The sequence below is a fragment of the Pleuronectes platessa genome, chromosome 2 (genome assembly GCF_947347685.1).
Source record: "Pleuronectes platessa chromosome 2, fPlePla1.1, whole genome shotgun sequence".
NCBI lineage: Eukaryota > Metazoa > Chordata > Actinopteri > Pleuronectiformes > Pleuronectidae > Pleuronectes > Pleuronectes platessa.
Window position 1 is genome coordinate 5,435,533 of NC_070627.1, and position 61,098 is coordinate 5,496,630.

General features: G+C 41.7%; 3 protein-coding genes and 1 long non-coding RNA gene across 8 annotated transcripts in view; 2 read left to right on the top strand and 2 right to left on the bottom strand.

Annotated features, from left to right (window-relative positions):
* Nucleotides 1-8,663, bottom strand: part of ephb2b (eph receptor B2b) — a 118,538-nt gene extending 109,875 nt beyond the window's left edge. For all 4 annotated transcript variants that reach the window (XM_053444845.1, XM_053444827.1, XM_053444836.1 and 1 more), the window contains exon 1: nucleotides 8,515-8,663. In XM_053444845.1, coding sequence (XP_053300820.1) covers nucleotides 8,515-8,566 — 52 coding nt within the window. In that variant the 5' untranslated portion in view covers nucleotides 8,567-8,663. The remainder of the gene's footprint in view (nucleotides 1-8,514) is intronic.
* Nucleotides 8,664-8,984: 321 nt separating this feature from the next.
* On the top strand, nucleotides 8,985-16,864 carry LOC128458569 (uncharacterized). Its single transcript, XR_008342032.1, has 2 exons — nucleotides 8,985-9,183; nucleotides 15,957-16,864. It is a non-coding gene; the product is annotated as an uncharacterized LOC128458569 (long non-coding RNA).
* Nucleotides 16,865-41,147: 24,283 nt separating this feature from the next.
* Nucleotides 41,148-53,426, top strand: lactbl1b (lactamase, beta-like 1b). 2 transcript variants are annotated; one of them, XM_053445271.1, is made up of 7 exons: nucleotides 41,148-41,207; nucleotides 44,308-44,482; nucleotides 45,735-45,841; nucleotides 47,296-47,453; nucleotides 49,961-50,208; nucleotides 51,645-51,750; nucleotides 52,448-53,426. In XM_053445271.1, exons 1-7 carry the CDS (start codon nucleotides 41,148-41,150, stop codon nucleotides 53,424-53,426), a joined length of 1,833 nt encoding a protein of 610 aa, XP_053301246.1. The 2 variants fall into 2 exon arrangements, with proteins under 2 accessions (XP_053301246.1, XP_053301254.1); XM_053445279.1 differs by lacking the exon at nucleotides 41,148-41,207 and having other exon boundaries at nucleotides 44,377-44,486; nucleotides 45,754-45,841.
* Nucleotides 53,427-56,258: 2,832 nt separating this feature from the next.
* Nucleotides 56,259-59,352, bottom strand: nmur3 (neuromedin U receptor 3). Its single transcript, XM_053444265.1, has 2 exons — nucleotides 58,440-59,352; nucleotides 56,259-56,689 (listed from the first exon to the last, which is right to left on the bottom strand). The coding sequence occupies exons 1-2, from the start codon at nucleotides 59,284-59,286 to the stop codon at nucleotides 56,259-56,261; spliced, it is 1,278 nt and encodes a 425-aa protein (XP_053300240.1). The 5' UTR covers nucleotides 59,287-59,352.
* Nucleotides 59,353-61,098: the final 1,746 nt, after the last annotated feature.

The window sequence follows — 61,098 nt, forward strand, 5'->3', positions numbered from 1 at the left end:
ACGCAGCTTTTTGTCTGATGTGTCTGCATGTTGGCGGAGCTGGGATACAGCCATCCCGCCAGAGCCAGAGGGGGGAGAGAGGAAAGACAGCGAATGTGTTAGTGGCTCTTTGTAGCGAGAGGGGATGATGCACACAGCACTGAGCACATATCCAACGGCAAAAACATAAAACAGCCAGTGCTGGTGCAGACTAAGAAGGTAGTTTCCAGGGAGGGGGAGGGGGCTGCGCTGTCGATGAGCCGCGGTGGACAGACGGTGTGGGCCAGAGAGACAAAATAGGAGAGGGGGAGACAGAGATGGACAAAAAAAACAAAAGGCAGATGTCACGTGGGTCCAGAGTCGCTGATAGATGTGATGTGCAGCGTGGCGCAAAGGCAACTGTGCAGGTAGAAAAGGCTTCCCTTTGTGATGCAGATGACGACGCAATCAGCCCTGCTTTGTGTCGGCCGACGGGCTCTGCTCCCGGGGACATTGAGAGCCAGACACTAATCCGCTGGGTTTGTGTTCTCCGGGCGCGCTCATAAAGCCCGTGTCACAGTACCTGGGGTGTGTGTGGTTGGGGCGCTCTGAAACGAGGTCTGACCTCTCTCAGGGTACACTCTCCCTCCTCCTCTTCCTCTTCCTCCTCCTCCTCCCTCCGTCTCCCATTCTCACTGCGTCCTAGCTCAGCAGCTGACTGTGCTGCGTTGAATATTATAAGCGCCATATTGTTAATGTGAATGACTCGACATTCACATGAAGGATGTGACAGGAGCGCGGGGGTGGGGGTCACATGATCAGTCCATCTCCGCTGTGCAAGCAAACTCAATTATCGTTTGGAGAATAATGAATAAACAGTTTTATGGCCTTGATGAAGGAGCGGAAATAAACAGTGACAAAGAAATAAAAAAAAACATTGATTCCACATAATGGCCGAGACTTCAGACAAATTAAGGAGCAGCATAAAGAATTCACACTGCAAATTAAGCCGAGATGTTGTGGGGCCATTTTGATTGTGAGTGCTTATACGTTTCCTGTTATGAATAATGTCTGGAAATACATTTCACTGCCCCATAATGATTTCTTTTCCCAACGGATTAGGATGAATCAGGATCTCCTTTAATAAATACGACTTAACAAGAGACTGCACATGGCCAATTAACATGTGCTAATTAAGATGGCAGGATATAAGAACATCCTTGATCTAGATTCCTTTGTAAAATACCAGAGGTTACATGGAGGTAAGGGAAGTTTATTCCGTAACTATGCATTTATCCCATCTGATCTCTTTCAGTAGCAAGAAAATATCACATTCACATTGTTCCACCCGGGTTGAGGCTGGCCTCACGGACACAAACTTTAATTGAGTTGCAGAGTGAAGCTGCCTGAATTAATTCATAGCATCTGTCGGCAAACTTGTTAGGGTACATGAGAGGTTTCTTAAAATCCTAAGACGAGCTGCAGTGCACTACATCTTGCGTTGTCACGGCCCTCGTATCCAAATCCTCAAAGCACGGCAAGAAAAACAAAACTGCAGACCCATAAAACACCGGATCCTCACTAAATAAAGCACAGCTACGTGATGAATCATAGCCATTGATATAAACACCTCAAAATATAGGGAAAGTCCAGACAAAGTATTCAAAATTTAACGTAAAAAATAAACATTTTAAGAAGGATGCATAAAATCCTAAGAGTTAAGTGAACCTATTAATAAAACAAACACATGAACTGTTATTAACAACCCTAGGTGCAAATGGGTGGGTACAGCTTTTCTATCTTTATGTATTTAAGATACGATGACACTCTAGATTAAGAAATCCTTTCAGACTTCCCTCTCCAATTCAAACATGTGTGCACTTGCGATTTCCGAATTGTTTGGGAGCCCAAATCCACCATCACTCCTGTGCCCGTGCACGTAAAAACTTCAGCCGTCAAATATCATAGTTCTTTGAGAAATTAACAGATGTGAACAAAATCCGCAACATTTCCCGTCATAATTTGTAGTACCTGATGTAATTAATTGATGATGAGGTAAAGGCTTCTGTTTGATTAACTGGTGAGTGAAACAGATAAATTACACACACGTAGACCCTTTTGGTTTCTAAGTACAGTGCGATTCCTCTCCTCCCTTGGTCCTTTGCATTAATCTATCACATATTTCCAAAAGCTAATAACTCGCAGTCGCAGCACAAAATCTAATCATAATAAGGCACATTTTACAGCACATACTGCATGAAAGCAAAAAGCTTCACGGCAAAATAATCAGTGGTAATTTAAGACTGAGTGTGCTTTAAATCAGAACCGTGCGTCTGACAAGGGTGATACATGGAATACATCAGGAATTGCACCGGCCGAACACAGTGATGTAGTTGCTTTTTTGTGCCAATTTGTTAAAGCTTAAAAAGCACCTAGGGAGACTAATGCACATCGTATTTTTTTTTTTTTAAAGGAGCCAACTCTTTTCAGTTGCTCCAGACAGTTAAACACTGTCAGCATTACGCTGCATAATGAAGGACTTGGAACACCTGTCGACTTAAAACTATTTTCATTTTCTAAAAGTATCAAGTAACGGCCGTATCTGACCAAACATCAAATAGGTCTGATTACAGCTGAAGGAGACAAAACAAATATACAAAACCGGTGAAAAGTCACTGACAGTAGTGCACCAAAGATACCTCACTATGTTCAGTGTGTGAAGGCTGTGCATTGAGATTTAGTTGGATTCAGAGTTTGGCCTCTAAAGTTGTAATTCAGCAGGTTATATTGTGTTTTTAATTTACAATGTATGTACAATGTGCTACCCAGTGTGGTAGTTAAACCCAGAGCTCCGGTAAGCTGATCCCTAGACGTTTCCTCTCCTAAGTCTGCGGTATGTAGTGAACGCAAGCAAATTTCACTTAAAATGTGATTCATTATACAAGCTCGTAGATCTGTGGTAGTAGTGCTACAGCTACAGCCACAACCAAAGTCATGTGCCGAGTAGATGTGTGCACTTTTCACGCAGACACCAGGACGTGAGTGTGTTGTGTCTGCCTACCAAGCAATGCCGTTAGAGCATGACCAATATAACGCTAGACGGTTTTTATTGGCCAATCTCATTTTATCAGACATATATTGTATATCTTGACCAACATGCACACGCTTTTTACAGAACGTAAGGTAAAACAGTTATTTAGGGTGATGTACGAATGGTGTCTGTGATATATCCTGTGTATACATGCATAGTTGTAGTCCCTGGGAATAAAACCTTGAGTAAAACCCATCATCTTCAACTCAAATGGACCAACAACCCACAGCAATGTATAAACAGTGAGAACAGAATCATTTTACCAAAATCCTTATCGGTAGTGGCGCCAAAAGTCTGTCACACTCTAGCTGCCATCCACACATTTACAGTAGCACTCATAAGATTCCCCACAAGATTTCCATTTTAGTAAAATATGTCATTACTCGCACCTTACTCAGTTTCACTGTGTTACGCTGTCAGGTTACAACATGGCCCATTTATTGATGTTCTACTATGACACAAGCCTTTCCAGGTCAACACAAGTGATATCCTGACTCCATATTAATATGGCTTAAGTACTGTTTTGAAATCCACCATTTAATTTCTTGATTTCTTTCATCAAATATGTTCCACTTGCTAAAATGCCTTTTTAGTGTAGAACGGCAAATATGTTTGGGTTGGAGCGGTTGAAGGCAGGAGAGTCTGAGGAGCTGGCTCGTGTCAGTGAACCGCAGCAGAGTCAAACAGCTGAAGTATGGAAACAGTGTCAAACCGTCCATCATGTCTTGAACCAAGTCCGTAGTTAAACAGGTCGAACCGACTGCAGCCAGGAGCAACACACGCAACTATTTAGCTTGTGGAGCCAGCTGTGTGAAAAACATTCAATTTCAAAATAGTGTGTAAATGTTTTAACAAAGGAAATATGCCTTAATTGATGTCATGTATAACTTTTACATTATAACTCTGTGAATGAGGTCTAGGGCTCATTCTATACTGTAAAATAGCAACAATGAAGAAAAGCAGCTTGGTACCAATGTCAGTAACCCTATGCCTGGTAGAGAGCGCAAAATGTTCTTAGGCAGAGCAGTGATACTTCTGCCCCAATCTCATCCAAAGGTAGACACACAAGTCTCTGAAATGGGACACTCCCCTTCAAGTGAAACAACTGGTACCAGCACTAATTGAAATTTTGCATGCAAAGTGACAATGCCCAGGCCCTCGGCAGCATGGATTAGGGCTTGAATAGAGACAGATTCTTTGTGAAAGCCTACTGTGGCGGTTGGCGTGCAGGCGAGCTCCCTGCATCTGCTCATTGGGTGGACTGAGAAAACACTAGATTGTATACGGTCACTCATTTTACCTTTTATCTAATCCCATCTCTGAGCCCGCCTCTGTGCCTTCTTTTGTTACCCTTCCACTAAACACAATGCTTCCATGTTACACTCACATGCCTGTGCCTAACAAAACCATTCCGGTTAAAAACAGTTACCGGTTTTGCATATGAAAGCATCTTTACCAAACTTGTCAGGATTATCTAAGCATTACCAATCGTACAGTAAGTATCCGGCTGCTGTGTTTTGTGCATGAAGGGGTACAGTAAGGGTTAAGCAGAACACAAATATAATATATGTAATTTTGTAAATTAAATCAAATTTATTTAAATGAAAAAATGTCAAAACATTAACTTGGTCAGTGTATGCCAACTTTCAAATGCTCCAGCGCTCAACGGAGCACTGGAGGAATGCAGCACATATTGAAATGCAATCAAATCTGAGAGACATTTTTTAAAGACTGCACGCTGTGATCTCATTCTAACCCACATCAGCATCTTCTGCTGTGGTTTCTGTCCCATTATGTTCCCTTCAAAGCAAAAAGAAAGAAAAAATGTTGTATCAAAGTGATCCATCATCCTGTTAACCCCAACAAAAACTTGCATACAAGTCTGGAGGTGGTTGTTGTCGTTGCATCATAGCAACACCAATCCACCCGGAAAGCCTTTTTTTTTTTTCCTGTGTTTGCACAGTACAAACTGTAATACCACAACAGAAGCGGGGGGGGGGGGGATACACAACACAGAGAAGCCAAATGATATGTCTTGTAAAAATTCATCTCCTCAGAACAATGGAGGCTGCTGCAGTTTTACAGCCGGGGATGGATATGAAAATTTCCACTCAACAAAATTATATGAGGTTGTTGGTATGGCTGCCGACAATTAATGGGCGAGCTAATGAAGAGATAAATCCACAGTGTGTTTTCATAGATATGTTTGACATGGCTAGGCTAATTTCCTTGGCAGCTCTACCTCCATTAATTTTCTAAAAGAGCCCGTCTCTTCCTGTTTACCGAACCAATAGGACATGGCATCAATGGCAGCTTACATTCACACTAATCAACAATTTAGAGTTGTTTCACATTCCACAGGGTGAATTAAATGCCTCTGAAAAACAAGTTGAATGCCTCTAATGACTGAATGGATTCCATTTATATTTATCTAACACGGCAATTCAGACTAGACAGAGGGAATATAGTGGAATAGACTAAAATGAGATACGATGCGGAGGGAAAAGGTCACAGGCTCAAACTCAAACATTAGCATCGGGCTAATTGACTGTACGTCAGACTTAGCGTGGTTTGGATTGTTGACATACTATTTTCAAAATGGTCACTCGGGCACAGCCAAGATTTTCTTAAATTTGGCCCCTGTTTTAATCCTCTAATCCGTTCCAGTTTGGTCCATGCCTGATTCATTGATTATTTGTATAACAAGAAGCCCTTTCATAGGTTTGCTCTCCAGAAAACAGTTCCAGGAACTCGCAGGAATGTTGGAGTTGTGATTTCACGAATACTCTACTCGATTTATATGGTATAATTTTCCCAGTACACAGAGTTCTACTGCGATCAATGAAAAATTTAAATTCCACAGCACGATGTTAGTTAGTGCACATTTAGTGAATAATGTTCGTGGGATAGAAACAGAGGAAACAGAAGAAATCGAAGGTGTCACTCTACACTAAACAAATATAACAATAGGAGAAATTTAGTGTCCCGGCACTAAACGTGTCAAAACGATCCACCGAAGGGTCCTTTTCTGTTGCATGCTGGGAAGTTTTTTTTTTTTTCTGGATTAGATCCGCAGTGACCTCTTTTTCAACCCTTTATTTTTCATACGTAAGCCATCCCTGAAACTTCATTGGAAGGGCGGCTTCAGTGATTCACTGGGTAAAATGGAGGGGGGCTGAGCAGCGTCCACGCCGGCACTGGCTGGCTTCCGAATCACAAAGTGAAGCTGTACGGGCCCGAAATGTATGGCAACGTGTATCCTGTTGTTTCCTTAAGTAACATTAAACATCAACACAACCTTCATCCATCAAGCGCTAGGTGTATTTCAACACAGTGAAATAACTGAGGAGCCGTAGCAAGTGGCATTTGAGGCCCTGTATGCTCTCAGCTTACAGATACGCTTCCCAGTACATGCAGACAAACTGTCACCATGTTTGCATTATAAGAGAGAACAAGACAACACGGGGAATTAGAAAACTGTGAAGCGTTATTATTTTTGGCCATTTTCACATCCTGTGTTTCGCTTCCTCCCGGTCATGAAGGATAAAAAGTGTAGAATAAATAATCATAAGAAATCACGGTTTGAGTAATTAAAGAAAACAAATCATGTGGAATATTGAGAACACACATATGACAATATGCAGCAGTGCATATTTTCATGAAAATCAAATGTAATCTATGTTGATATTAAATATATGATTTACATACATGATGACACGGATCTTGACATTATGAGATGACGTTAGTTTTAAAACACACCTAATTTATTTTTATTCATCATTGCAAATTGTCGGAATTTTATATATTTTATTTACATTAGAATTATCCAATTTTGTGCAATTTAAAAAGTACAATTCGTGAAATGTGCTCAATGTATTTGTATTGTTTTACTGCCAAGACTGGACTTCATGTTAATTTTCCCTTCAATTATTATTGTTAAGACAACATCAAGTGATCAATCATTAAATAATATTATGAAGCTTTGAGTCAAATGTAAAGGTTGTGACGTTAACGCTTCCATGAGTAATGTAATTTAGACTTTGGTTGTGTAACTACATTCAAACCCTAAACAGAAGCAGTCAGTGGTAGTTTGAATAAATACACATGACATTTGTCAAAGTCTGTGCCAGACTCACATGAAACTGACAGGTCCTCCAACGTTTCCAGACAAATTTGGGACATTTGTATACACGTAGACTAAAAAAATGGTTCATCTTTAAAAAACACAACGCAACTAAGTATTTATTCCTGTGTTTCTTTCTGTTGTTGTTGACGTTTCATGCTGTGGCTGCACTCGGGTGAGTCTTTCCTGTAGTTTCTCAGCTGCGTCTGTAATTATGAGGTTTAGTTAAACTGACCAGAGGAAGAGGACACGTTTTGCTTTCTGACAGCATCCTCAAAATAACCTGAGTGATGACCCGGTGTGACACTTTCCATCCTCCGACGTGCCAGAGCCTCTTGTCACAGGGAAACACTCGAGTCCAGCTACACAAACTCCCATATTGTACATAGACAACATGACGAGGGCATAAGCCGATATGCGTTGGTGTGTTTTAGAGCTTCAAGCCCATTGAAATAAAGGCTGTTTACATATTTCAAACCATTTCTAGTGCCTGAACCTGGATTCTTCATGCCATTCTTTTTTGTACACAAATTCTCCTTGAATTTCTACACATGTTGTACTAGTAAGTAAAGAGTATCCGCTCTGAAATAAAGGGGAACAATGAAATTTGGGTTGTGTACCAAAAGAAAATAATATTTTTTATAGGATTGAAGGTCAAACATCTCAGTGAAAGTGTCTCACATCTTAGCAAATAGTACGTTTCCACCACAACACTGTTATTTTGTGAGTGTCCCTTACAAAATCATAGAGATTAACCCCACCATGTTTTATTGTGCTGAGCCACAGCTTAGAAACAGCGTCACGTCCTTGCAACACAACACAACAACACAACACGTAAAGTTAAACTACAGGACGTGTTAACATTTAAGGCTCTTGAAACTAGTGTAATTTAAAAAAACGTGGCAGCCTTTACGCGTGTAGCCCTTCCTCCAGTGTTTGACAGCCACGACCCACCTGCACGCACCTGACGGACCTGGCTTCTGACGTGCACGTCCCCCGACCCGCTGTGGCTCTTCTAGCTAGCTAACGTGACACGGAAACCCCCCCGCAAATTAATTAGCGCCGTTAACCGCATCCCTTCACCTGCGGGGTGGATGCGGGTTGATGCGGGAGCACGTTCTTTTTTTTTTTCATTCCTTTAACGTGCTCCACCGTCCCCATCACCTGCCTGGTTCTAAAACAGCGCGAACGCAATGTAGAAATACGCGAAAGCAGCGGAACACTTTATTTAGCGGATTTATTTTTTAAGCCGTTAGCCGGTTTTTTTATTATTTTTTTACTCGCCATCATTCACGCGCTTTGTCTCACAACTCTCGCCGCCGGGATGACAGCGTTAGCTTACCTTCCACTGCTATGACGGCCGGTAAGCTCCATAATATCCACAGAATATCCATTATCGGTCACTTTGAGGGCCCGGGCATTCACATAAAATAGGTCCAGAGAGCCATTGACAGCGGAGGCAGCGAGCGGACCGGCTCCTTCACCTCCAGCGCAGCGACGCCTGAGAGCGGAGAGAACTCAAATCTCAACCAAGTTTGGGCGAGACCAAAAAACCCACAGACGGAGGGGAGCGCGGCGCGGCGAGGAGACGCGTCACTGCGTCGCAGCGATGAGTTGACCCCGTTAGTTAGATAAAGACAAACAACAAAACGTGTGTTTGTTGTTGTGATTTAGATAAGAAGGTGTAAAATACGCGATTTGGCAACGCACCCGCGCGCACACAGGAGCCGTCACCCCCTCCCCCGTCACTTCCACTCGCCCGGCTGTCAATCAGAGGAGTCCGCACTGTCCTCACCCAGCGAAGAAGAAGTGTTGTGAGGACAATGTGGGACATGTTTTAAAAGATGGAGACACTTGTCCCCGCTGCCTCGACGCGGTCCCTCGGACATGTCGGTTCTTCTGTGCCGAGGCGAGGCTCGGACGGGAGAGTGCCGGCTCCTCCGTGGAGCTGTCCCCGGTCAGAGAGGAGCCTCAGCGGCTGTAACAGGTGACGAACACCGGGGGAAACAAAGTGAGTTTCACTCGGGTCTCAATGAAGTTTGATGAGACACGACTTCTCACTTCTCACTTCTCCACCTGCCCTGCTGTTATTGTTGATGTTTGTTTGTTTCCTTTCCATCTATCTAAATATATATTAAAGATGACTGTACCCAAACGATGGTAACGATTATATCTAAGTAAGTAAGATGGTATAAACTACATCTGATAGAACACTGTTGTTGTTATGTTGATTATATTAATTATATAATAAATATTATATTCTAAATTGACAGATTCACATGTGCTCATTCATTCATATTCATGTGGTCAACACATGTTCCCTCCGTAGCACATATTATAACAAAAGCATTAATTCTGTATTATATTATCTATCTATTTATCTCCTTTTCTTTTTACAATACATGTTGCTATTGTATACATTAGTACAACATAATTTAACGTTGTGTATATATTCATTCAAGATATGTTTCTGTTTTAGTTGCTATCATAAGTTAAGTTCCTAAGAATTAGCAGAGTGTGTGTTTGTGTGTGTGTGTCTTGTTACAGAATCTCATTGTTGGCTATGATTTCATGTGTAGTTCTGAATAAAACCATTTTCTTTCCCGTCCGCTCTGTGTATTTACACAGATGAAAAACATAAATCTCAAATGATAATAGATTTAAAGCAAAAGTTATATTTGATTTGAATTTATAGCTTTTATCCATAATTTATTATTTCCCCCCTTTTTCCACTAATGATCAACTCAGACCTCAACTTGTGTCCAGGTCCCATAGAGAGAATATGAGTATGAAACTTCAGGTTATTATGACAAACTATGGATCACTTTTCACAGTCAAATCCAAACTGTCTTCAAATATGAGAAGCAGCTGCAATTCATTTTTAATAAGATATTTTAATCTGCGTGTTTGCTGAGTTTACATTCATTTAGTTTTTCAACAGGTTTGTGATGTTGACCTAATCACTAATAGTTTATTTATGAGGGTGATCTCATTTCACAACATAAAAAACAAACTGAAACTAAGTATTGACTGTACTGGTTCTTTTTTGTGCAGTAAACAATGCTGTCATTTCAGACATCTACATGATGAGTGTCACATTAGTCAGACCAGTAAAGCAGGATGTATTTCAGAAATCTATTCGGTTAACTTGATTTATTTAGTTTGCTGTATGAGGCCGACATGCATCACACTTGAGACGTCATGTGGTTGAACAGATAGATGGACCTATAACAGTAGTTATTTTCCAATAACGGAGCCAAAGAACCAAACCCAAAGTGAAATGTAACTTTCTCCAGGAGGCCAAAAACGTTCCCTCCTGTTCATGAATCATCACAAAACCATAACCGGCTGATTTGAGTCTGACTCACGGTTCATCTGAACTTCAAAACACTTCACAATTAAGTTTTGAAAATGTACTTGTGTTTGCACTAAGCTGATTTGAGATGACACTGTGGCGTCTGGCAGTAACGTTATTGGCAATAATGTCCCAACAAACAATAAAAAGGCTTCACGTAAAATAAGTGTGCATATTAATAATCATAAGACAATTAACTTTTATGAGTTTTCTTCTTCTTTAATGGGATTACTCTCATCCAGCTCCAAGTTGACTGTGTTAATTAGAATAAAACGACAAATGAATCATCGTGCGTCTTATAAGCTGACAACATATTTTTAAAATTAGTTCTGAGTAGTATTTCCCACTCAAGAGGCTGGGAGTAAAATTCCAGTGTCTTTGGGTAAATAATAAAACACAGGCTGGTTTTTATATTACATGACGGCCGAGACATATGCCATTCGAATTATAGATATGCCAAAACTTTACTCCTTTGTTTCAAATACAAAGGGATGACATGCCTGGAAAGATACCCGCGGTGGATAAAACATTTCCAATATACATAAACATGTCATATTGCTTTTGGTACAAAGAAAGTGATGGATGTCAAAGTACAGACAAAGAATGTGCTGGCTCGAAGGTGTGCTCATGGGGACCTAGTTCTCAAAGAAGTAAACACTGGGAGTGACACTTTGTTGTAGAGTCACTGGAAAAAGAAGAATTTAGTTATTTGTCATCAAACATGTCTTTCTTATTAGACGCTGCACAGCCTTGGCTCTGCAGCAGGGCTCCTACGGGTTAAATGAGCCAGGCTGATTTATTTGCCTCCACTGAGTTTGACTGTATTTATTCTAGGTCACTTGACTGGCTGAGTTCAGATCATGTGCAGGTGACTACAACACAGATGGAACAAAGCAGAAAGCAGCTCGCTATAATGAGTTCCATGCACAAGCCCAATATTGACTCGAGCCAGGAGAGAAGTGAAAGATGTCGAAGAAGTGATATTAATACTCCTCCTCTAATATTGCCCACAGAGATCGTTCAGTCACGCAATCTCATAATGGCCACGCGGTAATAAAATATACGTAATGCGAAGCAGAGATGTCTGAATGTGGCATAAATCTTCCAATGTTCTCCTGTGACCCCGTGATCCATAAAAAGTACAGTACTGTACGTTCTGTAAGAGCAGACTCAAGTCCCCAGAGTTTTACAGGCTCCAGTAATCTATTATAAACACAGAGTAGCTCAGATTACACCCAACAAATTACTTGTTAGGTTACTTCCTACTATTCCACACAAGGTGCAGCAAGGAGAAATTAGTTTTACTCCACACGTGCTTGAAGAACTTCAGCATTCAGCTTATATGATAATCACCCGTTAGCCTGTCCAGCTGCATGCTGAGAGGCAGAGCCACGTAACAGCAGCAGCACGGAGCTACGTGTGGGTTGGAAATTATTCAGCATGATGGCATCTTTACAATTACCACATCATTTGGGTTTGTTTCTTTCAATTATATTTTTTACATAAGACACCAATAGAAATGTTAGAAAGAGAAATTTAAAAAGAAGTTTAACATATTTATAGGAAATAGTTGTTATTGAATTTACAGCATTAATTCAAAACCCTACTCAAAATGAATTCCTCCTTATTTGAATATATGGTTTGTTATTCATTACAAATTTGTTACAAAATAAGTGCATTTTATTTTGATATAATCAGACACAAACTAAATATGATTTTCTTACAATAGTGCAATATATTTTGTATATATTTATAAATAAATCTATTAAATGTCATAGATATCATCAAAACTGTAATTAAAAGTACTCAGTGATCTCCATAGCATCCAAATGATTATTATTACTACATTTTATATTATTTACAATTTCTAGTCCCTCTCATGTGTTTCTTTTACACGTACCTCAAACTTGCAGCTGAAAAACAGTTCCTATTCTTCATGTTTTTAATTATTTATTACGTTTTGGCAATGATTGAATTAATCAGATTACCAGAAATATGTTTTAACTAAAAATCAAATCCAGATACATAATAGAAATGGAAATAAACAAATATATACTATTTCTTGATGATGAATATAAATATTTATTTTAATAGCCATGTTAATAGTAAAGATTATGGAAATGTTTAGACCTAGGTCTTGTTTAGACATGGATTTCCTATTTGAAGTTTGACATTCCTTAAACACAGTTAAAGCAAATCCTCAGGGCAGAATAATAGAATACAAAATTAATTGTTAAAATGTATTATATTTTGAGAAGAATTAAATAATTAAGCAAAATAAGTGATGCACATTTCCACCAGTAAAACATAAACATAATGGAAGTACTTGAATGTTTGTATCAGAGTGGATTTTCTTCATGAGCTGTGTACTGAGTCATTGCATCAACACTGCCCCCCAGAGTTTAACAGATGAACAGTCACAGGGATCTGACGAAGACACTGAAATGTTTCTACAAAGATTCACAGGAGCTCACATTTAAGTTTTCTTTATTTACACTCAACTACAAGTTAAGTATTTTTATGCTGCAAACGGAAAAAAATTATGTATTGAGTTGGATACAACATTTTGAAAATGACTGAATACTTTGAAAACTAAAAATCAGCCTTTTTTCGAAAGATTAGAAATGCATTTAAAGATAATTAATTATAAATTAAAAGTAATATTTATTATCGTGTTATTATTACATATTTTTTTAAGTTTTCTGTGAAGCAATTTGATTTATCTGCTCTTTTGAGGTGCTAGAAAAATATAGTACTGACTTATTTTTCATTACTAAGAGTATTTTTGTAATCTATTCATAAACTTGGTTTAAATTAAGTAAAAGGTAGTTGATTACTTTTGTAATAAGGCTTTAGGATAACGCTATATAAAGGTAAAAAATAGCAAGAGTAATTTATATATACATGAATGTTTATGGGCATTTACTTTTTTTAAAGTCACATTTAAATCAATAGTAAAGATGTAGTTTTGGTGTCCTGTGAGACATAAATATTATTATTTTATTATTACAGAATGTCTATATTCCAGCAATTATTTATTTAAATGGATTTAAACTTATCTAACACTAAAACAATGGACCCTAGCCCATTATCTTTTAAGACATGCTATTATTTGTCAAGGAGGATGAAACGAAGTTGACGAGGGTGAGAATGAGTTCCTGCAGTTCATAAGCTATCACTTATCCTCTGGAATATTAAGCCCATTCAAAACGGCCACTCATGGCCTGGAGTCAATTTCACCTCAAGCGTCTGAGGGCTTACGGTGGAGAATTGCACACGGTGGGCATCAGCAGCTGGATAAAGAGCGAGGGAAATAAAACGACCTGCCCTCAGCGAAAGTTGGGGCGTGATCCCTGACCCTGGGCTGTGAAAAAGCGATGGACTCCTCTAATCTAGAGGGACCTTTTGCACGTGGATTAACCTCTCGGCCGAGACCACGTTTTTCACAGGCATGCGGAGGAGAGTCGGCCAAATGAATTCTGACAAGCAGAGGAGCTGAGCCCAATTTAGATAATCCAGGTTCTAAAAAGTTTTATTTGTTTTAAACAGATTCGGCAAATCTTGTCCCAATTCCTCCCTTTTCTTCCTCTACTTGAAGTGCCACCGCCACACAGGACACATCCCTCATTGTTTTTGAAAAGAAAATATTTCTCCAATAGAGCTGAGGAAAGAAAAGATGGCCTCACTGCTTATCTTTCATGAATAGTCCACCCCACCCCTCCGCACTCCACCCACCCAACACCACCTTCCCAATGTATGGGTTTACTCCTGCCAAAAAAATTTAATTCAATCCCACTAAGTTGTCCCAGCTTTAATTAAATCGACCAAAAGCCTTGGCAGGATTTCATCCACGTTCTCGTTAAAGTGAACTTTTTTTTACACAACTTTCACTAGTGCACTGCTGAGATCTGAGAGGACACCTTCTCTTTCCCCTCTTCAGAATAAAGTCAAACAGTTTCCACAAACTAATTAAAGTTTTCTCAGACAAATGAGTCCAGGTGGCGACTGAAGAATGTGTCTCCTTCAGTTTACGTCGGGCCGCCACCTTTTCCCGGGAGTTAAAAAAACCAAATGTGTTTATGGTGTTTCGCCTGTCACGAGGCAGACACCACTTTTTTATCATCATAATAAATCTGAACACTGCTGCCATAAAACATGGGCCCAGTAAAAAAGTGATCGGGCTGACAGTCATGATGAAATGAATGCCTTGATAAAAATGGCAGTCATCAATCAAGCCTTTGGTTTTGGATGCTAACATCCCGCTCGCAGCTCTCTGCTAATTGATATGAACCATTCACATAAATCAGCTGCTGTGTGTTGATGCTGTGTGCTGTTGATGCTGTGTGTTGATGCTGTGTGCTGTTGATGCTGTGTGCTGTTGTCGCTGCGGTTTGCTTTTCAGAACCACAGATACATTTTCCCATAACGCAAACCGAGCCGTGGTCTCAGTCAGTCTCCTGTGTTGTGGATAGTTTGGTTGTGTTAATACACTGATTTCCTCTTGTAAACTTTCACTTATGTCATCAGGGTTATAATGAATTACTCATGGGGCAAAACTCTGGTTCTTAGATAAGTTCAAACACTTGAAATGATACTCAGCAGTTTTTTAAATGACTTTAGATAGAACGAAGCAGCAACTTAAACTACTTTCTCTTCTTCTGTAGCACAGTCGCACTAAGCACAGACATTTGTTTAGTTTCCTCACGTCTAAGTGCTCGTCGTCAATTAAAAAATATAATTAGGACATCTTGACTAATGATTTGCAGCTTAATTCATCTTCCTGCTGCTCTTATACTAGGATAAGTATGAATGGATTCCCTATATGCCCTTTAATATGGGATTTTAATTTGAGTTTTTAATTTGACGACGAGCACTAGGAAGTTCCCATTGAGATACAAGGAGCAAATAACAGTCACACATTTTGTCAGGAGATTTATTTTGAAGCTTCTTTTTTCAGCCTCTTTGACCAATGACTCAGATTCTCTTTTTCTTTTTTGTATTCCCTGCAAAATAATCAATCTTAGAGCTGAAATGTCAAGTGGTAAATCAACTCAACTCAATCAACAATTTTTTTTAATAATTAATTTGTCGTTTGAGGCATTTTCCAGTCTGTCAAGTGTGAAACTCAGTTTTTCTCTTTGTCCTCTACACAAACTGAATGCTATTGGATTTCGGACTGTTGCTAAAACAAGTCCTCAGAACATATTTCCCTCGTGCTCATTGGTAATTATGATGATAATGCATTTCATAGACACATCGATTCGCTGCAGCCTTGATTAATAATTCATACTTTAGTTAAATAAACCTCACATTGTTTATCAGCACAAATATGTGTTTTACTTTAATCTCACTCATGAAAAAGCCACACATCTCCACATACACAGGAGACGTTTAACTGGTTTTGAATGTTATGAATTCATCTCTTTCAGGGAAACTGATATTTCTGTTGGTGTTGCTCCTCCCTATCTATTTCCCTCTCCCTCCATGTCGACCGTCGACCATCACAGAGCAACAGATGGAAGTGCACACCAGGATATGACCACTAAGAGGATTCCTCTTTCTTTGCCCGTGACTCTGGACTTTTTTTGAGGGTTTAATGTGGAGACAGACTCTTTCATCGTGAACCAGCTCGACTGGCTTCCTGGAACCGGTGTCGGGTTGTCGGTTAAGCCCCTCTGAAACCCGCCACTACCCACGCTGCCCTGCTTGGCAGACGGAGATCCCTGATCACAAGTCAGCTGTAAATAACATTAACTTGAGCAACCAGGTGGCATCGGAAAGTCCTCGTAGCGTCGTGAGTCTCTGAACTCTGACCTTTCGCTCAGAAGTCTGAGGTATGTGCCAGTTCAGCGAGTGGCTCAGTGTCAGGTTCACTCACCTGTAGTTCCCTCTCAGAGGAGGCCGTGTGTGCTCGGTATCGGCAGGAAGCCCTCAGGGTTTTATTACCAGGGATTCAATTATGATAAAACCACAGTAGATATTCTGTTACATACAAAGAACTACATGTTGTTTAATTTTTGCACTAATATCTCAAATAAAGCTAAATAATTATTATAGTAATCTGATAAATGCTACTTTATTATGTTAGAATTGGTAGCATTACAAAACTTTTCTGGTTTCTTGGACATATGTCTGGATCAGGGGGTTTAATCGTGAAAAAAAATCATTCACATTTAGTCAAACTTATATCAATGAGTGAGTAAAATTTGGTGCAGCCTGATTGAATTTAAGGAGACTGCTGATGTCTGTTCTCCACTGAGTACCATTCTAGTTTTATGTCATTTTTATACTGATATGGACCTATGAATATGAAATAAAGCTATAATTCAAGTGCAAATCTGACGAGTGCTGTATCGTTATTTCAACATATTCAGCATATTAGTTTTCCTACACACACATCCTGTCACATCCGGAGGTGAGGGGTATTTTCCAACACAACATTAGTTTCTGCTAATACTGCGATGACACCACATGACATCAGCTGCTAGTTTGTTACACAACAAATCAGGGACGTAGTGAATCTGTTTGACGGATAATGCTCCTGAAATCTAAAGATTCTGAAAATCTGAACGTGTGTGGTAATCGGAGTTTAAGCGGTAGCACGGGTTTGTAATGATGAAGTTTAGAGGTTGTAAGAACAATAAATGAGTTGTCCCCTTCACTAAAGTGGTTATGTTTTCACCCCCATCTGTTTATTGGTTTGTTATGCAAGAGATTATGCAAAACTATGGATGCACTGGAAGGATGACGTGTGGCTCAGGGAAGAATCTACGTATTTTATTTCCATCGTTTTCCCGTTCAGAGATGATAGTGGAAAAAACATTTAGAGCTTGATTGAATATAAGGAAACCGTTGGGCCTTGGTGGAGCGATATATGTGCTCCAGTGTTTCTATCCAAACTCACCTTCTGCTTTTTCACGAGTTTGTGTCTTGAGCCTAAAAGTATCGAGCTTTGACTCGATGGAGTTTAGTCTCCATGGGCTGAAGATCGTAATAACTCCAGCTTCACTTGTCGAGGACTTTCCCTTTTATACTGTAGAATCCTCAGACCTTGGTAATTCAAGGTTTTCAGAGAAAGCCAAAGAGGCTCAGGGCAGCAGCTTGATTCCCTCCGTGTACTTTGTTTTGCCAACGCCTTTCAGAGAAGTGCCTCGCTCGCTGGCGGGCGCACAAAGCCTGTGCCGACCCTTCTACTCGTGTGTGTGTGTCCTCATTCCAAGGCTGAAAGACGAACAGATTTTCTCCCATCAGACAAACACAGGTGAAGCTGTTTACATGACGGAGGACACACAACACAGAAGGTCTGCAAGTCTGGTTCGTTCTTTGTGTGCGGAATCTTTTGACACAAAATATTAAACTTTTTTGAAAGACTCAGGTTGACATACTTCATGCACACATACATCAGATTCTTATTTATCTTGAGGTTAAAGTCCCGACGAGAATCATTTGCTGTCGTATGTATAAGAGGGGTTGGATTTGATGTGGGTTGTAACATGTTGTCGTGGTTGTGTTAGGAGTTGTGCGTGGTTTGAGCTGTTTTCAGACGTGAACTTCTGAAAATGTCAGGACAATCGGGTCCGGACATTTTCAGGAATGCAGCACGCAGCAGGAGATTGTCTGGGTCAGACATAGAGACAGAGAACTATCTGGAAGGTTCAGGTGGCGTCTGGGCAGAGCAGCGGGGGAGGCAGGACATGGCTTCTAAATTCTACCGCAGAAATCACAAGTTTTTGTTTACAGTGCATCGACATCGGCATCGGCCTTCATCACCAAAAGCTCTTAAACTCATCATCTGTCCGAGTTGAGATTCTCCTTGAGTCCTCTTTTCATCCTGAGATACAGGTTTTCTTTCGGTTTCTTTCGGTTTCTTTGGTTTCTTTGGTTTCTTTTAAATGTTGTGCATTAAAAACTCGTGAGAATGTCCCGAGCAAGTGACTTGAACGTTTGTGTTCCCACATACGGCCGCTCTGGATAATTTCTAGAGATTATCTGGAGTTCAGTGCGCTGTCTGAGACCAGCTGATGTATCTTCTGTAACTTTAAACAGGGCAGGGATTAGCCAGCAGGAATCGGATGCACTGATCGACCCCCCCCCCCCCTGCACTCCTTCACCCTCACCCTCACCCTCCCATAGTCTAAAACTACTTAAACCTTTATGTAATCTAAAAAAAAATTGCATACAGCAACTGAACTGTGGTAATAATGTGATCAGCATTTCCATGATACAAATGCAGAGTTGTACGCAATTCAAAATAGACAATATAGATTTACAGAATGTTTTTTATATTCATTATTATTAATAATGATAATTTGAGCCCGATATAATCAGAGCAGGCAGGTAACACACCTGTAGACAAAGATACATTTATTTTTAATACTCAAACTAAATTTAAAAGCAAGTACTTACTTTTACTGAAGCATAAAAGTTGTACTACATTTGTGTCTATTTACTTGATAAACCCAGTGGTAAAATACTTCACCACTGGGTTGCCATGATTTCCTGTGTAATTGTGAGGTTTATGAGCAATAATTAAGATTCTCTGATAGTCCTGCGTTAACTTCTGTGTGTTTTTGTCAGTACTTTTCAAGCCGTATTAAGCAGGTAATTTATACAAGAGCTGGCTTTTACAGGTATAAACTGCTGTGAAGGCATTTCACACTTGCACAGTTCAGTAAAGATCCAATAAAAACCCTGTAGACTTCCCGGGATCTCGATGTAGATACCTTTCAATGTAGGAAAGCATAAAAATGGTTAATTTAACGTGGTGGCTGCACTGAGGGATATTACCTCTTTATTGTATTTCCTTTGTATTTAACCTCAAACCCGAGAGGAAGAGGGAGAGGAATTGGAGATCTCCAGGGGGATTCAATTATATTTTCTCCCGTGTTCACTGCACTATAATGACTTTGCAACAAGACCTCTCTCTGCTCTCGGTGCTTCTTTTTTTCCTACAGATTTTTTCTCAATAGATTTAGTAAGAGAACTTATTTATCTTAAGGAGCCTTTACCTGACCTCGATATTTCTTATCCTGCGACCATCTCACATTTTCACCCTAATGAAGAATATAACAGGCTAAGAAGTGCTTTCCTGTCGTCTGTAGCTGAATCCTCGCACTTAACTCAAAGCCACATTGGAAACAATTGGTTGCTGTGTATTAAATGTTTGCCTGGTACAAATTAAAATTCAGAGACGTATATATTTCCCTGTAAATCGCGGATAGCGCTGACTCCCTCCGTGACGTCACCAGCAGACCTGGTAACTTTCCAAGGCCGAAAGCTTGTGGCGAGAGTTTTTCTCTCTTTGCTGGCGAGCACAAATTTGTCAGCACTGACCAGAGTTTGTCTGGAGGCTTAAACATCTTAAGATGACGCTCAGCTTGAGAGGACTCGCCAAAACGTGTTAGAAACGACATATGGTTGTAGAGAATATCTCAAACAGCATGAAAAGATATAAGAATGTCCTTCGGCTGAAACATCCTGGTTTGATCAAGAAGGTACATGCGTGCAAAGACTGATGCATGCGTGTGTGTGTGCGTTTATATGAGTATATATGTGTGCGTTGCGGGGGGGAGGGGGGGGGGGGGGTGTTTGTGCGTTTGCGGCTATGCATACACATGTATGTGTCAGCATGCATGCGAGTGTCCAAATGCCACTGCCTGTAAACGTCTGTGTGTGGTTGGAGAGGAAACAGAGGGAAAGGGCTGAAACTGTTACAAAAGAGGAGTGGGGAAATAGAGCAGAAGAATCTGGGCCTGACATAAAGAAAGATCCTGGATAATTCTGCCCTGAGACGAGAGAGGAGCACAGAGAGCAGAGTGGAGCATCCAGAGGTCGTTCCCATGGCAACCTCTGCCCAAGGAGATCACTGACCCCCCCGCCCGCCCCCGCCCCCTACCCCCACCCCCACCCCCGCCCCGCAGGACAAGCGGAGCACAGATTGTAGGTCACATATGGCACCAGCGATCCAATCAGGCCTAATCTGGCTTGACTCGTGGGTCATAATTTATACTGGAAAGCTGGTTTACACCGTGGCTTATCTCGGCGTTCGCCTCAACTGTAGGATAATGGCGGTGTTTATGGTAACATGATGAACTGACCTATTAAACGTATATGTCAACAAATTCATGTTGTGTCTATAGGTGGAGAAACTAAAGTAGTCCAGGGGCGAGTGATATCCTACTGAGTATTAAAAGCACCATTATGAAGATTTGAGGGGTTGAAATTAATCCTGTGCACTGTATTTGTTCAAATTACAAACATGACTCACCTCATTTTCTCTAATCATATTTTATATTTTCTCCATAGTTAAATCTCTTTAACAGTTATGTCAATTTGATAACAAATATATATTTTAATTATTCCAATTCTGAATCATATTGCAGTTATAAAAACAATATATTTTTTTTATTTTTTCTCTCTAACTCTTAACCCTAGGTCTAGATTCCAGTATAGTTAAGAAGAAATGGATATTTTAGTTTTTTGTATTGTCTCAACATTGGCTCATTGGTCCTCAGATCCACCTGTTGTGTGTGGAAATAATTATATATATATACTAACTGTAATTTCTACCCTTTTTCATCCAATATTTTTACATATTTGATTTTGTATAGCTAATATATCAACATGCTTATGAGAAAAAACACAGAAATTACCATAAAGAACTGTAAGTATGAACAAAAATGGTTAATATATACAGAGTAGTATCCATATATTGATATCTTTGGAGTCAGACACCAGGGAAATCTCACTACTTCTTAATTCTTTAATGAATAACTTGTTTAAAAGTAATAGAATAAGAATGTATTAAAGTGTATAGATAAAATAATAACAGAAATCTGATTGGGATTTGGGAGGATAGTGCTGAGTAATATAAGAATTCTCAATTATTATTTACACCTGTGTCACAGATGGAGTTTTTAAGACCTAAGACATAAGATAATTTCTAATTAATTGTCCCAGACTTATAAACACGTCTTCAGTTCAAACTCAGGTTTATGAGCAATTCTTATGAAATCAGTTATCAGATATCAAGCTGTTAAAGAGGATCCTGTGTCTTCAGGAGCCCAAACACAACATTAGGGTTGAAGGATTTCTCCTCATATGTTAAGTATTAGGGTCTGTGTGTGCTTTATCTGGCTCTTTAGTGAAATTTTTTTTTGACATCTTATAAAAGATATGGACCTGTGTTTGTACCGAGCGTCTCGAGATGTAACTTGATAAATCCAACCTCACACAGAGTCATCAGTGCGCAACACTCGGGGAAGCACTCTATCCAGGATGTGAGACTCGGAGCCGGCGGCCATGCGGCAGAAACACAGATATGATTTGAATGATTTATACGCCATGTTTCTGGAGTATTGGAGTATAGTGCGGCTAGCCAGCCTCAGAGGGGCCTTCGAGTTTTATGTGACTTTATTTAAGGGTTTCCAGATACGCTCCCATCCTGCAAAGTGGGAGCTTAATACAAACTCCTACTTTCTGAGGTTCAGAGAGCTGTTAAATCATATTTAAGTCAAGTCAGCTTCATGGTCTGGATCATCCAAATTCTTAACACTCACTTATGCATTAATAAAAGTTTGATTTGTATATGGGAAGACATTCATTTTCTGCAGGCGTGGCTGCAGAGGATTTCTTTTTTCATCTATATGTGCAACTCTCACAAATACTCCTGATTCAGCTTTGTTGTGCTGATACAAACCCTGAATCGAATCTGGATGTAATAAACACAGCGCTGCAGGAAATGGAAGGAAAAGCTTCTCGGCGAGAGTATAAATATTTTATGTGTGTAAATTTGAATTAAGACAGTATTGGCTGTGGATGACTGCTTGGCATATTTCCTTTTCAAACTGCAGACAATGAAAATATATATGTTTTTCTCTCTCCTGGTGTGTGTCAGATGGGGGAGCTAAGCAGAGCAGTGTGTGTGTACGGGTTCAGCCTCGGCCTGATCTCTGACGCCTTCCTCCATCACTGCCCCGTGGTTGGCAATTTCATGAGTGAGCTGGTAATAATCACGGGTGACTGGATTCTCACCTTTTTTGCTGGGATCTATAGGAGAGAGGGCAGCTACACTTGTCGGGCCCTTCGGAGCCATATGTGGAGGCTTGAGGTCTGAAGTCAGAGGAATCTCACATCTGCTTTTCATCGCTTTATCTGCTTCGTGTTCGCTTCCAAGTCGAAGAAATAACAGATTGTATCAGGGAGGACTGCTACGGCTATTTAAAAACTAAAAGTGAATGTGTCTTATCGAAGCTGTTGGGATTAAGAAGACGTTACATATTGTGAGAGAATAAGCTTTTAAATGGTGAGACCAAATATTAATGCGTGTAATTTTACACATCTTGAAATATGCGAGAAAAGTATTTGCAGATGTTGGTAAATATTACTGCAGTGTGGAGCAAAAAATTCCCTCATTGGAATTTAATCTTTCTCTTTTCTGGAGGCAAAATATTTCACATGCAACAGAAAATGTGTTGCAGTCAAATATAAGTGACGTTTTAAATGGAATATTTTAGAAGTACTTCAGTGTACTTGGTGGATAATCATTTAATGCAGACTCAAACCCCTTCATCCCTTGATTCTTTGCAGTGTTGGCGCCTGCACATAATGCATCATGCAAACCGTGCACTGCCTCGCCTGCAGACACGGCCTCGCTCTTTCTTTCAGCTGAAGCCACGATCTTCACCAGTGTTGACATCTGCCGACACAAGAATAACTCTGCACACCGCCCAGTCTGCACAGAGGAAAAAAACCAGAGCAACCGAGCTGTCTCGTTGTCTCTATCGTCAAACTCTCTTACACTCCAGTACTTTTTCATTTGGAGGATATTCTGTGTATCTAGTTTGAATATATTTTAATAAATGACTAGTGACTATTCAGATGTACTGCATGGTGTCCTCAAAAATGATTAACCTATTTAAAAGTTTATTTAAATTGAATTGTAGTAATTTCTCAAACTGTTTCAGAAAAAAGATTTTAAATATTTACACTCCATCTACAGACATTTTAAACTCTTGTATATGATATTTATGAACATGAAAAGTTATGTAAAAAAGTCGGCTATGTTTCAAATATTTAGCTCCAGTGGAAAATATCTAGCTCACTCTGTAAAACTATTTTTACATATTTTCAAAATTCAAATTTAATCTCATTGATTAAATCCAGATATACATAATTCCATGAAAACAGTTTATTTTTCTGTAATGATTGTTGGCAAACTTTTGAAATTAGGTTTAATTATTTTCTAGTTTAAAACATAACAAAAAAACAGAGGATGATGTGGAATGCCCAGGAGCCATCATGCTCGGTCATAACACATCAGTCTAGACAGTTCCCAGCTCCCACGCTGCCCTTCTGAACTCTGCAGCTGAATCTTTAAAATGTCTTCAAAGTTCACTGAGCTTGATGGAACTTTCTGGTCCAGTCAACTGCACAGGGCGTGAGCGGCCGGGCCACATCTCGTTACTGAATCATGCCATGTTCAAGCTCTCAGACTGCTTGTTTTGGGGACTGACTCCTCCCCACCTGAACGCAGGAAAGAGGTATGTGACGGCGCAGAGGAGGAAAAAGGTGACAAGAGCAGAACGGTGACGCTAATGCAATCTGAAATGGCCTCTAATGCCTGGTTTCTAAATTGGAAAAATTGACCTTCCTGCTGAGAGGTGACACAAGCCTGCACTTGGAGACATTTCAGGGGCTAAGTGGAGGTTTTCGGAGCAGAGCCTGGAGGCCAAGCAAATATTTTATGAGTAATTTAATATCTGGAACAGGAGAGCGCACTCCACTCCGGATGCTGGCCCGGATATAGACAGTGATCTGGGAAGAAGGAGGGAGAGAAAGGCGAAAGGGCAAACCAATGAGTAGTTAATGCCGTACAGCAACTCTCCTCCGGGGCTGCTCGGGGGATGAAGTACGACCGCTACCTTCAATAAATCTGGTTCTGTGCCTGGGAACCGGTCTGCAGGCCTCCTGCTGGAGGGGACGTTTCAAAATGAAAAGAAATATTTGAAAGAATTGTTTACAATCTGCCCCGATGCTTTTGTTTCTGCAGCCCCCGACATTCATTGTACTCCCATGTAATAAATCCCCTGACATTTAAAAGCATTCAACTTTATTTGAATAGTTTTTTTTTTCTACCAGCAACAAGGAAAAAGCAGTGAACATGCCAAGTTTTCTATAAGCCTCCTCACTGAGCAGGGAAAATAAATGTTTCTGTTTGCCAGCGTGAAACCATCTTGCTTCGCCTTCCACTCATGGATGGATTACTGGTTGTGCTGGGTGAGCAGCTTTCACTGCAGCGGACGGGCACCGGGTTTTATGAACTGGATCCAGTGTGGAGTTCATAAAATACCTTGCATCCATGGTTTCACTGGACCGCGCTGCAATGTGGCAGCAGGGAGAGAGAGACTCCTCTGAGCTTCTGTTACTGTTCGACTGAAAACAAGTTTTAGAGGAAAGTTCCCAGAGTGAAAGTGGAAGAAGGTCAATGCTGGGAAGTGCTGAGTGGAGGCAGACATGTTTGATTTGAGATACAAGAGCAGCTAATCACATTAATGATCCTGTGGCTCCTCTCCTCCATCGCTGGAACCGCTGCATGTCAATGGAATGTTATCAGTTTTATCAAAACACCTGAGGCTGCTTCCCGCTCACAGAAATAAAATCAGCTCCGATAAAAGACCTGTGACATGTGAGAGAGTTTCTATTTCTAACATTCTGACTCATTTGAAAACTCTATTTATCTATTAACAGTTTTATAAATTGCTCTAATAATAATAACTTTATGTTTATAGCACATTTAAAAACGGGGTTGACGAAAGGCATCCACGCTAATAAAGAGAATTGATGTATGAAAGCAATACAAGGAGGGTTTCACTTAAAACCAATTAATACAAATATGAAGAATAGGAGCAGTAAAAAGATACAATAAAATGTATACAAATAAAAGCAATAAAACAAACAAAGATCAAAAGATGACATCAACTGTACAAATCTATCCAACATCCATCTATCTATATCTATAATAATATAGCTTATAATATCTACAAATACAAGTTTACAAAGTGCTTCACAAACTTTAGATCATATCTATCTATCTACCTTTCTATCTATCTATCTATCTATCTATCTATCTATCTATCTATCTATCTATCTATCTACCTTTCTATCTATCTATCTATCTATCTATATATCTACCTTTCTATCTATCTATCTATCTATCTATCTATCTATCTATCTATCTATCTATCTATCTATCTATCTATCTATCTACCTTTCTATCTATCTATCTATCTATCTATCTATCTATCTATATATCTACCTTTCTATCTATCTATCTATCTATCTATCTATCTATCTATCTATCTACCTTTCTATCTATCTATCTATCTATCTATCTATCTATCTATCTATCTATCTATCTATCCACCCATCCACCCATCCATCTGCCATGCAGCTGAAATGTAATCTACCATGATTGTGACAGAGATTTCATTCATGATAAAGTTTGTCTAGTAAATACAAAGTCAGCAGATGGAGATAAAGACCTGAGGCAGAAGAGAATGTTCATGTCCTTCATGTGTGAAGTGACAAAATCACTCCTGAGTCATTTCACTCAGCAGAGAAGCATTTAGACTTCCAGGAGCAGGGAGTCACAGGCGGAGGCTCGGGAGTCACATGGGGTCAGTGATGGGAGGGTCACGTAACACTGGGAGGTTCACACTGTTCCCGTTGCACTGAAGTGGGATGAAAAACCAGAGGCATCATCTGTTTGTGCTGCAGTCAGAGCCATGTATTATTGAGAGGAACAGCTCTCCGGACACAGCGAGGGAGCATGTTGACGTGTTGTTCAGAGCAGAGATGTGCTGTAACACAATACCAGGCTCGGATACACAAGTAAACTCACATCGGCCACAACACTAAAACCTACTGTCCCCCACATGTCTCCAGAATCGATCCAGGCTTAGTCTCTGCACGGACTCTGGAGGCTCCCGTGGTATCGAGTCCTTTAAGATCCGACCCTGCAGTAACTTGATCACTTTTAAATTGCTGCTGAAGACCACAGCCTTTTACCAAATCAAATAATTACTAATTTCTTACACTGTTACTCTGTATTCTGCGTTTTTAATATCTATAGGCATTTTCTTTACATTGCTTCCTGCAGGTTGGATTGGACTTTCCAGCAAATCCCACACTCTTGATCGAGCTCTTCTCCATGTTCCTCTAACTGTTCCTGATGTTCTCCAGTAGATCCCTGCAGATGAAGCTGGGTTTCTCTGAGGAAAGAGAGGATACAGCTCAGGCTGGAACAAACCAGCTCTGAACTGGCCCTTCCACACTGTGGCAACAAGATGTCAGTCCAACGTGGTTCGGCTCAACAGTTTCTTCACTTTATCTGATAAAAGCAAAGTATAAAGTTTTAGAATATGAAAATAAAAGGAGGATCCATAATACAATAGGCCTACTTTTCTGTTTGTCTTGAACATGTAGCTTTAATCTTCTTCTTTGGGCATTTACCAGTTATTATTCATATTTATTTACGGAGCACTGACGTGTATTCAAGACCGTTTTTTTAAAAGAATCAGCTGAAAATAAAAATACCAACTTTTAGCACAAGCACAGAATTGGGGTTAGCAAATTGATTTTATTCATATTTTTTCTTTTTTCTAAATATGATTTAATAAATCCAATAAAATTCTGTCATTATGTGGCACAAACACAAAAATCAATCACATTCCATGACGCTAGATGGATGGGTACTGCTAGGGCTGCAGCACCACCTACTGGCCAGGGGTGTAACTGCAAGGTAAAATACTTCTAAATACATTTTCTAGGGTAGCATAGTAGCAGGTCATGTAATGGTTGATTCCATTTCTAGAACATTTAGCACATTTTGATGCATTTGATTAGAACATGATGCAGCTCGAGTTCCACGTAACGTCTGTGTGAACTACAGCTGAATATGAAAATGTGGTTTCTTGTCTGTTGTGGTGTAAAATGTTGCCGCTTTAATTGCCGCTACATTTAATACGGTGTCATTATTTCGACTTTCTCTCTGCAGCCCATCTCTGACTGGCCTCCAGCGTCCCTCATTACCCGTACTTATATTTCTTAATCAATATTTTCCTAACAGGGTTAATACAGACCGGCTCAATCTCTGATATCTTCCCTGATAACGACTGCACAGAGGCTCTTGAACGGGCCCTTTGTCACCGTGTGATTTCCAGCCCTCCTCTGTCGTGACTAAGTGCCTCGTCAGTCGATGACTCTCCACCAACAATGTCTTCTCCCACCTCAGGAGGACGCCGTGAAGCTGTTGACATGAAAATCGATCGCTGTCATCACGCTGCCACTCCCGATGCCACGAGGGACATTGATGGCCGGGTGTGAGGGCCTGCAGACGAGGACGGGTGTCCCTGGTGGGCCGGAGAGGACTGGAAGGGGGGGGGGGGGGGGAATGTGCAGGTTTTCATGCTCTAACGTGTCACTTCCCAGTTTCAGGTGTTTCTTGATGTGACTTCACAGCTGGTTCAGGGGCTCATGGGATCAATGACCTTTGTAAAGCTGCAGGTGTAACAGCTTTGAACACCTTTAAAATTGCAATGTGATTTAACTGTGTTAGACTTCTTATAGTGAAGGAATTTTCTCTTAATGCAATTTGACCTGGGAAGAAAATAATATCTACTTGAGGATTTTAGCCCTTTTTGCTACCCTGCTCTCTCCTTTTTATATTAAAATCATTTTGCCAAATTTTATTTAAAAGTAAACAGAAATTATTATATTTAAAGGGTACTTTCGACATTTTATACGTGTATTTTTTACCTGTCAACTTAATTAAATTAATTTTTTTATCTGTAGCATTTCTGTTTTGTAGAAATAAAAAATTTCAGTAAACATAATTATTATTGCCATTGTTTTTATATAATTGAGAAATATTGTTGTTTATAAGAATTGCGATAAATCACAATTAATATTTTCAGTGGTGTAGAGTCTCAGTGGCTAAATTTCATAATGAGATATTATATCAACTTTGTGTTTTATTAATAATTCATCCAAGTGCTTCACAACTGTTTGTTGGACATTACGTTTTTGCGTGCGTGCGTGCTTGCGTGTGTGAGTGTGTGTGTGTGTGTGTGTGTGTCTGTGTGTGTGTATGTGTGTGAGTGTGAGTGTAAGTGAGAGAGTGGCTACGAGGCAGAGTGCTCATCCTTCCTCGGCTTCGAGCGTCACCATAAGCCCCTCGCTGGCTGGAATCCGGAGTGTCACGCTGGGGTCATCGGGAGTTTGCTTCCATGAACCCTCCGATGTGAGCTGGAGCATGGAAGCATCGATGCCCCTGGAGCCACTGCTGCCCGCCAAATCTGTGTCAAACTTCATGAACCCGATACGTCTCCTCTGCACCGCAAAAACCCATCAAACCCATGGTGGAGCCGGATCAATGGGCCGCCCATGGTTATCGAGCGGTGTAAATGACAAGTGACAGAGTCGGTGAAACTACAGGCTCAGATTTGGCGGCAAAAGGCATTAATACGTATATTGAATGACCTTTTTCTTACAATCCTTAGTTTTAGGCAGTTTATTATGATACCAACACTATATGAAATGATTTCCAGTTATGAAAAAGGAGTTCTTATCACTTACAGTGACACTGGGAAATGACTGCTTCACACACGCTGAGGAGATGAGATATTTCTCTGAAGAGTTGAAGGATTAAATCAAAGCTGAACGCTGACAAACACACACGTGGAGAGAAGAGGAGATTTTCTTTTTTGTTGCCCATGATTTCTGCTTGTGTACCATCCAGTAGTAACGTGTGTGTGTGTGTGTAAGATTTGTTGTATGGAGTTTGTTTTGGGTTCCTTAAGCAGAATCCATTTAAATATAATAATTAACGTCATGAAATGCATGTTATAAACGTTTGATCATGCAAACCACATGAACGGCTGAACAAGCGTGAAGCATAAAGAATCATTGGCAACAGATGGACTTTTCCCCCGGTGCAGTGGCCTCCTGTGAAATGCACATCAACGCTGCAATTAGTTGGCTGCACACTCACAAACACACACACACACACACACTCACAAACAAACACACACACGCACAGAGTCGTGTATTCTTGATCTGTTTATGGTTTGCCAGTGACACTGAGGGCCATCCGCTGACCTACATAGAGCGCGGCGTTTGTGTGGGTCGCACGAGGAACGCGGCGTCCAGATGCCCTGTTCCCTGCTCGGGAGTGGAAATAGGTCAAAGGTCAGGAGGAAAAACCGGAGACCGAGGAGAACGAGCACAGGATCACACGTAACGTGCTGCAGGGATGAGAACACAAAGCCTCGGATGCTTGTTTGTGTAATGTTTGCAGCAGGATCGGCTCGTCTGGACGCACACAACAGACACCACAGGCGTGAACCTGTGTGTGTGTGTGTGTGTGTGTGTGTGTGTGTGTGTGTGTCAGTGAGCCTCAGAAATATCCTTTAGTAAGTCGGTTGTGGATCATTTAAAGGTGCGATGGACTGGTGGTGAAACTTTATGCATCTCTGCTCCCTCAACACTAACAATGTATCTCCATGCCAGTTAAATACAAAACTCATCTACTATAAATAAATTCTACTAATTTGGAACATGTCCCTTATCTGCCAATATTGAGGAGGTAGGGTTTATGGCATGTGCCACAGCCAGCCACCAGGGGGCGATGCAGACGATTTTTAGAAGATTCCGATTTTTAGTAGCCTGACGCTCAACAAGTATGATGCTGATCAGCCACTGGTCGAAAGAAGAAAAAAAAGTGATGGTTTTGTCAAATATTGTGATTGTGTTGAGTTTTCACTCCTTTGATTAACATTAGACAGAAGTAGGCTTTATACTGACGTAATGAAAGAAAGAAACTTTCAGGCAGATTCAGTTCAACTGGTCAGACTATACACAACTTTACCTGGTTTCTATCATTTTTGTTTGGTTTTAATTTATCACCTCCACCAAGGAAATTAAAAAAAAATTATAATAATAATTGATTGATTGATTGATAATAATAATAACAACACCCTGTTGGTTTGTTCCTCAGCAAGACTGGACGGGAAAAAAAAAAACGAAACATATTTTCACAGAACTTAGTGGAAGGATGTCGAAAGAAGAATGAATCTGTTAATTTGGAGATTTTCTTCTTTCACTTTCTCTTACATTGCAAATCAGGGTAGATTTCAATATTCTTAACATTTTCCAGGAGAGTGATCGATGGATCTCGATGAAAGAAATCAGGCCCAGTGAGGTTGGTGATGAATTTGTGACGTTCGGTGCAGCTTGATTGGATTTAAAGGAACATTCTAGTTCTCTCCTTTAATTAGGTGAAATAATAATAGTGACAGCTCACAAGTAATTTGTGGTTGTTCTTCCTGGAGCTTGATTGTGGAAAAAGTGACGTTAAAAGTGAGAGGATGGAAAGAAGAAGATAACTCAGCTGCCTTTTGGTCCAGTGGCTCCTCTGGTATTATAATTGATTCTATTTGACTCATTTTAGTGGATTTCTCTCCGTCTGCTCTTTGTTCATCAAAATAAATTCTTTAGAAGGAAGAGGAGCCTTCTAAATAACAGTTAGAGGGCCCCCCCCCCCCCCCCTCCACACACTATTTAATAAAATGTCCTCCCTGTAATTTCCTGAATGATCAGACGTGACCTTCAGAGCGGTGCGTGGATGCTCTAGGAGCTGGTGCTGCTCCAGAATGAAGTTAGAGAAACACACTGGGGATCTGTGTGATAGTGTAATTGAGTGTCACATGTTGGTGCATTAGCTGGAATGTTCCTAATCCAATACCATGCTCACCACTTCTCCCATGAGCCGCCGTCACGTGATCGCTCTGGCAATTGGTACCGGTTCATTTTCCACTCCCCCCCCCCCCCCCACCCCCCCACCACCACCACCAGCCTCCTCTCTTAAAGCTCCCGGCTCGACATGCTGACTGGCAGCCGGCTCCACCGAGACCTCGTCGCCGTCCACACAACATCACAACATCGCAAACATGAGAACCCCAAACTTTCTTCCCCCCCAGGACCTGACTTGACTTGATTGCAATTTTTTCTACCAGGCACTGGAAAAGTCCTGTGGGTTTTTCTGTGCGTTGGTGGCAACTGTTGGCAGGAGCTGCAGAGACCTGGCACACAGATATCCAATAAAAGAGCAGGGTGGGAGGCCAAGAGGCAACACAAGCCACTGCTGCTCTCTACTGCAGTTATTGTTCTCCTCTATGCTGGAACACAGATGGAGGCTAACTGGGAACAATGGGAGTTTAGCTGTGTATTGATGAGTTCTTCTGCCACACACTGTTTTGTTATATAAGACCGTCACCTTCATGGTCTGTGGTCACTCAGGAATCTTCACATGTGATCTGTGCTTCAGCTGAGGGGGTCATTTAAAAAAAACCTGAGTGGAGCGTGAGCGGCCTCTAGTGGTGAGGACATGCCACTACATATCCGTATTTCATTCATGAAGTGGTTATCTCTCTTTCTCTCCCTCTCTTTCTCTCTCTCTGTTTCTCTCTCTCTCTCTGTTGAATTCTGTTCAAGGGTAAAAACAAAACTTCTTTGCTAGAGGTAAAAATGAAAAAGCACAGATTTCAAGATAAACAGTTTCCATGTTAAAAACCCTGCTGTTAAAGAGGCATAATATATTTATAAAGCTAAGTTGTGAAATAAACGTTTTGATATGTTTAGATATCAAAAAAGATATTATAGACCTCAGAGCTGAAGCAGCTAAAGGTATTCTTATATAAATATTTTACGACTCTCCTCTTCTGTGAAAATCCTCCATTGTTCTTTTTGTACTTTTCAGTAAAGAGAGTTTCTTGCCGTGGGCAGACGGGTGGCTTTTTGATGTCAGCTCTCATTACACTTAACAACATGTCAGTCATCTGCCGCTCATCTTACTCGACTGTGAGGATGATGATGATGATGATGATGATGATGATGAGGATGAAGATGATGATGATGATGATGATGATGATGATGATGATGATGATGAGGATGAGGATGAGGATGAAGATGATGATAATGAGGATGACCTTGACCTGATTTGACCAAGAAGTATTAGTTTAAACTAAATTGGAAACATGTATATTGGGTGAATCTACACCTTGTTTTAGATGAATTAGAAAAAGATGATGTCAGGTTCCCCACAACAGAGAAATTATGTTTAATTTCTATGAGGTGCTAATATTTAATCTTTTTTACTTCAAATTTTCACTCCTGATTTTCTTGAACTCATCTGTTCTTTGCTTTTTATGTTTTATGAACTGAATGAACCGTCTTTCTCATGTGCATTGTAACCCAGTGGGAATTAAAGAATTTTATTTGATTTCATTCACGTTGGATTCAAATGGATTTGTTGTGATTCAGTCTGATAAACGAGTCAGGAACAGCTGGTCTGGAGCAACAGTGTGATTACATTTACACTCTTGTGATGATTGAACAGAAAACTCACAGTGCAGAAACGACACAGGAGCATCCACCTGCTCAGCAACAACAAAATGGATATTTGCTAAAACTGTTCAATTCAATAATTAAATCATATCCAGTTTTCACTGAACCCCACCAATGACCTTGTGTTGAAGATTTGAATTTGTTTACTTCATTCCAAAGCTCAGCTGGTGTCCACAGACCTCAAAGACACAAAGAGAAGTCGTGCAGAAGCCAATCAGCTTTCAAACAGATTCACTGTCACTGGGACTGTGGCTTTGAAGTCGCCACAGGGATCAGATCATCAAAGCCTCCTCACATCATCATGTCTCACCTTTTAGGAAAAAGGAAATTAAAATATCAGACGATGCTGTCGTTGATATTTCAGATTGAAATCCTGGGATAAACAGTCTGATGGTGCCACACACATTAACACATATTAACCACTAGAGGCCGCTATAAGCTGTTCAATGCAGTCTGAACTAATCTGTTGATCCTGGAAACATTCGTTCTCTTCCACTTCCATCATTCTATCATTCGTCCATCATTCCTATAAACTGCAGAGCTGTGAGGGGAAGTTAATACACTTCAGATACAGGTTGAAATCTAAGACCTGACCTGTGATATTATAGTCAGTTATAAACAGTAGTTACTTGTTGAAAACACCAGAAACACAACAAATCAAGTAAAAGTTAAGTTATTTCTTCTTCTTCTTCTTCTTCTTCTTCTTCTTCTTCTTCTTCTTCTTCTTCTTCTTCTTCTTCTTCTTCTTCTTCTTCTTCCTCTTCCTCTTCTTCCTCAAGATCCATGAGTTATTTCCCTGGAAATCATTGAAAATGTCATAGAAAAGTGAAAATGCAAAAATCCTGGATCGGCCCCTTTTGACCGGATCCACACCAACGTTTAATGGGTTCTTCTAGGCCCATGTCCCCCCCCCCCCCCCCCCCCCCCCCCCCCCCGCCACTGAGTTTCATGTAAATCTCTTCACTAGATTTTGTGTAATCCTGCTCTGAAACAAACATTTAAAAAAAACCTAATCTCCTTTGTGGAGGTATTTAAAATAGTCTGAGGGAAACAGTGAAATACATCACTTCCACTTTCACTGGTGGAAGAGTTGATGTACAATGTTCATTGAAATAACAAACAGCCTGGTTTGAGTTCATCATGACCTCAAACAGCTACTTGAAGCAGAGTCATAGCAACAGAATCTCATTTTGATTTCGCCCGAGCCCTTCATGTGAAATGTGTGCAGGCCAATCAGGTCACCACTCTGCTCCTGTCGGGAGACTGACAAGGACCTTGTCGACTTCTGTTGTTTTCCTTGCGTTTGGTTTTTATATCTCACTTGTCTCCCCTTCAGAGAGGTGCATGTTTTTGCCCTTGTGTGTCTGTTTTATTGTGCTTCATGAGTTTGGTCTGATTTCCCTGCTCCCAGGATTGTCTGCAGCTGCTCTAACGTGTCACAATCCTCCTCCATCATCCGGCCTCATTTGGTGGGAAATAGCTTCTTTGCCTCCTTCTCTGCTTGCTCACTTCATCTCTTATTGTCCAGGGACTTTCCCGGTGCTCAGGTAAAGACTTTTCATCTGCCGGCCTGCTTCCTTAAACTCTCTCTGTCTGTTCAGCCACAAACTCAAAGCGTGACACAGACATTCGCTGTGATTTGCTAGAACTTTTCAATACAATGGGCCAGAATCGTCTTGGGGTTACTGTTGTTTTGACTCCTCACCAGGCCGCTCACTGGGAATCAGGCAGTGTTGGAATAAATCTGCTGGGACCTGTCTCTTGATTCCAGACCTGATCAAACTTTAAGCTGTATTTAACCCCGACCCTCGACCCTGAGAGCTGACACTTGGCAGCCTGACCAGGCCCTTGTGTTTACCTGTTATCTGTCCAGGCTGTGGCTGCTTCCACTGGCAGGACGGTCAGGTGTCGTCTCACCCATCTGACCCAGTGCACCATGACAGCTTAGCAAGGTTAAATCCTCAGCTCAGCCATGACACTTGCCAGCAGGACCCCAGGGAGCCAGACAAAGATGGACGACGCTTCTCCGCTTCCTCCCACTTTTTAGAAATGAAGCCAAAATATATATCGATACGACGGTCGCCATCTTGGACATTTTAAACCACAATCTGGACCCGAAACAATCAGGGATAATGGTGGGGGGGGGGGGGGGGGGGGGGGTGTCTGTTGATACATGCGCTCTACCAATCGCTAACCCGTCCCCACCACAGACGTTAAGAGTAATTTATACCCTGATTGTCTCATTTGTAGTTGTAGGAAATAAAGAGGCATCAATATTACAATTTCCAGTTTAAAAACTGCTGAAAAAAATCTATGCACATATGTTAAATATAGAGAGTGTAAAAATGTGAAATATATATTTAGTAATTGAGACTGTCACCTTGTTCACACACCGTGCAACTATTCACCAAAACTACAAACCAATAGAGTTGTGGCAGGTTTTAAAACAATCGTCTTTTTACCTCCTTGCTGATTGTGCCGTGAAAAGTTGTTCTATTCTAGTTTACAGCTCGAAAAACCAACAAATGAATAATTTCACTAATGCACACGAGCACTGTCTCTGATTAGTGATGAAAAACAAAGGATTGTATTTTCCATTTCTGTAAATGCAGAAGTCTGAGGATTACTGATGTCAGCCTCGCTAATGACGGACGGTGATCACACATCATACCTCTGCATTTAATGAATGTAGAAGTAATTAAATGGAGTGGAGATCAGAGACAGATACACTCGCCAAGAGGATAAGAATGGATTTTTACATTTTTATTCAAATGCGAGAATTTATCGTGATAAAAAGGTCAAAATGGTGAATGTCTCTATTATTGCCTGCGTATCGACTGTGTGTGTATATATATATGAATATTAATATCGAGGATGTTGCTTGGGAACATGAGCAAATTGTGTTTTTCCAGAGCCTGTTGGCGTTTCCCACATAGCTTGTTTGTGCTTGTAAAATGTGCGAGCTCAAAATGTTCTTAAAACACATTAAGACACACTCCGCCAAATATTACTCTCCCGTGGTCTGTTCCATATCTATAATTTCCTCCAGGCCTGTGTGAGGTACCAGAGTAAAGAGCGGTTTGATTACTAACACTGATCCTGCAGGGAGCATGCAACACAGCAGCCTCTCTCTCATATTACCTGTGATTGTGTGCATAATCATAGTGGACACAGCAACACGCCTCCAACTTCATGCAATGAGCTAAATGCACTAAATGAGAGCTGCCTGCCCCCCCCGTCCATAGTGTCAGTCTCCCTCGTGCTCGCAGGCATGAAGAGACAAACTGTGCAGCCGACGTTACAGCGGGTCACCCATCTTAGTTTTCACGTTGCTGTTGCTAGGGACAGCACTTATCTGAGATCATCGGGTTGGTATTAAAATGCATCTGACCCCCCCCCCATCCCCCCCCACCCCACCCTCCATGTTCCTACTCAACCTGAAACGAGTACATTGAGGATAATTAGGTCGGACGTCGTCTAGAACTAGAACCGGAGGCAGGGGAAGGAGTTTGGACGTCTTGAGATTCTCGGCGTCCGCCTGCTGGTTTTCTGTGTGAAACATCATGAGGTGAAGGAAAGTGCTTTGTGTGTGCCAACAATACAGCTCCCAGCAAGGGCGTGATGAACTGGTTTGGTAAACAGGCTGCAAAAACAACCCCCCCCCCCCCCCCCCCCCCCCCCCCCACACCCCCCGACATGACAGAGCCCTGGAAAAGGGATGTTTTATTTCTATCATACATTATTCTGGAAGGTGTTTGCACGGATCCGATGTGCTCCCTCCATCTCTGTCTCTAAATCTGGCCTGGGGACAGGTTTTTTTTCTATCCAGTGGCCTTTTTGACTCACTAATCTTTCAATCTGTTGTCTGATAACTGTTTATTTGTCTCTTGTTTGCTTCTCTTGACTCACTTGCTAATATTCCAACGTCCTTTTTTCACAGCACTTTACGCAGCTTTAAAGTGCTTTAGAATTAAACTTTACTCACTTTTCCATGGGAGGATGTTCTCTATATAAAACTAATAACATCTAAACTGTGTAATCTTTCCCCATCTGTAGGGAGAAAAAACAAAATCAGCCGAGGGAAAAGCACCAATGGCTTTTTTGGCTCTTTGCTCAATTGAATGACCTTGTCCTTCAAAATCCAAAGGCTATGCAAAGCAAAAAAAAGAAAAGAGAAATCACAAATACGCACAGACACACACACACACACACACAAACACACAACGAATAGGAATCCATTTTTGTGCTGTGGCAGATGTGGCCATTGGCTGTATTAGTTAATCCAGAACGCTGGGTTCGCTACAAGCAGGACTTAGCCATAACCATGATACCAACATCTGTCGGGATCCCGTCCTGAGCTCCCAAACCCACACGGAAAAACAAAAGCGGAATGTTTTTGTCTCAGCATCTTGATAGAGAAGAGGGGAAGGGCGGTTAATAGATTCATAACCTGAGGTAAGTGTACCAGGAATTAATCAACGAAGAACGTTTCCCGGACGAGAGAAGAGGTGGTTTGATTCATGACAACTTATGTAACATGTTTTTTCCCCCCCACACACACAGTCTGGCTCTCGATGCTCGGTGTGTGTGACGCATCGCTTCATTTACAACTGCTCTGCATTTTGGATAAAAGTTGAATCCATAGGAAAAAAAAGCTTCGGTTACTAAGACAGTAGTTTGGTGTTGATGCTTATTGTCCTGGATACAACAAATATATTATATATAGATTGATCTGACAGCTGCAATTAGGCAGAAATGTAATACATGCATGTCACTGCTTTGTTTGTATCAGTGTGTGAATCATTTTTACTAAAAATGTACTTTATATTTAGAATTTATTTTATTGATAGGAAGTTATTTGAGGTGATGAACTAATCAGGGGATTTGTGTTACAGCTCTTGCTCTCAGTTGATGTTAGTTTTACTCTGTATTTACTCCAACCCACTAAGATCTGCTTTTATGATCAGCTCATGTATAGTTTGAAGTGTGAATGTTTATCTTTCACTGCAAATCATGCTGTGCACAACTCTATAGATAGCGAAATTAAAATCCTCACCAGTAAGTCGCGTGACAACTGATATTATAACCGTCATTACTTCTTAACAGAAGACATGTTTTATCATTAGGCTCGGTGTTACACCCTCATTGGATAGAGGTCACGCTTGTTTTGACACAATATGAGAAATGTATTTTTATTATAAATATGACGACAGTGAGAGCAGCAGTGAACGCTCTAATCTTACACTGATCAATGAAATGAAAATTCTAACGGTCATTACTAGACATTGGGTCATTGTAGAGGCAGACGGATGAATGAATATAATAATGAGCAAGTGTCCGAGAATAATTAGTTTAATGAATCAATCCAAAACAACACGATGGGCCTATTGGTGTGATAAATGTAAAACTATTAAGCTGCTGATCCTCTTATTTTCATCTTTCATCTAGTTTATGACCAAATTAATAAAGTAAGGAAAGTCTCATCGGCCTTAATTTGATTGGTAAAATTAGACGCTGAACATGATTAACATTTTATCTATCTATCTTCATTTTAACATGTTGCACTGGTGTAAAGATTTAGCTCAAAGCGCAGCAGTGCATGGAAACAGCCTCACAGAGCTGGACTCATTTAAACCATCACCTATTCTTGTCTCAAGCTGCATCTCTCTGCAGGCAGTGAATGAACTTGATTACATTACATTACATGTCATTTAGCTGACGCTTTTATCCAAAGCGACTTACATTTTTAGAACACTCAGCATTTCTGAGGGGCATTTAGGGGTTCAGTATCTTGCCAAGGACACTTAGGCATGCAGATGGGATAGAGTGGGATTCGAACTGGCTACCTTCTTGTTGCAGAGCACCCACTCTATCCCCTAGGCCACGCTCTCACTTGATGTCAGATTTCCATATAAACACTTGCATCTGAAAATACAGCCGCACGACCATCACGTCCAACCACGAGCTAATGACATTGACGAAAGGATGTAGCTGAGTCAGCACACTGTGGATGTGCCCAGTGAGAGTATGGGCTAAAATGCCAGGTCAGGTTTTAGCTTGATGCTGAATTTCTGATGGACTTTTAATTAGTTTGGAGGCAGAGAAATGTAGGTCAGACTTGTTTTTATATTCCGCCTCTTGTATAAGGATTAAAGATGAACATGCATAATCCAGTTTGACTATTTTAAACATGAATTTTTTTGTTCTTTGTGAGTCTTAATATCAAAAATCTAAGTGATGCATTTTCTTTCTAATTGGCTCAATTATCAGCTGATGCCTGGATTAGAAGAGAACACAAGACATAAACCAGGGCGTTTTATTTTCATTAATTTATGACTGACCTGATTTTATAGTGATGTTTTCACTTGTGGGTTTCATCTAAATTGTACAAATTGTTGTGTATTTGCCCTAGAGTGGGCCCTTTATATTTAAATACTTTATATGTACATCTGGAGCAGGTCCTCTCTACGGAGGCCGCCATGTTGTTTACAGTAGCCCAGACTGGACAAACTAAACAGCTTTTGACAGCAGCATGCAACACGTAGACACCTGGGCCGCCATCTTGCACTTTTGCGTTCATTTAGAATCAGAGTCGTGTTGTTGTCCCCGACCAATCACAAGTCAATTAACTAAATGAAAACAAACTTCATGGACAAATGAACACTTGAACAAACTTCATTAAATGGTCAGGATGGTTCACTTTAGGGGGGTTGATATGTCCTCCATCTTTATTAGCATTCATTGTATGAGGATGCTAATACGCTCTAGTGACTATGCTAACATTCAGATGCTAAAAGTCTTAGTTTTATCACATAGATAAATTTCCCCACTGTGGGACTATTAAAGGATTCTATCTATATAAGGCTAGATGTCTTGTCCGCGTTTCCGGCCAACGGAGTCGAACGTCCGCACATGGTTGCCATCTTGCGTCAGGGGGCTCCCTCACCCATAACATTGTGTTAGTAGTGGTACATGTATTCTTTAAAGAAAAGAAATTAAAATAATTCTTGATGAATATTTGTAAAGGGAAATCTTGCACCTATTTCAGAACATTATTAAATTTTTTAGAAAAACAACATAATTATTCATAAGTATGCAGTGTCATAACTACATCTCTGACGTTTATAAAAAAACAAACCGTTTAAAAATCTGTAGCCTTATATATATATCTATGGTTTCTCATTATAGCATGGTAACAAGCTAATACTTGCTGGGTGACTGACAGAATCAAAGAGTCGACTGAAGGTGCTGATGAGTCTTGGCTCCCACCTTCATGTGCAGACTTTTACATTTAAATATTAGACTGCTGTCTTTTCAGTCGCGGCCGGCAGCTGCTTCTGACCCTGTTATTTCCTGAAATTGACCATTGTCCGACCAACGTTTGCTTTGTGGTCCCTATTTGTATGATTCATCATGTCTCGCCCCTTTGTGACAGAAAGCCAGTCTGCCAGGCCTGAGTGGAAAGTGGTCAGACAACCTCACGCTGCTCACACTGCTTCATTTCAAACATAATCTGACCTCAGGGCAAAGTGTGGGGGAGGAATCTGTCTCACCATGCAGACGTGTTGCAGAATAGAGTCTGTGTGATCTCTTGGGCAACCTGAGCCCACCTCTGCCTCCACTGGGTCTTGTTTAGAGAGAAATTGGTCAGAGTGAGCGGGCGATCAGCGGCTGCATCGTGTGTTTCCTGTTCCTCCACTGGAGGCTGAAAGGTCTCTGTCTCTGTCTCTTTTCCCACCACTCCAGTGTCTGGCTGTCAGCTCCTGCCCCGCACTCAACAACACTGGGTGGATGAAGTGCTGCAGTGGTTGATGGTCAAGTAGAGAGCAGCTCTCCATCAGGCCCCGTGTCTTTTAATATACTGGGAAAGGGGAGAGCACTTTCTTCTTCTTGCTCATTATGGGTCATTCAGTGCTCGGTGGTCCATTATGTCGCCTTGTTATTTGTAAGAGTGTAAAGTTAATGTGCGGCAGAAATGTTCTCGCCTGCTCTCGCCTCCTAGTACTCTGATTCAATATCTGTGGATGTTATGTGCACAGGTAATGCATTGTCATTCTAGTCTAACTATTTCTATTTAAAACATTCCATTATGCAGTGTGAACAAGAAAAGTAAGGACTTGTTGTCTTTTCCGTGTAACAGCTGGTGAAGTGGAGCCATGGGCAAGGCGGGGAGTAAAGTCCCGAGGGAGACGCCTGTGGACGGGGTGCAAGCGCCGGTAAATGCATCCCTCACACACACATACACACACACACAGACACACAAGCTGTACAAAGTCCTTCCTGCACAAGTACAAACTCAACACTTGCAGGAATTGAGCCGGTAAGGATAGAAGCAAAGGTGTATTAAGCTAAAAAAAACGTGTGTGTGCCCTTGTGTGTGCCCTGGCCAGCTGCTGTGCTCTGCAGCAGCCACAGGTTATGTAACCAGGATCAGAAGCAGCTTGCTTTCACACATTCCCACATCCTGCATCATCATCGAATCTATAATCATGCAAACACATCAGTGAGCTTTGGACAAACCATTTATATCTGATTCAGCTGAAGGAAAGATGGTCACTGGATGTTCTCGGGGAAGAAATTATATTTAGAGTGTATTTATATATTTATAAACCACCCACCACAAGTAGATTGATCAAATTTCTATCTTTAATGGCCTCAAAGACTGAACCTGAATAACTGTGTATTGTCAGCTGTTGAAGCGGAACTGAAGCATGATACTGAGTCCGCATCAGAAGTTTAGGTCTCGTCACTTACAGCCGCCATTATCTCTTTGAAAAACATTAAGTCACCTGCACGCAGTGAATCCTGGGAAAGGTTATCTGGAGAAGGAAGGTCGGCCCTTGGTGGGACACCTCCAGATATTTAACAACCTGTTTAGCAATCAAAGACCTCGAAGAGTTTTTCTGGTAAATCCAATAATTCCACTAAGAGTTTCTTTATGCTCATCTTGTTTAACAAGTTGGGTCCAATATGCAAAAAAAGCTCCTTTCAGACATGCATTGAATTCCTGAGATCAAAACACTTTCTCCGTAGGGGGTTCATGTGCGAACGCATATCTCGGAGTGAGAGACTGATTATCTGCAGAAAATCAGGAAAATCCGATGTGAGAACACAGCAGGAGGTTCACTGCTGGATTCACAGCGGCGAGGGGGGGGGGGGCGGGTTGATGACACTTCTAACACCAACGAAGAAGTCAAGAGATTTTGTGGTGAATACGTCACTTCCTGTCTCTGTCGGCTGCACCCGGCTGCTCCGCCTCTCATCTCAATAATTCAGAGGATTTGTCGCTCCCGCTGCGCTGGACCCAATTCTGCAGAAAAATCCTTTGCAGGACATGTCTGAAAATGGCTTAAGACACTCACACACGTTATTGAAATAAAACCAAGAATCAACTTCTAAATCATGGAGAGTTCTGGTCTGAGCTCCGGCCGAGAAGATCCACAGAACAGCAGCACTCATTCAGTTCTGCTATCAATGACTGGGTTGGGGTTATTACCAGAATATTACAAACAAGTCCCATTGTATCGTTCTCTCACCAGCAGCATTATCACACTGTAACATATCATCTTCCACCATCACCCAAATGATCACCTTTCAATTTCTATGAATCCAGATGCTCCATTTGTTCCATTTTGCATATTCTCTGAGTTATAATCATTGTAAATATCCTCATAAGCAAGAAGATATTAGTCAGTAAATCTCATATTTTTGGACTCAAGACTCATCTCGCTAACAGGAGTTGTACTATTGAAATACAGCAGTACTGTGATACTACATGGTACAAGTACTGCTCTACCAAATTGAATTCCTGGAAGGATAAACACTTTGGTATAAACCGTAAATCTCATCATCTCATGGTATCATCATCATCATCATCATCATCATCATCATCATCATCATTATAATATCATCCAAACCTACCGTCCACTTCTGGTTAAGAAGATAAGACGAGCAGGCTTAGCAACCGCAGACATCAATATTCAACAGAGAATTAAATTTATTTAACGAGTCAATTTCACCGGTTTATGGATTTTTCATCAATTCATCAAAAAAAGGCTCTAAATGCAAATACATAAAAGAAGAATGATCGGAGCAATTCCAAAAGGGTCGTGGCTCTGTAACTGCTCGGGCCCTAATGAAGGCGTCAGTTAATCAGCCTATATTACTTTATCACTATATCTGTACCCAGTTTAGTTAATGACCTATTTCTTCCACCAGACAAACTTCCAAAGTTTATCTGGAATACTCAAAGTAAAATATTCCTTGATTTTTCAAAGAATAATTCATGGATCTTGATGTTTGGTGGACTGATCTTGAGTGTCAGTAATTTGGGGCATGATCCAAATACAAATCAGAATCTATATGGTGAATCTGAATTTGGTTGCATTAGCAGCCTGCTGGGCCCTTTTGGCATTCTGAGTGTTAATCCAGTTAATCTTGTATGTTCATATTTGTTAAAAGGTTGATTGATGGACGTGTTATTACATGATACTTGAAACTGTTAGATATTTGTGCTGTCCAGAAGAAGCCAGTGGGATTGAGGCTGTGTCTGTATGTCGACCAGCAGTGGTCAGTGCTCCTCTAAACTCCCCTCGACAGCCCGAAGAGTCTCATCCCCTCACAGAGTTGATCCATATTCAGTGCACGTCTCAGTATTTCCAGCTCACGCTCACGCTCTGCTCCCCAAAAGGCCCACCCTGTCACCCCCATCCCGATTGGTTTTGGCTGAGTGGGTTCCATCTTTGTCGGCGGTGGGCTCCACAAGGCGAGGCTGGACTGAAGTGAATTGATTCACTGGGATTAAGGATTAAGATTTCCCCCGGCCACTCTGTTGGAGTTAATCTGGGGGATTATGATGTCAACAGCCTGTGGCTGCTGGAGAGGAAATTGAATTGTGAGGGACAGCAGCGCCGATGGCCCAGAATTACAGCAGTCAGCGGGAAATTGAAGCTGGGAATCCATATCTGTGCCTTTCTCCTGCTCGGGGAAACCTCCCTGTGGAAACCGCACACGGCCTTCAGGGCGTAGGACTCACTTACACAGCAGAACTAACTCTGAGTTAATGTCTGGGATGTTGATTGAGTGATAAGAGGCTTTCTGTGTCGCTGGTAATCCGTCCTGCTCAGGTCTGGGAAGCATCAAGTGGTGAGTCCGACTAAGTGCAGCAGAGATCACTTGTATAGTGAACAAGGTGACAGGGATTTCTTCTCTCGCGGCCGGAGTCCACAGATAACATGTAGGAGATCATGGAGAGGAAACGGATCTACACATTCAGTGCTAACCTAGTAGGTGCTGTGTGTGTGTGTGTTATTTAAGACGCCCCCTGCTGCTGCGGCTGCTCCTGCTGCCACCGTTAAGTTTGAGGGACTCACAAAAAGCAGCAGGATGAAGGTGAAGTGGACCCAGCTGGGGTTGGTCTTCTTCCTGGTCCTGTCCCTGGTGATGACCGGATGCTTCTTCTGGCAGTACCAGCTGCCCAAGGTCCTGCAGGGTGAGTGCCAGCACACTTTCTCACAACAGGTGATGCACCATGTAGCATGGGATGAGATTGCCGTCCGGTGAAGAATTCCTGGAAGCTAACAGGAACTGTATGCAAAACAGCTCAGGCCACATTATCCACATCACTGAAACATTAAATCTGCAAACAACACAGTGATTTATTTGCCTTATTTAAGATTTGACTGCCTTAATATTTCATCTATCTTGACACTTGATAGACGAAAAGTCAGCAAAACGTTTAAAATGTTCTTCACGTGACGCCTATTTCAGGTTTATCTTTATTTATTACACATAACATTGAGACATAGCTTGAAGCTGAAACTCCGGAGGCTCCTTGTCTTTCTGCAACAACAACTCCACAACCTCATTCTCTACTGATAATCACTACTTCACCTTTTCCCCTATTAAAGGATACAGATCCTAATTGTGCAGCTTTTATCCTGTAATGATAAAGTGGAGACCTAACTTGACAGTATATCCGCCTGCAGGTGTGATGCTGGCTGAGGGTTTGTAATTGGCCTCATTGAGATCTAATCAAGGCAGCGTTGATTAAAACTGAGTAAACAATCGGTTCACGGCAGTAGGTTGATCATTTTAATTTTCTTAAAATCGAATCATTAAAGGCAACATTCATATTAGAGATGTGAAGTGTTTTCATTCGTGGGTAAAATCAGTGTTGGTGCGTCATCCCTCCATCTGTACAAATGAGGCTCTTTGACATCTGATATGTCTTTAAACAGAGCTAACAAACAACTTCATGTCCAGGTCCCGACTCTGTGTGAGTGTCCTTCACGGGGACATCAGGTGATATCATTCCCTGGGGGGAAGCAGCAGCTCCCTGCAGGCTCTGATTCATAAATCCCTATAAGCACTAATGCATCTTTTTATATTCCGAAAAACGAATTTCTTCATGTATGGCCGTCCTTTAGAATGGAGATGCGGCTCGTGGCCTGAAGCTGCAGTGAAACATATTGTAATATCATCTGGATTTCACAATGGGAGCGGGGCCGCGTCTCTTTTGATCAGCGGCTTGTAAACAGTACGTCCTATCAACTGCTCTCCTGTATGATCAACAGGGTTCATCAGCCAGCAGAGAGAACTAATGAAGCCCCCAGCCAGCCAATTGTATTACACCACATTACTTTCTGTGAAATACGGAGTGAGAATCACAAAGCCCCCGTCCCCTCTTTGTACTTCCTTTAATTTCCCCTGCTTTTCTGTCTCTTTTCTCATTATCTTTCCAGACGAGGGGATGGGTCGCAGCGCCAAGGCAGAGATGATATGTCCTCGCTTCCCGGAGCCCCTCCCGCTGGAGCATCCCCTCCCCAGTCTGAAAGAGGCCCTGGAAAAGGTGAGAGGAGTCGACCCATCGAGCCGCTGATCTAAAACACGCCCCCTCTGCCACGTGTGAGGAAATGTACAGGCTGTGTGTGTTGTAATCCTTCACACCTAAAGCCGCTGCAGTCGACAGAAGGAGATTAAAAGATACAGTGGATGAGAAAGTCTCTGAGGAAAAGGGGGTTTGTGTTCAGCTGCTTTCAGAAACTCGCCCGACTCCGGAGAACCAGACATTCTCCGGAGGGGCTGCACGTGTGAACGCAAATGTCCGACTGAGAGCTTCCCGACTTTCCGCGGAGTTTCTCCTAGTATGTCTGCAGATTGTCTGAAGGAACCGATGTGAGAACACGGCAAGAGATCCTTCGAAGTTTCCACCACGAGCGAGGGGGTGTGCTGATGATGCTTCTAACATACATGCAATCGAGAGCTCCTGGTGACAATGGCCGACACCATAGTCGATGTGTTGTAAACAAAAACTTAATCAGCAGCAGAATGAATATGTTACATCTGCCCGGAGATTTCTGTGCTGGGTTGTTCACGTGTGAGAAGCAAAGTCCAGAGAAAGTTCAGACCCAACTCTCCTCATCTTTCTGGAGTTCATGTCTAAAAACTGATTTCCTCCGTGCACTGGGAGCAGCAGTGGTCCCACATGGTCAATGACATTTAAATATATAAAAAGAAGATGAATATCAACATAGAAATTTCATTATTGCAGCCAGTTTAATTTGAGTTTGCGAACCTTTCATCTGGGCAGTGACCAAACACTTGAAGCCAGAGCAATAATGAAAATCAAATACATGAATTGTTTGATGTTCATTAAAGTGAAAAGGTTTGTGCAGAACTTGAAATCAAATTAAAACTTTTTTTCAAAACCAATTTGAAGAGGGATGTTGTTTTACCTGGAGAGTTTGCTTCGGAAAAACAAAAGGCCCCAGTTCCTCCCAATATAAAAACAGACTGTTCTCATTAAATGAATGTCGTTGGGAGAGAGGAACTTCAAAGTAACTTCTCTGGGATTTCATGTTGCCGTTTAATAAGGAATGACAAAGTAAAAACACACTTAAAAAATATTGTGTAGATATATTTGAGGTTGGTTGCTCATTTTAATAAACCAATGGCTGTAAACAGTTTGGTTCCTTGGGTAAAAAAAGTCAATATATGTTTACCATCCGAGGTAGGGATATATGCTCCTTATGTCCTTATCCATCAACTGGGTTTTAATAAAAATGGGTTTTATCCCCAATATGATGCTCATGTATGAATGCATTAAATCATTAATAACACCTAATAATGTCTTAAGAAACAACACAACACAACACAGCTTAAATATCGTTTTTTTTACCAGTTCTATTCCACAAGTGGCTCGAAAACCCACTAGCCTGTTAGCTTAGCTTGAAGACTGGTATAGGGAAACAAGAGGCGTTTTATATTGTTACCCCCCTCACTTCCTGCTCTGTCTCTTTCCAGGTGGACACTTTGCTTCGGCAGAGCATCAACCCAGTCAGCCTTCCCGCTCTGTCGGCCATCGTGATTTTAAACGACACCGTTTTATGGACCGGCAACTTCGGCAAGAGGAACAGCAGCGACCCTCTCTCAGGCTCCCCCAATGAGTACACCATCTACAGGTGAGCGCTGGACCACAGCCCACATCACAATCCCAGTTAATTCACTTTTCACCATCACGAACCTCCTTGACTAAAGAGGACCGCAGGACTCTTATCAAACTAGAAACTCTTACTAGACCTGCAGAGGCACCAGATATGACCTCAGTGTCGTCATTTTGGATTTGCTGTCTGAAGAAGCTGAGTTCATGTCGTCTGCTCGTTGTCTTTTCATCCTCAGTGTTCGTCCTCATTCTCTCTCACCAGTTGTTGCTCTGCTGATTTTTTTTTCATGACACCCACTGGCTGCTATGCTACTGGGAAAGTGCTTTGTTATGAGATGGAACAAAGGTGAATCCACCGACTCTATTGTGTATCTGATGCTGTGTGAAGACAATGATAAAGACGCAAAGGATCTGCTCGATGTGTCTCTGCAGGGAGAAGCAAGCTACATAAAAACTAAAATTCGCAGTTGAAGTCATTTATGGCTGGGACAGATTATTTATTTTTTATAATTCAATTTAATAAATTGCCGTATAATAAAATGACAGAAATAGGAGAAGCCAAAATAAAGATTTACAGTAGTTGTTACAAAGAGTGGTTTTTGAGTTTGTTCACGTTACGTTTAGAACGATCAGAATCATTATTATTTTTATTGCCATGTATATTTGCACATACAGGAAATTGCCTTGGTGTGGTACAAACAGTACAACTCAGTCTGTGTTGTTCATGTGTGCAATTTGGTGAAATGCCTCTTATACGCTTGATGGGTACATCAGTCGTTTGTGAGCTGTCACAAGAAAGTGATACAAATATGTTACAAATCTATATTCAAATATTCCAGGAGTAGTTTGTCTCACACTATTTGACGGGAACACACACGTTGAGGTACCAGCACACGATCGGCAGTAAATTGCTCCAATTACTCAGTAAATGGAAATCTTTAAAAGGTTCTCTGACATATTAGCAGCTGCTCCATTGAAGTCAATTTTTCCACAATTGAATATATTTATATTTATCTTACCATGTATTCACTGTAAGACTCCTGCACATATTTGTTTGGCTGCCACTCATCTCTGAGAAGTGGGATTGTGTTTGTACATGTCGTTTTTTTACGGTTGATTTAAATGTAATCAGATCTTCTTAGATGGATAAGAGTTGTTTCATATTTTATTAAAAGATTGTTTTGCTTTGCTTTATATGTAGAAACCAGCCTTTGTGATATCTACATGGCTTCAGAACTGTTTCCATATTGGACCAGTATGTGTTTAGAAGTAGTGTTTAACCTCAGGAGACACAGACCCAGAGTAGGTTCTAGCCACAGACTGTAGAGAAAGACTGACGCGTGACAGCTCCAAAGAAGTGAAGCCAAGGTGTCCTGATCGCCACCTGGTGGCTGGCTGCAGTATAGGTCATAAAACACACCTCCTTCCTCTTTGTGGACGGGACATGGGTCAAACTAGAAAGTCAAAATACTTGTGAATAATCATTTTTCTGGTATGTTTTACTTTAAGGAGTTATTGGATGCTATAAAAACGAGGTGAAAATAGGTGTCATCCATCTTTATACACGGTCTGTGCCTGATTTTAACTGCTGCCGTGTGTATTGATATGAAAATACATTTTGCACCAAATAACAAACTTCACAGATAAAAAGAGTTGTGTCCCAAAAATAAGTACCCCACTTCGCCCAGGAAAAGAAATGTCTTGACCTTGTTTGGTTTGGTTTAACCTGATTTTATCCGGACGCAGCATATTGCTTGTTAAACAGAACCATCTGTGAAGGCTCTATTTGAAACCACGTTGAAAGTGTGAGCGCGTTGAAGCAACATTTGGCAGGTGAGGGAACGAGCCATCTGTTCGACCCGTTCATCACGACTGTCAAAGGGAAGAGAGTGAAAACACATCGTCCACGAAGAGAAACTTTCTGTGTTCTTTGTCCTGCTTCTCTCAGTGGCAGCATTCAGGTCATTAACCCTGACCCCACTATTTATGGTTCCATTGACGTAACCGTCTATGCGTCATCCTTCCATGTGGTGGTTGTTCAGCAATACATCCACTAGAGGGCAGCACCGTTTATCTGTCAACAACAAACATGGCAGTGATGGAGGTCATGACAATGTGCCACTCAAGAAAGACACAAAGAACCCTTATTGTTAAGTCTTTCTTGAAAGAAAATTGAGACATTGTCGAGATCTCTTCCTCGTTTCCTATGGTCGTCTCGCTTGGGCTATCAGCCACACTGCCCCCTTTGATTTCCAGTGGAACTGCACCATTTTGTCTATATCTGTAAGCTTTGAGAATACGTGTACAAATATAAACAGAATGCATAGAAGAGCTTTGAGTGGGGAATTGATGGAAAGAAACAAACAAGCAAATAAAGAAAAAGTCAAGGTGCAAATGTAAGAAGATGCTTGAATAAACACTGCACCAGTGGAAACACAAAGATTCTCTCGAAGGTGTTTTTTTGTTGCTGTTGTTGTCAGATAAAAAAAAAAAAAAAATCCCATTGCTCCTTTATCCGTCTTTCAGAATTGCCAGCTTATCCAAAATCTTCCCGACGCTGATGCTGTACAAACTGTGGGAGGAAGGGAAGATCGGCTCCCTCGATGACCCCCTGGAGAAGTACGTGGAGAACTTCACCATCAAGAACCCTCTGGGGAAGTCACGCGACTCGGAGCTGAAATACGTGACAGATGGTCTGATATTTCTGGACAGTGGGGAGGTTCAGATCCGCTCGTCCTCCGTCACCCTGCGCAGGATGGCCAGCCAGCTCTCAGGTACTGACACACAATGGGTTATAAAAAACTAACTGAATTTAACCAAACTCCATTCCTAGTGTGGGTACACACATACACAGTCAATCACATGTATACATGGCAAAAAGTTATTCAGATTGTTTTAGGATTAAACAAAACGTGTAAATACGAGTTTACAGCGTTTAAACAACACCTTGTTAATTATAAAAATAACTGTATCAGATAGAAACTGGTGTGAGACATGTAAAAGCATTGAACGTGTCACAATTTCACCTTATAGCTGGTTGTAAAATTATCTTAATGGATTTGTACGTTCTGACGTCCGCAACTTTTTTTAGTCAGGAACTACATTTTCCGATCATTGCAAAACCTTATGAATGCACAACCTAATCCATAGTCTCTACACGAAGATGGGTGATATGATAGTTCCCTTAAAGTGAAGCCAAAAGGTTTTGATCGCCCCCTTGTGGCTGGCAGTAGAAAAGTTATTAAACCTAGCATCCTCCATGTTATTGGATCAGACATGAACCAAACTCAAATGTATTGATTGACAGCTGAGTTTGCCTGAATTCTAGTACTGAATATGGATATGAGTATACCCACAGGAGCTTATATTACATTACATTACATTACATTAACACTTAGTTTCTTATTTAGGAAAGAATTTAATCAAATTATTCAAAGCTTCTTGAAGCTGACACTTTGCTGCTTGTCCAAAATCACATTACATGTCGGGGATGGTTTTATTATACAATCTGTAGTTTTATTTTTTCTGTTCATCAGATCAAAAGACAACTTGGTCTCAGGAAACTACAATGAACAGATTTTAGTTAGTTCACTTAGTTTGGTTGACCTCCCTCTTTTCTGCCATTTAAAGTCACCGACATAAAAACATATCTTCTTCAAACATGTTTGTTGTCGTTTAAGGGTAAATATATATATATATATCAATTGTTCCAAAAGACTGATAAAAACAAAGTAGACTATAAAAATGAAAAATGAATATTCTAGTCCTGTATTCAGAAGCTTACAGACATACCTGGAGTAGAGACACTGAACACTTTAGATTCCTGCCGTCACATTTGTTTTTCAGCAGCTGCTTCTATATAATCCGCTCAAGAGAAGAGTTGAATGTGTGAAACTTTTCTATGTGTAATGAATTCAAATGAAAGATGAAAGAAATTCCTGAGAGACGAAGAATCATAAATCTTTAGCGGATCCTCCCTGTCTCAGGTTATCATCGAGGTATCAGGTCATCAATCGAGTCTGGAGAATTCTGAATCTTTCACGTAACAATAATGTATTTTCACAAGTTAGAAAACATATTAAGACTGAAATAAGAAGCTTAGGAGGAAATGTCTGCTTTGTTTGTGTTGTTTTCATATATAATTCTTAGTTTTAATAAATAATGTTTAACTGTTTTCTGTTGTTCTGTTTTTTACCCGGGGCTGATCCAGGCCTGCCCAGGAGACTCCGGGCAACAAATCTGCTTTGGAAAGGAAAAACACAATCTGCAATCAATCTGTTGCAGGACGATGTGCTCGTCGCAGACCCAGGCACCAAGTGAGAGTCCTTCCACTTTGTTCAGATACACAGTACTTCACTGAAAACTCAAACCAACACATTCACAGACAGTTTCTTCCCCAAGTTCGTTCAACCTCTTAACCAAAATCAAACAAACAGCACAACTCTCTGGATTTTACTCTTATTTTACTCTTTTAAGACTTTTATGGTTCTTTTTGAGACTATGTCATATCCTTCTGAAGACAAAATAGACTTTATTTCAGAGTGAATAGACGAGGAAGTTCTTCTTCTTCTACGACTATTGCTTCAAAGTTTGATTCAGTCAACAACACCCACTCTGACTGGCTGGATGTGTCCATGCTCATTGAACTTCCAGTACTTTTGTGAAAGTTTGCTTTGACTTGATACAGATTACAAAATGAACCACACAAAAAAAAAACACCCGTCGTGTTCAAAGGCCTTAAATCTTAATGTTCTTTTCACAGCATTACACTGTTAGAAAAATTACACAGACCCAAACTCACTTTTACTTCAATCATGATCAAAATCCTTTGATTTTACTCAGAAATGACCAAATTGATGATCATAAAAGTCTGACGGGTAAATCCCTAACTTGTTTTTCACACTTTGAAAATGTGTTGGAAAAAGATTTAGTTACATACAGGCTTTGTGCTAAGCTAACTGAATGCTCACAGTTTTTTAAATGTTCTAACTGAAGCACATTCAATCCATCTAGATGTCACTACAGCAACCTCGCCTTCTCTCTGCTTGCTCACGTGATGGCCGAGCGGGTGGCCGGCGTCGACTACCAGCGCTGGATCGCAGACAACATCCTGGACCGGCTGGGAATGGAGGACACGGGCTTCGACATCACCCCCGGGCTGCAGAGTCAAATGGCTGTAGGCGTGTACACCAACGGGAAGCCGGCTCCGCTCTACGACCTGGGCTGGTACCGGCCTTCGGGTCAGATGTTCTCCACGGCGGCGGACATGGCCAAACTTGCCATGATGCTGCTGGGCGCGTATCACCGCAAGCTGCTGGAGCCAGACTCTCTGAAGATCATGTTGATGCCACTCCTCAGGTGCGATAAGGACTACTTCGCCAACCGCACCGGGACACCGTGGGAGGTGAACGAGCTGATGGGCTACGAGATGATGAGGAAAGATGGCGATCTGGACGGGTACTCTGCCACCTTCTCCCTGGTTCCCAGGCTGAAGCTAGGGCTTGTGGTGCTCATGGCTGGCGGCAGGTCTCAGAACCAGGATGTGGTCACCAAAGCCTACAGCCACATCATCCCAGCCATAGAAAAAGCCTTCAGGGAGGCAAAGAAGATCCTCTTTGCTCCGCCAAACCCAGACCCTTACATCGGCTTCTTCACCTACGGCAACATCACTTTCTATGAAATCAAAGTGGGGTCGGACGGCGTCCTCATCATGCAGCAGTTTGGGCCTCAGATCGAAGAGCTGATCCCCGAAAAGTTCAGAACAATAAAGCTCAACTACCTGGTCGACCGGGTCTTCAGAGTGGTGTTTGAGAAAGAGTACCCTTGTGTTCTGCAGGTCGGCTCGGCCTCGGTGTCCCTGGAAGCCCAGGATGGTCAATTATTTAACTTCTACACGTTTGACAAGCGTGGTCTTTCCACTGGGTTCGACGCTCCGGGTCTGAATACGTATAATGTGGTCAGAATAGCCCGCAAGCCGTCCTTCTCAAGCTGAACTGCTGCAACGACTGTGGCCTAAAGACAAAGGGACTGACACTGTGTGAGGTCTGTGAACATTGAGAGACCAAATTAAAATGTGTCAGTGGAAGGACCGAGCTCTTGATATCCAGAGCACAAACGGGGACAGTGTTGCCTTCTCACTGCTCTGTAATGTCTCACACAGAAAATGAGTGGATTTCTCTTCTGAATGATGTATAATGTGAATGTTCTTTGTCCTTCATAATGTCTCCTGATTGAACATGATGGTGATTCAGTGCTTGTGCTTTTCCTGCCTTTGTTTAAACTAGTCGCTGCCGTCCTTAAGTTTTCACGAGTGAGGACAGAAGAACGGACTTGCAGCATTTATCTAATGTGCACATTTATCTACCGACATTTCACTCTTCCTTCTTGGGACCATATTTGCAGCTCAACATAAATCATAGTCTCATACATATTTATCCTCCATCTATGGTGAGAAACCAACCGATTACATCTCTCTGTGGTGCTGTTTCTGTGGCGGGTAAAATTGGAAAACTTTCATGACAAATGTGTTTTAACAAAATCGTGAGCTGTGGATTTTATGTCCACAGTCATGCACTTAGATGCGAATGAATGCGAAATATTTTGGCTCCCAAAATAGCAGTGATTGAGGATAGAGAGGCTTTCGGTTGCCTGTGCAATACTTTCCTTTTTAATCCCCTCAAAATGGAGTCCTGATTCATCCTGACCTCTCACACCAATATAAATAATACACTGCTCTGGCTGCGGCTGCTGCTTGATGACAGATTCAAGTGGACAAAAGAAAACGCTGCACACAAGGCAGCAGCTGATCTCCTGGGATTGATTGACTGTCTGGGGATGTAATGGAAACAGAGATTGGAAATGTTGCTTACGTCCTAAAGCATCAGGTGGAAACGAGCGGAATCGAGGAAGATGTGAAAAAAATATTTAAAAATAAATGTGCTGTGTCCACTTTATTTGACTCTGTGTGAAAAATACTGGGGCTCACCTTTGCAATCCACAGCCTGCAGAATGAGGCTTGTTCTGATTAATAGTGGGAAGGAAAATAACCAGTTGCCTCATGCAGTATTCACCAAAATGGCAAACATTACCCACTGCACTGACGGAACATCGTAGGAAACCAGAAATTAACAGAGGTGAAAGGGAAAAAAACAGCCACATGTGGATAGATGAGACATTTATTGTGAAGCTTTTCACATTAGGCACTGCACAATAGCCATAATCACTTTTCATTTCTGCAATCACGGCGAACAAGAGCTTACCAGTCATTCAAGAGACAAAACCAGAGCAGAAGCCCACGATAGAGAATTACATTCATTTGGTTGTTTGTCACACACATTGATTGGACCTGTTTTTCTCCGCCTAGCAACACAACATCAATGTTCCAAAAGAATAAAGACGGGATGATTCAAGTACAACATTACGATTCAGGTCAGATATCACAGCTTCCTATAAGGCAAACAGCAGTTATGGTTCTAGACAGCAGGTGGAATGTGCAGGCACTGTTGATCGAGAGCATCCGTTGTCAATCCGGGCGTTCGCTGTGCGAGTTGAGCCCGATTTTGTGTCGGACCGAATTCCAGCCTCGTTGTTTGTCTTGCAGTGAAGGGGGGGGGGGGGACCTCAGTGTCCCAAGTCTATCAAAGGAACCAAACCAAAGTTTACGCACAAGCTTTGCAATGACAAGCAGTAAGATTAAAGGTATCAGCTTAAAGACTGGAATCCAGGGGACACATGTAGCCAGGCTCTGTCCGTGAGCAGAAAACAGGGCATCAAACTTTAATAGTTTAAAACTGAAGGATGCTGGAGCACAGCAGGGGTGCTGGGGGGGCTTGGAACTTGATGGTGGACCATGGCCCCATGTTCTCGCTGTGTCTGTGTGGGTTTCCTCCCACAGTCCAGAGACACATACTGTAGATAAGGCTGGTTGGAGACAATGTCCTTAGTTGTGAATGATTGTTAGTTACATGTTGGCCCGGTGCTACTGTGGCGACCTTCCACCATGGTGAACAACACATATCACACTAGATTCATAAGACATTAATGTAAATACATTGACCACAACAAAAACAAGTATTGTTCCTTGTTACATTATTGAAGATTTCCAATAGTTTGTTTTCTTTTTTTTGTCAGGAACATTTTCCAACCTTTTTATTTTTCTTCCAGTTAAAAAAAGTCAGACTTTACATTCCCAACAGTAACAGACAACTGGGACGTCCCTGTGAACTGATTCTGTCTGTATCTCTGTCAGGTTTTCTGCATCGGGAGATGGAAAACGCCAGGAGACTCTCTCCAGTTTGGCCTTTTACAAAGGATGTTGCTTCATTTTTTAAAACATTTAGTGTTCCCTGATTTTTCACTTCTGAATATCTCTGTATTACATATAAAATTTAAAAGCCCCAGGATTGGTTCCAGGGAAAGTCAACGAGAGATAGATGATTATTAGCAGGTGAGTCTTTGCAGCATCATGAGCAGGATGCATTAATGTTTAATAAGGTTAATGCATCACAATGTACATGAATACCTGTAGAAACATAAAGTTGCAGTTTTAAGGGTTATTTGCTGGACATTTTAAGTTATTTACAAATTAAATACACAATAACAAATAAATAAGTAAACGTTTTGATGTCTCAACAGAACCAGGGCAGTTTTTTCCTTCCAGTCTTTATGCATCTCTCTGCTAAACCAAGCTGCAGCTTCTAGCTTCAAACTAACTTGTATCCACCTGCTCATAGAACTCTCAGCAAGAAACTAAACAAGCTAATTTCCCCAAATGTCTTTTAAAGTGGATGAGAGGCTCGTTAGTTTATTCAAATCGAAATCTCAGTTAGAACACAGAGGTCTGGCAGGTCAGCTCTTTGCACGCACACGTGAGGATGGCGGTGTCCATGCTCAGCGTCATGTTGGGCGACAGCAGGGGGATAAACCCATTCGAGTCGCTGCCCTTCGCCTGAGCTCTGGAGCCTGAGACGGAGGGACCCAGGAGGACTTTGGGGAATGGCGGCGAGTCTCTGACCGAGCTGTTGTCCTCCGTCTGGGAGCACACGAGCTCTCGGAAACTCTCCCTGAAGCGCGTGGAGAGCAGGCTGTAGATGATGGGATTGACCGCGGAGCTGAGGTAGAAGAGGACGCCCGACAGGATGTGGACGTACTGATAAATGTTGTGCATCAAGTCGGTCCACTGGCTGATGGAGCTCCACAGGAGCCGCTCGATGTGAAAGGGCGCCCAGCACACTCCGAACACAGCCACCACGATCGCTAGAGGAGGAGAGAGAACACAGGCTGATACAGATTCATAGATTTTCTTTCTCAACGCTCTATTTTAATGATATTTATTATTACAATGTGATTTTGATGACATTTTCCCTTTAATTAAATGAGACAGAGTTAGAAAAGTTCTTCACATGAAAGGAGAATGTGAACCATGCTATAAAAAAAACAGGACATGATACATGACGATCCAGGGATTGAAGGCTTAGTGCAGTTTTATGTGTTTCTTTTTACTACATGTATCTCAAAGCTGTACTTACATCTCAGGTTAAGCTCGTTGAATAAATGTCAAAGATTAAATCAGTATTGTAGATTTTGCCACAGAACTTGTAGGTTTAAGCTTGGAGGCTGAAAAAAGGTCAATTTATTGGTCACAACACATCAAACAGACAAAGACAAATATCCGTTCACACCTATGGTATAATTAGCGTCTCCAGTTAACCTAACCTTGGACTGTGGGAGGAAGCCAGAGTGCTCAGAGCAAACCCACGCAGACAACGTGCGAACTCCGAATATAGAAGAACCTCATCTGAAGAGAACCATCTCATAACCCAATAGACTTCTCTTGTCACTCTTTAAAAGGGCATGACTGCTTAGCATGGAACCACTCAAATTAACTAACTTCATATTATGTGTTTTTAGAGTTATTGAATGCAAATTGAACGTGTCGTTATCCTGCGACTCTTTACAAAAGACAAACCCACAGAGCCCCCAAAACTTCCAAATCCAAATGATTAAAACTGACCACAGAGTAAGGCAGGTCTAAAGAGTCTATTTGAACATCTGATCAACGAGCGCAACAAGAAGGAACACGGGACTTTCATTCATCGAGGTGACACCACATCAATCTAAAAGTGTCTGTTCACTCAATAAGTTAAATCTTGACTCTGCCTGCTGAATGTGAGGGGCGACCTCAGGACAAAGTAATTGTGAGGCCATTCTCCAAATTCATGTCTGAAAAAGCGTGTGTATAGTCACCATATCATCTTCATGAGTTATGAAAGTGACCAAAAGTCCATGGAAGCAGGTACTTCTCCTTAGAATTACATTAAATTATAGTTATTTTATTATAGTTGAAACCTCAATACCTCAAAATCGAGTTTCATCAGGTTCAGCAGCAGGGACCATGTGAGCAAAGAACTGTGGTTTCCCCGTCATCAGAATCTAATCTCATTTTTCCAACTCATTATTCTCCTCACATGTGTTTTTTTTTACTCTCAACAGAGTGCTGCCCACTTCAAACTAGTGAGAGGAGCAGAGAGAGGAGCACGGAGGGAGGAATGGATCGTTTCTAACCAGTGAAGATTACATTGTTTTCATGTTGGTTTCAATCAGTGAAAACCTTGTTAAGGAAACTCGGCCTATGGAGACGGATCCGACCAGAATTCCCTCTCGGGCATTTTGTTCCCTGTCGTCAAAGTGTTGTGTGTTAAAAAGGCTTTAGATTGTGTGTTTGATGCACTGTCGAGAGTAATAACTACACTAACACTGTACACCAAATCTCATCGAGCTCTGAGCTCAGCGGATGTGATATGACGGTAGAGGCCCCTTCAGAATACAAACAGTCCTTACAGAAAAGCCTCTCTCTTTCCCACACTATGTGTTTAGCTCAGCCTCTCTCTCTTGAACATGTCTTGGCACTGACAACGCAGATTAAAGGGGGATCTGCTCTTGAATCACAGCCTGCCATGTCGCCCGTCATGTTTCCTGCAGGAGGAGGGGATGAGGAGAAACTCACAGAGCATCTTGATGACCTGTCTCCTGCGGCCGCTCTCCGCGCTGATCTGCCTCCGGGTGCTGCTGCTGCAGTTCTTTCCCAGGGTGCCGCAGGGCTGCCGCGTCTCCCTGCCCAGGTGAAGGCCCATCACCAGGTACAGGACGCTGATCACCATCATGGGCACGAAGTAGAAGCACACGGTGGTGATCTGCATGACCATGTTGTAGATCCACAGGGGCTTCAGCACGGTGCAAATGGCCGACTCCTCCCTTCTCTCCGGCAGGTAGAAGATGCCGTGCAGTGAGGTGTTGGGGATGGCGCAGGTCATCGACGCCGCCCACACGATGGTGATGACCTGCTTGGCGTGCTGGTTCGTCGACAGGTACCGCGTCTTCAGGGGATGCACCACGGCGATGTAGCGCTCCACGCTCAGCGCCGTCACGTTGAGGACCGAGGCGAAGCAGACCGTCTCGAACAGGAAGGTCTTGAAGTAGCAGCCGCCCTCGCCGAAGGGGAACGGGTAGTTCTGCCACAGGTCGTAAATCTCCAGGGGCATCCCGAACAGCAGCACCAGCAGGTCCGACATGGCCAGGCTCACCAGGTACAGGTTGGTGGGGTTACGCATCTTCTTGTGCTTCGCTATCACCACACACGTGAGCAGGTTTCCAGACAGGCCCGTGAGGAAGATGAGGAGGTACACGCTGGTCACCTGGAGAAAGAAGGGGGATCGTTTCGGACCCAGGATGTCCAGGAGGTTGACGTCGTTGAACTGGTCGTTGGTGTAGTTCCCAGTTCCATTTAGTAGCATGCTGGTGTTGAGGAGAGTTTGGGAAAGGTTTGAAGCGGAGCCCTGCAGAGAGATCTCCATTTCAGAGACGAGAGCTGGAGACTCAACGGGAGACGTCAGCGCATCCTGTGCAGATCTGAAGGTTCACTCAACACCAGGGACCTGCGAGAAACAAAATACTGTCAGGAGAGGATTTGTTGAACTGGGGGTCCAAAGTCACTTTTCAACTCAAACTCAGGGATTTGCATAGTTCCAGGATTATCTTTACAAACATTATTCTCAGTTTCAGATGTTTTGAACTAAGAGATTAATTGTTGGGCAGCGGCAAGGACAGCAAAAAGGTTCTTGGTTCCAATCTACAACCTTCTGAAGATGTTATGAGTCAGGAATGACTCTCAGAAAAGTTGAAGGCTAGCAGTTTTAAAAATGGGACATTTTCAAATTCTGTGTTTTAACTGACACAGGTAGAAACAAACGCCATATGTTTTGAAGTTTAAAATCACATATGATTCAGAAAACCAGCAAATCCTCACGACTAAGAAGCTGCTAAAATGGGAGACGATGTAAAATAAAAATGATGATGGGAACACTGGACCAGTGAGCGGTTTAATTACTAATCCGTGAACCCACTTTGTGGAGAACCATTTCGAACAACAACACTTTTGCAGGAGAATCATCACCTGCAGGCAGAACACGAAGCCAAACATGTTTTTTTTACAGCAAAATCATATTATCCAGATAAGATCGGGATCACCTGGTGCAGAATGCATCACTCCAAACAATCAGAACCACACTCAGGTCGTGTGTTTACCCTGTGTGCATTTATTCATCCATGTCTTTAGGTAGACGGAGACACATCATTTTTACTCGTCTGTATTTGAAAAAGTAGCTATTGCTTGTCATTAAAATCTGCAGTTACACGTGTATAGCGCAACAATAAGGAAAAAACCTGCTCCTCACTTTATTATGTTCCACATCATCAGTGACTGATGGGGAAAGCATATTTTCATGGCCGTTTAAGAAACAATTTCAAAGTAATTTGTCTCGCCCTGGAATGGTCAGATTGAGTTTGCGGGTTGAGTGACTGTGTGGTTCAGGTCATTTCTCACCAACACACACACACGCACACACACACACACACACACACACACTCGGCGACCTGAGGATAATTGTCATTACACTGCACCGGTGGAAGCTTGGCCACTTCCCCGAGAAGGTCAATTGTTTTGGCAAATCTCGTGCGTCACGCTGCACATCCAAGGTTATGCGCATAATACAAAGTATGAGGGAGATGCTGCTTCAATGCGTGTGGGCTGCGCGTTGTCTAACAATTACACCTAATGGCAGTTAGACTGGGGATTGAGCTCTTAGTCCATTTAGCCAAAGAAAATTGTACTTTATTTGTATTCTACGGCTCACTGTCCAGTTCGGCTTCTCCACACACTTACACGCGCCAGTCAGAAAGGAAATTAAAACAAAACATCTTCATCTTCATTTTCATAAACGAAAGTAGCTGATAACTAATCACAGGCACATATAATTAAAGAGAATTGAAATCCTCACCTTGCGGCTGCAGCCGATTCCTAGCGCGCGCTCTGCGTGGCCATGGCGGGAGGTGAGATCACGATCCCGCGCGAATAAAATCAATTAAAACATAAAGATTGGATCTGGCTGTAGATTGGACAAAAGTTGATGAGCAAGAGGAGAGGAGGCAGATGGAGGAAGCAGAGGAGGCGCGTTACAGCCACGTCCAGTTCCCACTGCTACTTAAAGGGTGAGATAGGAAGGAGAGAGAGCGAGGGGGAGAGAGGCAAGAGAGAGACACGAGAGAGGGGGAGAGAGAGGGATGAGAGAGGGAGAGAGATAGATGCAGAGAGAGACTGGGGGTGAGCG

Excerpts from the sequence above, each read along its gene's own strand:
- lactbl1b (XM_053445271.1), top strand. The coding sequence starts at position 41,148 with ATGGGCAAGGCGGGGAGTAAAGTCCCGAGGGAGACGCCTGTGGACGGG. Across the intron at positions 44,483-45,734 it reads GCTGCCCAAGGTCCTGCAGG|ACGAGGGGATGGGTCGCAGC; the intron begins GTGAGTGCCAGC and ends TTATCTTTCCAG. Across the intron at positions 50,209-51,644 it reads GATGGCCAGCCAGCTCTCAG|GCCTGCCCAGGAGACTCCGG; the intron begins GTACTGACACAC and ends GGGCTGATCCAG.
- nmur3 (XM_053444265.1), bottom strand. The coding sequence starts at position 59,286 with ATGGAGATCTCTCTGCAGGGCTCCGCTTCAAACCTTTCCCAAACTCTC. Across the intron at positions 56,690-58,439 it reads ACAGGTCATCAAGATGCTCT|CGATCGTGGTGGCTGTGTTC; the intron begins GTGAGTTTCTCC and ends CTCCTCCTCTAG.